The sequence below is a fragment of the Camelina sativa genome, chromosome 11 (assembly GCF_030686135.1).
Source record: "Camelina sativa cultivar CO46 ecotype springtype chromosome 11, ASM3068613v1".
NCBI classification, from domain to species: Eukaryota; Viridiplantae; Streptophyta; class Magnoliopsida; order Brassicales; family Brassicaceae; genus Camelina; species Camelina sativa.
The window spans coordinates 19,152,417-19,220,517 of NC_141890.1; the positions used below are offsets into that span (position 1 = coordinate 19,152,417).

The 68,101-nt window shown below is 36.7% G+C and overlaps 7 protein-coding genes, 4 long non-coding RNA genes and 2 pseudogenes across 27 annotated transcripts; 6 read left to right on the forward strand and 7 right to left on the reverse strand.

Moving 5' to 3' along the window:
* The first annotated feature begins 11,386 nt into the window (after window positions 1–11,386).
* LOC104723925 (uncharacterized) lies at window positions 11,387–13,878 on the forward strand. Of its 12 annotated transcripts, none has more exons than XM_087474220.1 (10): window positions 11,387–11,746; window positions 12,032–12,355; window positions 12,442–12,530; window positions 12,634–12,746; window positions 12,865–12,949; window positions 13,050–13,122; window positions 13,202–13,257; window positions 13,336–13,401; window positions 13,485–13,550; window positions 13,630–13,878. In XM_087474220.1, the coding sequence occupies exons 2-10, from the start codon at window positions 12,346–12,348 to the stop codon at window positions 13,714–13,716; spliced, it is 645 nt and encodes a 214-aa protein (XP_087330346.1). In that variant the 5' UTR covers window positions 11,387–11,746; window positions 12,032–12,345; the 3' UTR covers window positions 13,717–13,878. The 12 variants fall into 12 exon arrangements, 7 of the variants coding, with proteins under 7 accessions (XP_087330346.1, XP_087330344.1, XP_087330348.1 ...); XM_087474218.1 differs by having other exon boundaries at window positions 11,409–11,746; window positions 12,458–12,530; XR_015571913.1 differs by having other exon boundaries at window positions 11,442–11,746; window positions 12,458–12,530; window positions 13,060–13,122.
* Window positions 13,879–18,270: 4,392 nt separating this feature from the next.
* LOC104723923 (uncharacterized) lies at window positions 18,271–19,610 on the reverse strand (annotated as a pseudogene).
* A 3,340-nt stretch (window positions 19,611–22,950) lies between these two features.
* Window positions 22,951–25,633, reverse strand: LOC104723922 (uncharacterized). The gene is made up of 4 exons (XM_087472553.1): window positions 25,594–25,633; window positions 24,122–24,215; window positions 23,698–23,808; window positions 22,951–23,326 (listed from the first exon to the last, which is right to left on the reverse strand). The coding sequence occupies exons 1-4, from the start codon at window positions 25,631–25,633 to the stop codon at window positions 23,218–23,220; spliced, it is 354 nt and encodes a 117-aa protein (XP_087328679.1). The 3' UTR covers window positions 22,951–23,217.
* A 236-nt stretch (window positions 25,634–25,869) lies between these two features.
* On the forward strand, window positions 25,870–29,345 carry LOC104728163 (glycine--tRNA ligase, mitochondrial 1). Of its 3 annotated transcripts, none has more exons than XM_087471628.1 (9): window positions 25,870–26,125; window positions 26,592–26,804; window positions 26,890–27,275; window positions 27,359–27,671; window positions 27,760–27,984; window positions 28,114–28,173; window positions 28,249–28,329; window positions 28,430–28,835; window positions 28,921–29,345. In XM_087471628.1, the coding sequence occupies exons 2-9, from the start codon at window positions 26,598–26,600 to the stop codon at window positions 29,139–29,141; spliced, it is 1,899 nt and encodes a 632-aa protein (XP_087327754.1). In that variant the 5' UTR covers window positions 25,870–26,125; window positions 26,592–26,597; the 3' UTR covers window positions 29,142–29,345. The 3 variants fall into 3 exon arrangements, with proteins under 3 accessions (XP_087327754.1, XP_087327756.1, XP_087327755.1); XM_087471630.1 differs by having other exon boundaries at window positions 25,967–26,125; window positions 26,490–26,804; XM_087471629.1 differs by having other exon boundaries at window positions 25,979–26,125; window positions 26,508–26,804.
* On the reverse strand, window positions 27,706–30,478 carry LOC147934233 (uncharacterized). Its single transcript, XR_015570926.1, has 2 exons — window positions 29,885–30,478; window positions 27,706–29,732 (listed from the first exon to the last, which is right to left on the reverse strand). It is a non-coding gene; the product is annotated as an uncharacterized LOC147934233 (long non-coding RNA).
* A 661-nt stretch (window positions 30,479–31,139) lies between these two features.
* Window positions 31,140–33,095, forward strand: LOC147934234 (agamous-like MADS-box protein AGL49 pseudogene; annotated as a pseudogene). Its single transcript, XR_015570925.1, has one exon. The product of XR_015570925.1 is annotated as an agamous-like MADS-box protein AGL49 pseudogene (transcript).
* A 582-nt stretch (window positions 33,096–33,677) lies between these two features.
* LOC147934235 (uncharacterized) lies at window positions 33,678–37,008 on the forward strand. The gene is made up of 6 exons (XM_087471145.1): window positions 33,678–34,021; window positions 34,525–35,384; window positions 35,605–35,910; window positions 35,988–36,221; window positions 36,308–36,802; window positions 36,881–37,008. Exons 2-4 carry the CDS (start codon window positions 35,016–35,018, stop codon window positions 36,177–36,179), a joined length of 867 nt encoding a protein of 288 aa, XP_087327271.1. The 5' UTR covers window positions 33,678–34,021; window positions 34,525–35,015; the 3' UTR covers window positions 36,180–36,221; window positions 36,308–36,802; window positions 36,881–37,008.
* A 2,773-nt stretch (window positions 37,009–39,781) lies between these two features.
* On the reverse strand, window positions 39,782–41,563 carry LOC104728162 (uncharacterized). Its single transcript, XM_010447190.1, has 5 exons — window positions 41,393–41,563; window positions 40,962–41,251; window positions 40,382–40,877; window positions 39,872–40,246; window positions 39,782–39,790 (listed from the first exon to the last, which is right to left on the reverse strand). Exons 1-5 carry the CDS (start codon window positions 41,561–41,563, stop codon window positions 39,782–39,784), a joined length of 1,341 nt encoding a protein of 446 aa, XP_010445492.1.
* Window positions 41,564–42,120: 557 nt separating this feature from the next.
* LOC104723921 (uncharacterized) lies at window positions 42,121–43,173 on the forward strand. The gene is made up of 3 exons (XR_015570927.1): window positions 42,121–42,401; window positions 42,748–42,844; window positions 42,943–43,173. It is a non-coding gene; the product is annotated as an uncharacterized LOC104723921 (long non-coding RNA).
* A 423-nt stretch (window positions 43,174–43,596) lies between these two features.
* Window positions 43,597–44,089, reverse strand: LOC147934236 (uncharacterized). The gene is made up of 2 exons (XR_015570928.1): window positions 43,952–44,089; window positions 43,597–43,873 (listed from the first exon to the last, which is right to left on the reverse strand). It is a non-coding gene; the product is annotated as an uncharacterized LOC147934236 (long non-coding RNA).
* Window positions 44,090–44,263: 174 nt separating this feature from the next.
* LOC147934237 (uncharacterized) lies at window positions 44,264–44,935 on the reverse strand. Its single transcript, XR_015570929.1, has 2 exons — window positions 44,753–44,935; window positions 44,264–44,651 (listed from the first exon to the last, which is right to left on the reverse strand). It is a non-coding gene; the product is annotated as an uncharacterized LOC147934237 (long non-coding RNA).
* Window positions 44,936–47,745: 2,810 nt separating this feature from the next.
* Window positions 47,746–51,134, reverse strand: LOC104723920 (glycine--tRNA ligase, mitochondrial 1). Of its 3 annotated transcripts, none has more exons than XM_010442355.3 (9): window positions 50,912–51,134; window positions 50,233–50,445; window positions 49,762–50,147; window positions 49,366–49,678; window positions 49,053–49,277; window positions 48,864–48,923; window positions 48,708–48,788; window positions 48,202–48,607; window positions 47,746–48,116 (listed from the first exon to the last, which is right to left on the reverse strand). In XM_010442355.3, exons 2-9 carry the CDS (start codon window positions 50,437–50,439, stop codon window positions 47,896–47,898), a joined length of 1,899 nt encoding a protein of 632 aa, XP_010440657.1. In that variant the 5' UTR covers window positions 50,440–50,445; window positions 50,912–51,134; the 3' UTR covers window positions 47,746–47,895. The 3 variants fall into 3 exon arrangements, with proteins under 3 accessions (XP_010440657.1, XP_010440655.1, XP_087327757.1); XM_010442353.3 differs by having other exon boundaries at window positions 50,233–50,529; window positions 50,912–51,070; XM_087471631.1 differs by having other exon boundaries at window positions 50,233–50,547; window positions 50,912–51,070.
* Window positions 51,135–51,403: 269 nt separating this feature from the next.
* On the forward strand, window positions 51,404–54,096 carry LOC104723919 (uncharacterized). Its single transcript, XM_087472554.1, has 4 exons — window positions 51,404–51,443; window positions 52,832–52,925; window positions 53,239–53,349; window positions 53,721–54,096. The coding sequence occupies exons 1-4, from the start codon at window positions 51,404–51,406 to the stop codon at window positions 53,827–53,829; spliced, it is 354 nt and encodes a 117-aa protein (XP_087328680.1). The 3' UTR covers window positions 53,830–54,096.
* Window positions 54,097–68,101: the final 14,005 nt, after the last annotated feature.

Genomic DNA, 68,101 nt, shown 5'->3' on the forward strand with positions numbered 1-68,101 from the left:
TCTATTTTTGCATATTCACATTTATAAAAATAAAACAAAAAAAAAAAGAGGAAAAGGAAATTTTGGGGAACCCGAAGCTCTACCCAAATCCGTACTCGACGCGCCTGATCGTGTTCCTACTCGGGTGGCGAGTGGAGTCCGAATTACACAGTCCCAAGCCCACTCTCGGCGAAGCCCAAGTTGAAAACCCTAGCGGCAGCCATTTCTATTTAAAGAGGACTCTCTCTTCCCCAAGACAAAACCGATAAGTGCTAAAAACTTTTAAACTTCTTTCTTCTTACTTCTTCTCTCTCTCAAACTCGAGTGTTTTAAGATTTTCGAGAACTAACCCTATTGATCTCGAGTTTAGATTTTCTTTCTTTTTAAGGATTTTACCAATGGCACCAAAGATGAAGACCTACCAAAAGAAGGGGAGCAGATCAACCTCCGCCGCTGCTAGAACCGGAGGTGATGTCGTCGAACCTCGCGAATCCCAAGGAAGAGGAGACGTTCTGCATTCCCAACTGTTGGTTGGACGTTTCGCATCTCCAACCCGATGCTCAACCCAATCCGTCACCCGATCTGGTGCTCGAGCAACCGATCGTGCAGACCCCCGAGTGCGCTCACCAAGCCCGGTGGCGAGTGTTGTTCGCCGATCTCCTCGACGTAGGGACCTGTCTACGTCCGAGAGAACTGTTACTGATCCTAACGGAGGTCGATTCTGATGCCGATGGAGGAGAACCAGAGGAGATCCAAACCTCGCGGTTAAGAAGCAGAGCTGCGGTTGCAAGAGGGAAGAGACCAGCCTCATAAAGGGCTGAGAAGGTGGCCGGGAGAGCACCTGAGGAAGAGGATCGAGACACAGAGGAGGAAAGCCGCGACCGAGAGGAGGAGCAGAGAGAACGCACACGCCAGGCTTCACGGAGGCTGAAGCAGAAAGAGGTGGAGAGTCCGGCCAAGCTCTTCAAGGTCTTCTGCAAGATGAATTTTGTTGGTACCCGCTACCCTCACCGAGAAACAATGAAGCAGTTGGGCATCGCTAGAGACGTCGAGTTCCTGTTCGATATGTGCCACCTGGGCAAGATGATGCGAACTAACCTCGAGGCTTATGAGGAGGAGACGGTTCACTTCCTCTCCACGATGCGGTTACACTATTTCGAAGACCACCCGACCCTACTACCCGATGGGGGGATCAGGTTCATCACTTTCTCCGTACGCAACAAGGAGTACCGACTTACCTTCAAGGAGATGGAGAAGTTGTATGGTTTCAAGGCTGGGAGTGGAGAAAGCATGGAGGTGAGCAAGGAGGAGATGAAGTCCCTATGGCTGACAATAGACGACAAACTTCCTTACAAGTCTACGAGCTCCAAATCAGCTCAAATAAGGAGCCCTGTTTTGAGGTATTTTCACAAGTCCCTAGCTTGCACCTTGTTCGCTAGAAAGGAGACTGGGAATGTGAATGACCATGAGCTCCAGCTGCTAGTCATTGCCTTGTGTGGAGTGTTAGACAATGCTAGGGATGGTACACCGCTAGTTGGAGATGCTGCGGACACTAGTATGGTCTTTGTGTTGCTCGATCAGTTCCTTTACCTCAAGTCATAGGCAATGAAAACTAAGAGAAGAGAGGGAGCTGGAGAGATCTCCATAGGAGGACTGGTTACGCCGATTTTGGTGGCCTGCGATGTGCCTTTGAAGGGAGTGGTACATGACCCGAGATGGCTGGACATAGAGTACCTAAAAGTGGCGAGATTCTTGGCCTATGAGAGGCCAAACGACATGTTGCTCTTCAAGTTTGTCCATCTAGCTGCCGGAGCAACCCAAATGCTCCTACCCAACGTCGTGTGCACCAAAATCCGGCTAGGGGACAACATAGACTTCACACCACCTTTGGAGGAGCTATACAACCCGGAGGAGGAGTCCGAGGCAGAAGAGAGAGAGCCGACTGGGCAAGGATAGGGAGACAACTCGGATGATTACGATTTCGAGGAGTATGTTTGCTCTCAAAAGCAACCAGTTGGGGTGAAGGAAGCTCACAAGAGGATCGGATGGCTGAAGAGGATGAACAAGTTCCTCGCTAGGAAAGTGAAGGACCTTACGGGATCAGTGAAGGTAATGGGAGGTCAGATAAAGGAGCTGCAAGACAAGGCAAGCTGTGCCTCAGCTCCCACCTTGGCATATGCACCAACATGGATGGGGAGGAGCCTCTCAGGACATCCTCCTACGAGCCCCAAGCAGAGGAGGATGTCACCAGACCAGATAGATCGCGGAGAAGCCACTCGGATGCCTATCCGATGCCTAACCCGATGGGGTACACAATGCCCTACCCGATGCCAGCATCGAGCACACATCCGGGTGACCACTCAGGGTACTTTCCCTCCGCCTTACCCAATGCCATATGAGATGCCCTACTCGATGCACCCTGCAAGCGGCTATACTGGTGATCATTTCGGACCTCTTCCGCCGTACCCATCGTACTATCTGATGCCCTACCCGATGAGCTACGCGATGCCTTACACGATCAACCCCTCGGATGCTGGTCCGAGCAAGTCGTCTATGCACATAACCAAGCTTCCTGATTAGCGAACCCCGGCGCCTGCTGAAGCTGGTGGCGATCCAGGGTACACATTGGCGAGCATGGAGGCTGCTACAACCTCCTTCTTCACTAACCCATGAGGTACCACATTCATCCAACCTTTGTAAATAACATTGCATTTAGTTTTATTTCATTTTGTGTAATTCTTGGATTCTTTTTCAAACTTTTATTTACACAGAGTCTGTGTAATTTAAGTTTGGGGGAGGGTCTGAGAATGTATATAACATTGTGTTTTATTTTCTTAATTTTCTTATTTCAAATTTTTGCATAATAGTTTCATTCATTTGAGTCTGCATTTATGTGCATTGAAAAAAACCCAAAAAAATTTTGAAAAAAAAAAAAAAAAAAAAAAAAAAGAGTGTTCATGTAGTTGCATTTACATATTAGGATTGAATCTAGTTTGCTTCATATAGGATTGTTGCATATGCATCTTAGGGGACAATGATTAAAATTATCTTGTTTAAAGCCAAACCTTAGGATTGAAGCTATAACCCTTAATCACAGTTCATTGTTGCTAGATCAATCTTTTGAAAAAAAAAAAAAAAAATGAAAAATCTTTGTTTAAAACCTTGTGTCTTTTGAAAGCTTCCTCCACTTGTGTGAAACTTGCTTGAACATTGCATCATCTCTATATTATTGGACTTAAACTGAACTTAAATTGTCTTGCTTATAGAATTTGAATACTTGCTCATGGTAACTCTAAATTTGGGTTAGCACTCTATTTTTACCAATCTTTTCGTTTAACCCGATTTGTTTTTCCTACCCTTGAACTCAAACCTTTCTTTCAAATCCTGTTATGGATTGTTGAGTGAGGCCTTTTCATTGTGCTATAGGTTGTGAAACCTTGAGAGTATTGCGAACGACAAAGAACTGGCTCTTGATTTACATAAGTTAGAATCATTTGAACTAGCTATTAGGATCGGTTTTGAAAGATAGGTGGTTAGCATTATTATTTGGGGTTGGGTTGAGGAATAAAAAGAAGAAAGTCCCTAAGGTTCAATTCAATTAGCTCTAAGTCTCTAATTAAAAAATAAAAAAGAGAAAAAGATCTTGCTATAGTCTCTTAGAAAAGAAAAAGAAAAAAAAATATATATATAATATAGGAATATTATTAGGAGTTTAGCAAAGAAAGAAAAAGAAAAAAAGAGCTAGATGTTTAAAGTTTAGACCTTAGGGATTATAAAAAAAAAAGAGTTAAAATCAAGGGTGTGGATAGTTTTATTCTAGAGGGGTTGATAAAAAAAAAAGGGAGTGAATGAGAAAAGGGTAGATCATCAAGAGTTAAGCTTTGTATGCCCTAATTGTTCTCAATATTAGATAGTTTTCACAACTGTCTAGCATTCTTTCTTTTGAGAGGAAATCACCCAAAAATATTGTTTGAAACCACCCTACCAAAAGCCTTACCCTTGAAACCGATTGAGTCTGATTCACCTTCCATTTGCAAGAAGTCGCCAAACACTTTAATGAATGTGAAAGAGATGTTCTTTGGAATTGCAAGTCTTTACTAATAGTTGGAGGTTGAACTAGATCGATGCATGGTAATAAGCATAGAAAAATATTTGTAAGTATAATGATTGATTTTAGCACCGTTAAACTATCTTTAAGGACCATAGCTTGAATCCTTCGCTTAGCTCAAAAGGGTATGAGTCCCGTTTTAAAACCGCACCCTCCTACTTCCTTGCTAGAGGGCTAGCAAGATTTAAGTTTGGGGTCTGATAACTCTCTAATTTACATGTTTTAAACATCCTTTTTTGCCCATATTCTGCATTTTATTTACCCTAACCTTGACATTTTTAGGTCATTTACTGTAGGAATCCACATTTAGTCTATTTAGGGTGTTGCATTCTTGCATTTGCACTTTTTGGATGAAAACAGGTGCTTTAGAGCCTAAAATGGGAAGAAACAAGGTCAAATCCGAGCATGTACCCCAAGGAGCTATGGAGCAGGAAGAACAGTCCGAACCTTAACCCAATCGAAGAGGATCCAAGGGCAGGAAGAACAACCCGAGGACCTATCCGAGGAGTTACACGACCACATCCTCGAGCACCGCCTCGAGCAGACCCTCGGGCAGGACTGGGAAGCTAGGTCAAAGGAGTTTCCATATATAAACCCCCCTCTTCTTCCTCTCGCCCTAGCACGCCGCAGACACTTAAACCAGAGAGCGAGAGCTTCTGAGAGAGATCTAGAGTGACTCAAACACTTTTCTATCTTTGTTAGGATTTATTTTACATCTTTTTGCTATACTTTTAGATTTCTACCTTGTACTCTTTACTTCTACTTTATCTTGTAATACAATGCAATTTTCGTTTATCTATGCTTTTATGTTTTCTGCAATGAATTCCGAGTAGTGAAGTAAAGTTTCTAGGGATGGGATAGACGATTTTGTGTTCTTGATCGGTTAGGATGTTTTAACTTGATTATTTATGTTTTATAAATTCCTTTCTGCGTTGGTGTTCCTAATGCTATCAACAAACCGAGAGGGTGAGATTAGATCTAGGGTGTTTTACCATCCACCGCCTCTGCCTCAAATTCAGCTCGGACTAAGTGAATATATACTTCAGGCTCTTATGATCTGTGAACACTTGCACCTTTGCACCATAAAGATAAGATCTCCAAATCTTCAGGGTAAAAACTATAGCAGTCATCTCCAAATCATGAGTTGGATAGTTGTCCTCATGCTTCCGCAACTGCCGCGAAGCGTAGGCAATCACCTTCACATGCTGCATCAACACACACCCCAAACCAAACCTCGATGCATCAGTATAAACCACATAGGGTTCTCCCTGCTCTGGTAAAGCCAGTACTGGCGTAGTAGTCAGCATCTCCTTCAGGCTTGCGAAACCCTCCTTGCACTCCTGTGACCAAACAAAAGGAATATCCTTCCCTGTCAACTTAGTCATCGGACGTGCCTTGCTTGCAAAGTATTGCACAAACCTCCTGTAATAGCCTGCAAATCCAAGGAAACTCCTGATCTCTGTGGCATTCTGCAGTCTAGGCCAACCTCTGATAGCCTGAATCTTCTCTGGATATACAGAAACCCCCTCTACAGTAACAATATGACCCAGAAAACCCATCTCATGCTGCCAGAAACTACACTTACTCAACTTAGCAAACAACCTCTACTCCTGCAGCTTCTCCAGAACTTCCCTCAAATGCACTGCATGCTCCTCATGACTCTTGGAATAAATCAGGATGTCATCGATGAAAATGATGACAAACACGTCCAGAAACTCCTGAAACACCTTGTTCATCAATCTCATAAACGCTGTTGGTGCATTAGTCAATCCAAATGGCATCACCACAAACTCATAATGCCCATACCTCATTCTAAATGCAGTCTTTCTCACATTTGCCTCGTCTATCGGAATCTGATGACAACCCGACGCCATATCTACCTTGCAGAACCAAGTAGCGCATCACATCAATATAGTAACCAAATAACCCTCATGGCCCTTCTCGATCATCTTCCCAGCCTGCATGGCCGGGATCACGAGATTCCCCGAAATCGGTCTAACTCCCTCAAAAACCAACTTCCCTCCTGGACACTCAAACTGTACTCTACCCCGGTAACAATCAAGATAAACCTTATGACGATGCAACCAATCCATCCCCAAGATAACATCATACAGCTCCACTAGGCTGATAAGCAAATCCGTTGGCCACGAATCCCCTGCGATGTGAATATCAACACCCCTGCCCGACCAATAACTCTCAGAAACTTGTGTCCCGCAACTCTGACAACTCCCGCTCGCTCCCCGGGATCTCCTCTAATATCAGCACTCTTTGCACACTCCGGAGTAATGAAGTTATGAGTAGCTCCAAAATCAAACATAACATGGGACTTAAACCCACCCACCAACAAGGTCCCTACACAAACCTTATATGTTGAGAACCCAATACTTTATCATAGACAACATAAAATCTAAACCTACTGAAATTCACAAAGACAGGATACCAGAAATTGTACATGTGATCGCCCCGACACTAATTCCACCAGTCTCTACGGTCGTGTACACCCATGGCGCCTGCTCAATCTGTGCCACCTACTGCACTCACGGCTGCACTACATGTTGCACCGTTGCCACTGCCATCTGCTGCAACTTAGGACATTTAGTCTTAATGTGCCCAGGTTCCTTGCAATGACAGCATACACGAACCGCTGTCGTCGGAGCACTTCTCTGGGGACAGCTAGCAACCTTTTGATCCATGCTTCCACATTCGAAGCATCCTGCACCACTCGGCCTCTGTGTAGCCTCCCACTTTCTCTTGGTTCCCTACGCAGGTTTTCCGCCCTTGCCAGCAACAACACCACCTCTAATCATCTGCACTACCATGAATAGAAGGCTAAGCAAGCAATTTAACAGAACACAAAACAAAAACTCACCGTGGAATCACAGTGTAGGCTCGAAGAGGATGTTCTAGGAATTCATGCCACATAATTGACTAACTCACATAATCAATCAAATCATACAATCCCAACACATCTACAAGCACAAAGCCTAGTGAACCCAAACCTAGAACCTTAAGAGCTCTGATACCAAACTGAAACGACCCGACCCATTTTTTTTAATAAATCTACAATAATAATAGAATTCTTTTTGTGTTTCTCTCATTCTCATTAATCTATGGCCCCCTTGTGGAATTTCTAGCTAATTCTAATCACTTAATTAGGTGACGTGTTACCCTCAAATTTATACTAATTAGATTGTCATACTAATTTTAATCTTAAATACACATGCTATTAAACCAAATGGTATACTAATTTCAAAATCTTACTATTGCTCTATACCCTTTTTATATTTATTTTATCAGAAAAATAAAATAAAACCTATGTAAATCGGTCACTAGTAATAATAATAATAATAATAATAATAATAATAATAATAATAATAATAATAATAATAATAATAATAATAATAATAATAATAATAATAATAATAATAATAATAATAATAATAATAACAATAATAATCTGAGCTAGTGGTCTCATATCCACTAGCCACCTAACCACAATCAAACTAAACAGCGGAAATTATTCAATCAATATCAATATCCAATAATAAAATAACCAATATTAAATCCTAGCAATTATCCAATAACCAACAACATGAAACAAAGAACCAGCAACCTAGCAATATTCTATTGACCCAACTCTAGCAACCTAACAGAAGCCAGACAACAACCAATCGAGCCACTAGAACATCCTCCTCTTCATTACCTTGATTCCACGATCACACTTTGCCTTTACCTGCACCGCAACACATATGAGATGCGTGAGTATTTTATAAACACTCAGTGAGGCAATCCTCCCATCTATTGGGCTATACACACAAGCAATAGAGATATCTTTAACCATCAAACAACAATCAATAACCAAAAAACAAACCATACATCTGCATCAACCGACACCAACTGGGTACGTATCGACCGACACAAGCTTGCATCGACCGATGCAAGGTTCACTAGCATCGACCGACACTCACACTGCATCGACCGACGCAGGCTCGACATTGCACGAAATCCCTAGTTGCATCAACTGACGCCTCCACATGGCATCGACCGATGCTCCTACGTCAAACCGCATCGTCCTCGCATTGCATCGATCGACACACAAAGTGCATCGACCGATGCACATGCCGAGCATCATTTTCCCCCAAAACTTCTCGTTGGATCTCCGTCCCTAAACCACCAATAACACAAAACCAATGCCACAAAAAGCTTCCCAAAGTCTCTTGCGACTCAACAACGTTCTAAACAAGCCATATATCACATAAACAAGCAGATCAGAGAAAATCTCAAGCTTAGATAAGCCATGGTCATGCACTCACATTTGCCAAAGAAGATTCTGAACCACAAAAAATAAGATACACGCTCCTAGGAAGCTCCTACAATGATTCCAGCTACAGATCTCTACAGGAACAACCTCAAATCTCCAAAAACTCTCAAGAACACTCACAAAACTCTTTCTCTCTTTCTTTTTCTCCAGAAATGGCCAAACTCGGCCAAACCCTCGAGTTTCTGATTTTGTAAGCGAGCTGGTTTCCTAACCTCAAAACGCAATGTTTAACTTAAACTCGTCCGAGAGAACCAACCTTGCATCGACCGATGCATCCCATAAACCGGGATTTCAGTTCGCGGATGTTACAGACATAAACTCAAAAATCACCTTGTAGATAAGCCGCCTACTTTGCCAATTCAGATTGTGTTCTTGAATTGGTTTTCAAAGTCAAACTCTGAAAAAGATTAATACAAAACAGATTAAATTCTTTGTAATCAACAAATAATAAACTAAATCAAATGGATAAAAAGCTAATAAGACAGCAAGTGTACATTTTTCTCAAGCTCATCTTCAAACTCAACTTCTGCAAGTTAATGTGCATTTGTGAGCACCTTTGATACACATTTGATGTCTTGTTTCATCCATTGCTCTGTACACATCAAAACTTCAACATTATTTTATTACCTTCCCTATACAGATCCTCAAAACACATATTTGCAAACTGCATCTTTTTTCTCTGATCAAAAACACTAACAATTACCAACAACTTGTTAATGTTCTTCAAGCCATTCCAATACTTTTCAAATTTCATAAACATTTCCTCAGCTTTTTATCTTAACTATAACAGAACAACTGAAGCTTTCCTGCTATATTAACTATCTCACCATAACACGTGTGTGCATTCAGAGTAGTAGAAGCTGAAACTACCAATGTGGATTGATAGAGATGCTATCAAATGATCTCAACCTGACGCCAATGATCTAATGAAGGTGGTCCAATCCTTTTTTTACCATTCTTAACCTCTAAGAAATGGTCATTATACAGCTTGTCCTCAGACTCCATCCTATCAAATGCTCCCTTGAATTTAACTGCCCTTGTCAACATCAAAAAGGTTGAATTTTGTCTAGTTTTCACATCTATAGGCAAACTACCCCTTGTCATCCTACCAGTATAAACCCTAATTTCAAATGCCTTTTGTCTAGTAGTCCCTGACCTTACATACGAGAAGCTATTACGAATTGTAGTCACACTTTCGGCATAATCAGACGTTTCAATCCTTCACCATCAAATAATGATGTGACCAGTGCATCTAACATTCATAAAATCTCCATTCATGACCAAAGATTTATCTGATACCAAGGAGAAACTAGACTAAAAACTACCCAATGCATTACTATTAGCAGATGCATTATCCACAATAACACAAAATACTCTTTCTATTCCCCATTCAGCCAGGCATGCAAGAAGTGTGTTGGATATGGTTTTACCTTTGTGGTCAATTACATATTTGAAGCCAATAATTAGCTTCTTCAACCGCCAAAATTTATCAACGTAATGTGCTGTTATCACCATATAACTAGCACATGTCCATTTTAAATAAGGTAATGATTAGATTAAATAATGAGATAATAAGCTAATTATTAGATTAAAGTAAAGAACATCACCCGTAATTGGACAAACACAAATGTTAGTTGTGAGTGAAACTCTTTGCTTGCTATCAAAAACCATTGTCTAAAAGCAGCTTTCCTCTCACCATACATCTTCACAATGTCTCTTGATGATTTTCTTCTTGACTGAGGCTTGTACAAGTTTACCTTAAAAAACATGTATATTAGCAAATTTGTTGAATAAAAAACAAAACCAAAAAGATAATAAGAAGTTAGGAACTAACCTTGTTGCAAAAGTGTATAAATGCCATACTCTCTACAAACGCCAATGGTAATCCCTTATCACAAGCATTTCATTTACTACTTCTCTGAAAACATGCTCTTGCACTTTTACATTCTGAAGAGTTCTATCTTTACTAATCACTTTTTGATTCTGAGTTTGATCTTGACCCTCTTACCATGTCTTGTATTCTTTACATATCCTAAGATGATTCTTCAAAGTTGTAGTCCCTGACTTTGTTGGACATGCTCAGCCCTTCTTATAGTAGTTACACATTTGTTATTCGGCAGCCTTGTGAAATAAGCCCCCACACCAGACCTTGTGGGGAGTATCCTCTGGCTCTTAGCATTATTTTGCTGAGTATCAGCTTCATCAGCTATATCACCATCATCAGCTCCACTCACAATTTTTTGTTTTCATTTTGCCTCTGTGATTTGAATCCGATGTCAGAAATTCTTCTTCTTCTAAGTCATCATTCTCATGGATTGGAGATGATGAATCCATCTACAAATAATAAGACATCGGTTAAGTACTAATGCAAATCATGGGTCTCGATTAACTAATTAAGTACTAATGCAAACGATTACTGGATTCATCACTTAAACATGAGAATATCAACCCAACAATCATGATTCATCACCTAATCAAAAAATCATTTTCAGTTTCAGATGCAAACGAGTATGAATTTCAACCCAACAATCATGATTCATCACTTAAAAACGATTACTGGTTTGACAATTGAAAATACAATCGAAAATACAACAAGAAAAATAATCGAAAATACAATTATCAAATCACCTAATCAAGCATGTATTTTCAAATAATTGAAAATACACAAAAAAAAACAAAGAACAACATATATTTTCAAAAAAAAATAACGATTGAATAAGAAGAAGCATAGTACCTGAGAATTCTCAGATGGCGGAGGAGATGGATTTTGGAGATTTAGGGTTTTCAGTTTGAAGAAACGGATCTTATATCGACTTAATAGTTTTCGAATTTCACAAAAGGAACTTCGATTTCGGAAAAGGGAAATTGAATCGACTATGGCTATGGATAAATCGAATCGGCAAAAAAAAAAAAGATTGCTAATGTATATATATGTTCGGGTGCATTGGGTTTCATATCGGATATTACCCCTCGGTTACGGGTATCCGATTTAGTAGAAATAAATTTCCCAAAATTTTATGTCGAAAATAATATTTTTATTTTTTTTTTGGTTATTTTACGGGATATTCTGGTACAGAACGTTCCAATAAATCGATGGTCTTTGAATCACACAGAGAGAATAATGCGTATTACTCAGAAGAAAGAGTCAAAAACAAGCTCCCGTTGGAACCAAATCCCAAGAAATCCCAAGAAATGTTGTCTTCCATGGCAGTTCCTATGAATGGGTTTTTCCTAAGCTTCCCGAAACCTCAGAACTTTGTTGTCTTCAAGGGCTCCAGAGTATCTTTGTATGGATCCTTCTCGGTTTCTCACCTCTTCAAGCCTCCTCCTTCTTACAGGTTTTTTTTTATACTTCTTGATATATATAGAAAGGGGATTTCGAATTTTCCGATAGGTTTTATAATCAAATAGAAGCAAAAGATTAAGTTTTTAGTTTGCGGAATCTTCTTGGAACAGTCTGAAATGTTAAGAAAATGTTGTGTAGGTGTTAGATACTAATTTGACTGGAATTAGGAAAACAAAAAAAAAAATAACGTTTTTTTTTGGTTTTGAGGTATGGCTCGTGAACATATTCGCCTTGTCGGTTTTGTTTGCTTTAGCATTTGATGTTCTTACTGTGTCAGGGTCAGAGTAAGAAGCTTTCAGAAAGGAAGTAATGACTCAGCAAAGCCTCGAGATAGCGAAGATGAGAAATCGAATGTCAATGAGATGCTTAAAAACGAAAAAACCGCAGGAGTTTCTGTAAAGAGAGTCCCATTCATAGCAAAGTTAGGTATGGGGTTAGGATTGGCTCTGGTTGTTACAGTAATATGTCTAACCTTGAAGGGCTCTGGTGGTTCACCTTTTGAGGAGGTTAAGAGTCTTGCCAAAGCTTCATCATCATCTTCAGAAGGCTTTACGTTTAATGCCTTTGGGAACAGGTTCATGATTCCAGGAAATGCACCCGGGTTAGCCACTTATCTACCTCTAGAGTTACTTTTCTTATGAATCTGTTTGTGCGTTTATTAAAACAACCCTTTAGTTTCTCCTCCAGTGTCTTCTTTTTGCAGATGGGTTTACTTTTGGTTGCTAATGGCAGCCGGGTGCGGGCTTTTTATTAGCGAAGAGGCGCTAAATATATGGGTCTGTGCTTTATGCTGGTACTTTTGTTTCATCTTCCAATTGGTTAAAATGCTTCTAGTGAGCTTTCATTTTGATAAGAGTTTCCTCTAAATGTGTATGTCAGGTTGGAATCACGTTGGCACGGATGTTAACTCTGGATGGGACGTGGCAATCCTTTGTTGAGTCTTTCTCTCGGAATGCTCCTTATATACTGTCTACAGTTTCATGGGTTTACTGGTAAAAAAAAGCTATATATCTCTGGTTAAAAAACAACATAGGCCACATGACTCGTAACATCATCATCCAGCTTTATTCTTTGTTGTCTTTGCTGCCAACTTCAATATAATCGGTAAAGGGGGGTTTGTATAAGCGATATGATACCTTTTTACCTTGGGAAGCTCTTCAGACAAAGTGGAGCTTCAGATGATGTTTGTTCAAAGGTTAATCCATTCTTGTTAATTATTTCCCAATTAAAATATGTATCCAAAAGCTGATTGTCTGTCTCCATTTTTGCATTGGTACTGGTCTTTTTATATAAAGCTGGGAATAGGTAAAGAGAAAGCGATGAGCATTACTCAGGCTGTTCAAAAGTATGGCAACCTCTCAGGTTTTGGTAAGTAGGAAATTGCATGCAGTGTGGAAAAGATTTTTCTAGAATGTGTTGAATGACTTTTATATTGTGTTGAATGCAGTGGAAAGATTTTCTCTGGGAATGAGGAATCCTACAGCATTCTTTGCCGGGGCTCTTGTAAGTGTGTTGCGGAGTTGATGATTCAATATGTAGCATATGGTTAACCACACCTATCATATACATGAACCTTTACAGGGAATATCTCCAGAGTGTTTCTTTGCAGGAGTTTGTTGTGGCGGCTTGATTACTCTTCCACTTCAGGTTTACCTGCGTTTCTTTTATATATTCTATTTCGATTTTTTTTTTTGTAACAAATGGGATACTGATTCTAACAAATGTTTCAGCTGGTGTTTGGGTTTCTCCTTAGAGAACGCCCCATGTTTGCTCTTGCAACAGTAGCAACTGCAGTGGTGAGTAGAGTAAGAGAGAGAGAACTGATGTAAATTGCTTTTACACAAGTTTGAAGTTTTGGTTCCTATACTTGTGCAGGGAATATGGACGATCTTCCCCTATGTGGTGGCTGCATCCACGGCTTTGTTCCTCTACATTCGCAGTCGCTACTCCAGCAAAGATTAGCTCTTCTTGTTACTACTACTCAATATAGAAAGATGTAAGATCATATAAAAAGATCAGATATAGTACTCAGCCAATCAATACTAATGGCCTATATTGTTTTAGAGTATTATGTCCAAAGAATGAATATACACACTAACTTGCTCAATTGACTTTTCCTAGAAACACTGTTTTGTGTTTTGAATTGTGACATTTCTTCGATTTTATTCACCTGATTCTCAGAGTATTATACAAATCATTTTCGTTTAGTAAGAATTGAATTTGGGTTTTATGTACGTACCATTGTCAAAGACCATAATAGAGAAGGCATCTGTAGTTAGTTCACTGATCACTTAAAGATGCCTTTTCTATAACACAAGTAAGTCTGTTGATTGTTTAACAGAGTCATCTTCAAACTCCATTTTTGTTTTTTGTTCATTTTAACAGTTTCGTGGAAGCTGTTTCAAATTGTAAACGACTGACACGGCCTCAGTGACCATAGTAATCAAGATTCTACTATGATGAACAAAAGAATCAACATGTCATTCATTTTTGGTGTCGATGATTTTAAAGATTCTCTTTGATTACAATTGTTATGACAAGTGCTAGGACTTCTCTTCATACCGTTCGGCGGCGGAAATGGTGACGAGTGACGACGGCGGCGGCTCAAGACAGTTCGGTTCTCTTCTCTTCTCCTTCTTTAATCTTGATTGAAGAACCGAACCGAACCGAACCGAAATGTTTTTTAAGTTCGATTTGACTTCGGGTTATGGATGAGAACCGATCCGCAACTGTGAAGTTTTAGTTCAGTCTGGTTCGGTTCGGGTACCCGAACTAACCGAAAATGAAACAACTTAAATGTCTTAACCTAAGATTTTTTTGGTTCTCTTAAGTCGAAACTTGCGGCGGCGTCTCATTTCCATCAGAACTTGCAAGCTGCTTATCTCCGACGGTCCGAGCCTTAGTTTCTGACAGTTATTCTCACCTCCGTGGGTAAAGGTTTGTGTTTTCGTTGATGTTTGTTCGATTTCAATTGACCCTCATCTCCAAGACAGTTACTTAAAAAAAGTTTTATTCTTTCTCACTTGTAGAGTTCTGATGTGATGTTATAAGATAATGATTTGTGAATCTGCTTGCTGTTGTGATGAGTATGATTTGAGCATTTTGAAATTTTTTGTAGATAATGTCTTCGCCTTCTTGTCATGGCAACAACGATGACTTACTTGATGAAGAGGTTCAAGGAGAAGAAGAACAAGTTCAAGTTCAGACTAGTGTGGGAAAGAAAAGAACAGAAACTGAAAGATCAAGTTCTGAACTTCCACCAAAATCAAGGATGAAGATTGCTCAGATATCTGATATATGGCAACACTTTACTCCCGTTGAACTTGATAGAGAGAGCACTGGTCGTTGTTGTGGTAGTGATGATGATGGTAGCGGTAATCTTAAATATGATCCAGATCTTTTCAGGAGATCAGTCAATGAGATGATTGTTCTTGGCGGGCGCCATTTTCCTTTGCTGAATCCGAGGGATTTAAGAGATTCTGTCATAAGGCACTCCCTGTGTACGCGGACCATGTATCACAGCAGACAGTTGCTAGTGGTATTGCTGCAATGTTTTTGCAAGAGAAGGCTTCTTTGAAGAAGTTGTTTGCTGCTGACAAGAACAAGAGAGTCTCTCTCACGACCGATATATGGGAAGCTCCTACTACCTCATGTAGTTACTTGGCTATAACAGCTTACTGGATTGATGCAAACTGGGAATTGCAGAAGAGAATCATTAGCTTTAAGCCTGTTACAGATAAGAAAGGAGATACGATTGCAAGACACCTTATTGAATGTTTAGATGAGTGGGGGATTGAGAAAGTCTTCACAGTCACAGTTAATAATGCCGAGGGTAATGATGAGGCTCTGACCTTGTTCAAGGAGGCTATGCGGTTGAAAGGAGCTAATGCTTTAGTTAAAGATGGTGAGTTTCTGCATATGCGTTGTTGTGGGGAAATCGTGAATCTGACTGTAAAAGAGAGTCTGGATCATGTGAGTGACAGTATCGTTGCTGTTAGGAATGCGGTGAAGTATGTGCAGTCATCATTTACAAGATTAAAGTCATTCAAGATGCATGTAGAGACGGGGAAGGATTCTAAAGGTAGCTTGTCATTGGATTGCGTTACTGAGTGGAATTCCACGTATCTTATGTTGGTAGCTGCACTTCACTCAAGGGTAGCTTTTGAGAAGATGTTGGATGAGGACAAGCTTTATGGTGAATATTTTCTTGAAATAGAGGAGGAGACTGGAAAAAAACGGGTTGGACCGCCAGTTTCAGCTACTTGGGATGAAGTGAAAAGGTTGGTAGGGTTTCTCAGAATCTTTTTCAATTGTACACTGGGATTTTCAGAATCTAAATTAGCTGCTTCTTCGAAGGGTTACAATGAGATTGCCACTATTGATTGGAATCTAATCGAATTAAGTAAGGAAGATGATGAAGAATTACGGAAACAAGCAACAAGTATAAGGGACAAGTTTGAGAAGCACTGAGAATCCACTTGTGATTGTTGCTAGTGTGTTTGATCCAAGGAAGAAAATGAAGTTTGCTTCACTTTGCTTTGACATGCTCCATGGTAAAGATAGTTTGGAAGGTAATCATCTTACATCATCAGTTAAGAGTGCGATGCAAGATCTATATGAAGAATATATCATAATCCAGGATAACCAGTCTCAAGATGATGATGCTGCAACCCAAAGCGATCATGGCGATTCTGAGCAATCAAGTGTTGTTATGTCTGATTTACCAGATTGGTTTATAAGCAGTGAATCTTTGTACAACAAGATGCTTAAGAAAATGAGAGAAGAACGAGTAGGTAAGGAGCTAGATATTTACTTGACAGGAAGCATTGAGCCATGGGGTTCAAGATCAGATTACGATGTTTTGTCATGGTGGAAGCCCGAACTACCCGGTCTTGTCAGAATTGGCTAGAGATGTTCTTGCAATTCAAATGTCTTCTTTTGCTCCTGAGTCCGCTTTTTGTACTAGTGGTCGAATCTTGGACCCTTATAGAAGTTCGTTGACTCCTTACGTAACTGAAGCTTTGATATGTACACAACAATGGTTGCGGACTTCCTTACAGTCTGAACCACAACTTCCTAGCTTAGAGCAAATGTTGGAAGAGCTTGACTTTCAGGAGTCACTTGGTAATTTGCTTCTTTATTTTTCTAACTTTTTTCGATGTATGTTCAGTGATGGATATATCGTTTATCTAACTAACTTTATTTATTTTTGGTGCATCTAGATTCTCGGTATCAACCTGAATCTGGTCATTGAGTTGTAGCTGCAACTAGAGGTACAAATCTTGTTTGTATTGTGGTGTTTTTAAGTCTTCTCTCGCATTTTTTTTCACTTCTTCTTTTACAGTGTCTGCACTTATTTCACTATGCTCGTAGTCTTTGCTGTGTTTGCATAATTCTAGAAGACTTGTCGTTTCTGTCTTCAAATCTACGTTTGATAGTGTTAGTTTCTTCGATTCTGTTGACTAGTCCTCTGTTTTGTTGATCTGCATTTTCTTATGTACCCGATCAATCTACACTTTTTTTGGAACTTGTTTGTATGATCATCAGTTTGTGATAGTTTTGATCTGGATCACCCTTTGTTTTTCCTTTACGGATCAGATCAGTGTCTATTATTTGATTATTTTCTTAGTCTTTATTCCTGTAGTCATGCCATCTTAATGCATTGCTAGCTCTTTAGTCTCTCTTCATGTATTCATCTAATGTCAAAGAACATACTTGTAATATTAGAATCGATATTTAGGCAAAGAACATCACTAAGTTACTTCAGAAACACTATCTGGTGATGTTTTCCACAATGGTCACAAGATAGAGTTGCTAGACGTTGGTGATTTGATGTCTTTTGAGGACTGTTGTAAATCAAAGGAAGCTCAACCTGATAATGTTGGAAAATGTCTTTTTTTTTTTTTTTTTTTTCTTGCGTATGATTACAAGTATAGCTAATGCTGAACTTCCGTTGCCTTCTTAATCCATTCAAGAGAAGCAATCATTGTATGTGTTAAGATTGTTTTGGTGATTTTTCAGGAAACCACCGGTCTCAGCAATCTTCAGATGGAAAAGGGGAAGACTATGGAAGCTATAAGACTCTCTGGGCTTTATGTTTGTTTTTTTGGTTTTTAATTGAGTTTGGAACTTGATTATGAAGAAGACAGTACTCAACTACTTTTAAACTGGGCTTTATGTTCTCTATTAACATTGAATGTAGTGTAAAATATTTCTCTGGTTAACGAATCTTTACAGGGAAGTGATTTTTTGTTAGAATGTGAATCCGGCGACTAATTAGAGGATCCTGATTCTAACAAACATTTCAGCTTGTGATTGGGTTTCTCCTTGGAGAACTCCCCATGTTTGCTCTTAGCAAACTGCAGTGGTAAGAAGAGACAGCACGAGAGAGAAAACATATGTGAATATATCTTACACAAGTTTTAAGTTAGTATGTGTTAGCTTCCCCTACGTGGTGGTGGCTGCCACCTCAGCTTTGTTCCTCTATATTTGCAATTCGCATTCTCTTACAAACAATTTTTGTTTAGGAAGAATTGTATATGCATTTTATGTATTTATGTGCAAATTGTTCACGATAATAATAAACATGTATAAGAAGAAAGCTTTGCAATTCATGTTTTAGTAAACTAACCAACCATCTTCAGCATCGATCACACTAATCTTGCCAACACAAGTAAGCCTCTGTTTATTGTTTTAAAGAGTCATCATCTTCATCTTCAATATCCCAAGATAAATCCTCATCTTCATCTGTTGCTACACTGACCCGTCTTCGCCAACCAGACTTCACCTCAGACCCTTGACCAGCCTCCAAACTCCTACCCTCATTGCTCCTGATATCTTCTTCCATCTTATCCCACCCAAGATCTTCAACCTCAGGTAACGAAGGCTGCGTCGAAATCACCGAGATATCACTATCCTTAGACGAAACTGCTCTGCTCCCAACCTTGTCCTCCTCCAAAACCACAGTCTCTGAACCTGGATTCAACAAAGTCTCACCACTAGTTTCATCATCATCATCAAGATCCCAGCTCAAATCCTCCTCTTCTTCGCCAGAAATAGCTCTATTCACAAACTTAACCCTAGCTTCTTCAACAAGCTCAAGCTTATACACTCTATAAAAATACCTCCTCCAAAAAGTCTCAGCATTAACTTGAGCAGGAACAATCTCCTCATAGATCTCTTTAACACCTTTGTTCTCATTAAATAAACCAACAATCTCATTCCTTCTCTCCTCTAACTTAAACCGTAAACTCCAATTCTCAAAATCAACTAAATCATCAGGCTCTCTGACGAACGTGCCTTGATCAGATTGTATCGCAAGCAACATCATCTCGAAACGACTATAGGGTTTCACAGGTAAGCTAAGGTTACGATCGGAGCCTTGTGGTGGTTTTTCAGAGACTCCTTACCATGAGAGATGATCCTGGCCGTTGATTTCCACACGGAGGCGCCGATATCGTCGATGGCTTGACCAACGGATTCGAGCGACTCTGAAGCGACGGAGGCGCCGATCTCGAGGGAATCGGGTAATCTCGAAGCTACTTGTCGGATTATGGAGGTTTCTTTCTTCAACTCGGATCCGAATTCTTCGAAATCGCGGCGGTATGATCCGATTACAGATTCGGATTTTGTCGCTAGGGTTTTGATTAGATTGCCGAAGCTCCATGAAGAAGAAGAATAAGAAGAAGAAGACGAACCTGTGGGTTCATCTGGTTGTTGTTGTTGTTCATGATCGTACTCGGAGAGAACTGATTTGAAGAGATCCATGAATCCCCCTCGATTGAGAGAAGAAGGAAGCTTAGGGTTTTGAAAAGGTTTAATTTTGAAAATTTGTATGTAAAGTATGTCTATAAATAATGAAATCAATGTCGTTGTTACTGTTCTGATTAGAAGTCATAGAAACCGATGTCGGTGGCATGTGTTTTGTATGAAACAATATTTTTTTTTTTTTAACAATTAACTTTATTATTAGATTAATTAAAATAGAGTTACAATGACATTCACTGATTCATTTATTATTTGATCTAACATAATGCTGTACATACAGATTTCGAAAGTCGGACTTGAAGGATAATCTTTATAAAAAAAACAAATTACAATTGATAATACAAATTTCCAACTATCTAAAAAAGGAATTAAAATTACAAAATCTAATATATCAGTTATTTTTCGACCAAAATAACCAAAATAATTGTAAATTTATGAAAAAGTTTAGATATATTTAATACATTAGAAGAACAAAAAGAAAAGAAACAAAAAGAACAATCCGGAATGGAATAAACAGTTTTTGAATAATAAAAAGAAAATCTACCGAGAATGAACTAAATAGTAAATGGTAACTAAATAATAAAAATATCTTTTTAAATATATTAAATATTAAATAAATCAAATTCAATAATAATACTAATACTACTTCTAATGTATTTACAATGAATTTTACATTTGTTTTTAGAAAAAAATTGTAAATTAAATTTTAGATATGTCATATTAAATATTAATAATTATTAACCTACAATACAATTTTAAAGGTAATTTAAAATATTTTTATTTTTTATTTACGATATAAACATGAGTTCTCTTGAATTTATTTTACTATTCATATATAGTTTTCAAATAGCCTTAAAATTAGTTTAACATGAAATTCAAGTCAAAATTATTTTTTCTGTCTATACATAATGAAAATAAGAAAATTATTATATTAGATAATTGAATATTATTAACAAACTTATTTTAAATTTATTTTAAAATATAAAAACGAATTTTAATATTTGTTCTTTTTCTGTTCTATTTGTTACTCATCAATTTTGGGGATGAACATTTTTGTTCTATTGTTCCTTATTTTTTTTAGAAGGTAGAGGAATGCAAAGGAAAAATTATTACTATCAAATGGTAAAAAAATTGTGGAATAAAGAGGAATATCACATTCCTCCTCATTCTTTTCCTAAAATGTGGTTACCAATTGAAGCCTACATAATATTGTACAAGCAAATTTTGAAACTCGGACATGGAAAGATATATTTTTTTAAATAAATTACAATTGATAATACAACTTTAAAGTTCATATAATCCAAGTACCTAAAATTAAAAGGAATTAAAATGATAAAATCTGATACATCAGTTATTTTTTAACCAAACTAATTGTAAATTTATGAAAAAATTTAAATACATTTGTTAACATTTAACCATTTTAAAAATACTATATATATTTCAGAAACCAAAATATAAAATTTTAAATATTCTAATTATTCTCCTAGTCATTAGAGATAAGCCCAACAATATCCCAAAATTACAATTAGAAACTCGAATATATCTTTACTTTAGGACTAAAATAACCAAAATACTTAAGAAAAATACCCTAAAATAGCATTAAAACAAGTTTTATGGACAACTATAACACAGACAAACTTCCAAAAATAGCATTATTTAACACATTAAAATATTTAAAATTAATTTTTTAGGTTTGGGTTCTCAATTTCACATTTAAGGTATAGTTTTGAGGGGCATGGTTTAGTATTTTGAATTTAGGATTTAATTTTGAAAGATTAAGGGATTAATTTGTACTATTTTTGGAATTTTAGAGATGTTGTGCTAAGTTTGGAAAAAAAACTATTTTGATGCTATTTTTGATAATCTCCCAATACTTAAACTAAGTAAAATATATGGAAAACTTTAAATATATTTATTAATATAAGAGGTGCTTTGGTTTAATTTATTTCGCCCGATTTTGTCCTAAACGGTTAATACATAGTTGGAATTCTAATAATTTGGTGATGCTTGAGCTTATGTCTCCATCACTTTTGGAGAGTCATTGACGAGGAACTTGTATGAAACAAAAGTAACAAATTTCATAACCCATATATGGCAAAGAAACATAAGAAAACTCTATTCAATTATATCATACACCTTATTCTGGTTTTTTTTTGAGAAAATCTTAAAAATAGCATCAAAATAAGTTTTTTTTCCAAACTTAGCACAATATTTCTAAATTTCCAAAAATAACACTAATTAATCTTTCAAAATTAAATCCTAAATTCAAAATATTAAACTCTATCCGTTCACGAGGACATCATATATATTTTTAAAGAGAACTAATCCATTCCCAACTCAATAACATACCAGTAATGACCCAATAGATCAACACATTTTAAGCTTTACAGTTAAGTTTTATAGAGAAATTGGGCCCAACGGCTGAAACATAAAATAATATTAAAAAAAACAGAAATGTAAGTTATTGATTTTATTTACTTTTCTTAATAAAATCCACAACCTTTTTCACTCCAAACACTAAAACATTAACAAAAAACTACTCCCACAGTTTACTAAGTACATATGAAATAATTAAAACTCTAACCCACAATCACATATAAAAAAACCAAATAACAATCCAACCACAAAATGACAAATAATTAGAATTTAAGCACAACTAACAACTACAGCCAAACAACAACTTTTACTATACAATGTTAACTTCTGATTAAAAGTTTTAAAAACATTAAAAACACACATGATGATCCCTGTTTTTGAAAAATAAATAGCGGACTAAATTATACTTACTTCAAAACCTATTTAAAAAAAAATATACAACAAAACAACATAAGCAAACAAATGAACTACAAAAACAGACGCAAAGATTAATTTACATAACCAAAAGATAATATACACAAAAACCCTAAATATACCTTAATCTAACTCTTGTGCGTAAATGCTAGTGTATATATAAATATAAACAAAGGTACATTTATAGTAGAAGTGGTGGACAACTACTTTCTGTTATAAGATAGGACAGAAAATAAATTCTATACCATAAATTAAAAGTAACAAATATAAGAGGTAAATGTAGTTTTAGTACGTTTTCCTAAAGATATTCAGTTTTAAGTATGTTCACTATTTACAATATGATAATCAGACGTGGGACCAGTTGCGAGAGATAGAAAAATGAGTCATGGAGACCATCGTAGGTTTATAATAGTACTTCCGCTATAACTTTTTTTTTTGGTTATATATAAACTTTTTAAAAATATGGTCTATGTTTTCTGATATGGTATACGATCTATACCGTAAACCATAATACCATGGTCATTCTATTTTTTTGCATTTCCAAATAGCTTTGGCTCTATTGAAGAAGAAAAATACAAGAAAGTGGAACAAAAAAACACATCACTATACCAGGATATGCACAACTTGCACCATAGGAAGTAGAAACCAAGAATTGGGAACAACCCAAAGCATATTAATACCGGAAAATTCGAAAACAAAAGAACGATACATCAACACATACACATTCCATTGGAATAAGACGTGTAGCAAAAAGTTCATAAACCAAGACCAGAATCACACTTGAACACAACTCTTGAAAACCTCCCCCATCCGCGATATATAATTAATTCAGATGATCAACCAATAAATAACATACAATTACAAAATCGCATAAACCCCTACTACTACTACTGCATGGCCATCATCTTATTTCTTAATTTTACCACCAACGCGAAGGGCATGGTCATGGTTCCCTCCTCCCCCCATTGATTGTCCTGCCTTTGTAGCTGCCTTCTCTTGCAATGATCTTGCGTCTCTACACCACAAGAAAAAATAAAATAAAAAATAAATAACCAACAATTATCCAATCTATCTAACAACATTACCAACTTTACATCTCTAATCAACTGTACAAAACAAAGTCTAATTAGCTCATCTTAAATATTTAGGCATCAACAACTTCAAACAGCTCCCACATAAATTTATTATGTCACACAGCTTATGTTGTGGTTTATGCATTCAATTAACCAACACAAACATCAGAAATGAATCTAATCTAACATCAATCCCCACCTCACACTCACAAATATAATTGAATCTAAACATCAAGTTTTCAAATCAGAACCAGTTCCGGTTTAGCTCAAGATTCCACAACCTAATCAGTGTGTTCTCCTTCTTCTAAGTTACCTTTCACGACGTTGTTCAGGAGTTAATCCATCGTTCTTAGGTTGCTTAGGCTTATGATTACCTCTTGCTTGAGCTCTTTCACGATCACGTTCTCTTTGGTTTCCACGTTTGCTTCAATTAAAGCCAAACAAATAGTATATAATATCACAGAAAAATAAAATAAAGAAACCTAAACAATTAAAAAAAAAGGTAAAGCAAAGAAATCTTAATAAATGAAAGAGATCAAGAAAAAGGATATGTGCCATTGTCGATGAACAGACACAGAGGAAACAAAGATCCCTGGTAACATAATCCACCAAATTGAACATGCCAAGTTGTTTATGAATTATGATCTAATATAATATATAAGCAGCATTAAATAAATATAGCAATTCTCTAAAAATTGAAAACAAAAATCAGAGATTTAAAGAAGATTTTTTGTTACCTGTAGAGAAAAAGAGAGTATGATTTGGAATTGGCTAAATCCAAGTGTGAGGAGATGATGATGATGATACGAAGCAAAAAGGAAGTGGAATGAACTTTTTATAGATAAAGAGAGAGAGTGAGAGAGGAATGAATTTTGTTTTTCTTTCTCAATTTGTTTGTTTTTTGTTTTTTTTTTAAATTCTCTCATTCGGTCAACAGTTTTTGTTTTATTAATAATCGCTTGGAGGAAACTATTTTATTTACAATATATATATATATATATATATATATTTATATTTATATTTTGCGTTGTTGTTATATTTCGTCATATTCTGTGAGTAATGACAAAATTTTATATGATAAAATAAAATTTTTTCAAAGTCATGCTCTAGTGGCACTATATTCTTTTGACATATATTATTACAATCAAATTTAAATACACTATTTTTAATATTCACTAAATTTAAATATAGTTTTATACTAAAAACAAAATCTTATCATTTTTAATAACTTTGTAGTAGTTATATAATTACCATATAAATTAATTTCACAAGTTTTACATCAAAAAATCAATTCATTTATTATAAATAATTTAAAGATATAAAATATGAAATTTCTTAATTTTGGCATAAAAACAATTCTTCCAGTCTAAACTGAATTCAATATATAAAATAAATTAATTCCAAGATATTAAAATATGATATTTCATAATTTTTTTGAATTCAATATGAATTCAATATATAAAAATATAATTGTTCATAGTGCGCGGATACTCATCTAGTTTATAAAGAAATGTAAATATGCTTACAAATTTTCACAGTTAACAGATGGCTTACTGCGCGGGTCAGTATTCTAGACCTGATAAAAGAAATTAAATGGACGACGTAGTCCACCAAACTACTGGCTAGACGCTCTCGATCTGGTTCATATCTTATTAAAGTAATAAGTGGTGATAACTTTGCTTTGATTGAAGGAAACAAGCCGTTGGTAAAGTTACCAACCCGACCAAAAGAAAGAGAAGGAGTTTACATATATCATTTCATAATTGGATAAGAGAGAAGAAGCAAGACACCACACCTGCTATATATATACAAGCAAGAATTACAAAGAAACTACATATTCAGTCTTCAGTCTTCATACAGAAACAACAAAGTCTTCTTTTGGTCTTATTAAACCATCCATCAAGAAGTCCAATTTGAGTTATCTAATATGACAGAACAATATTCAACTCTTTAAATATGTAGCGTGATTTCTTTATCTTTTCCTAAGAATCTATCTAGTAAACCCAAAATTGTCAACCGAAATAATGTTTTCAAGTGCATTTTAGTAGTCGTTGGCTCAGCAGAAAGCTAAGCATTACAAACCTCAAGAAAGTTCGAAATGCCGAGTAGTGGTTTACAAATGAGAAAAACCAGCTGAAAACATGAGACATGATCGAACGAACCCACTCGACTCGACCTTCCCCGAAATCTCTTCACTATACTATTTCACCTTTCAAACGCAATCTCCGCACACCAAATAACCCTTCCATGATAATAGCTAAGATCGATCATGCTTGTGCCATAAAACTCTTACCATATTTCCACCATAATCCGTCAATTGAACATCACAAGACCATTCAAATTGTGTATTCTCTTACCTTAGTGTCAACTGTCAAACCATTCAAATTGTCCGTGTTTATACCACTAGTGCACGTTATCTATCACGCAACTACCACTAGTGCACGTTATCAGTCACAGTGACCAGCAGCGATCGAAATTTTAGATTGCTAGTTTTTTTAGCGATTAGATTTGAAAATGCGGTGTTTGGTTTCTTTTAAAAAGTTACACAATTACAAAAGTAGCCTTATTATTTTTGGAAAATCACAAACAAACCTACACAACCCTAAACCCCAAATTTCGATTCCTCTTATCTTTTTTACACGATTCTCTCTGGTTCATCAAAGCCGCCGTTGAAATCGTCTCGCTTGTTCCTGATTGATTGAGCCTGTTCATCGAGTGTCGAATCTTTTAGTTGCAACCAGGTTTGTGCCCGTCAAACTGTGAGATTGATTGATAACGAGAGTTGGGTTGTCTTTCTTTTCTTTTAATCTTTCGTTTCTGGTTTAGGGAACAATACAATCATCTATAGCTATAAATAATCATCTCTAGCTCATTTGGTGTTTGTTTGGAGTTGGAAAAAAATTATATATATTTTTGCATGTCTCGATTTGTGTTTGCTGATTTGGTTTGGTCTCGAATTATTGATTGGGTAGTGTGTTGATTCCAATATGGGACTAGAGAATCAAGTTTGAGCAGTTATTTATTGTGTCATCATAACTGTGTGTAGTATTGTGTCACCACCAAGTTAATCTGGATTGCGTTTTGTTACTTGGATCATTTACTTAGCAAGCAGCTTTCTTTCAGTCATTGATGAAAGTCTCTTTCAAAATGTTTAATGGTCGATTCCAAACCCGCTCGGTTGTTCACATACCCTTGGCTCCGATCCAGATTCCAATGGACGCTCCTACCGAACAACAACAACCGGCTCAGCTCAGCTCCGGAAACGACCGTGAAGCTTTCCGACAAACCTTGTGGAACACTCTCCTGCGGCGTTCTTTCTACCTCCCTTCTTTCAAGATTTACGGTGGTGTCTCTGGTTTTTACGATTATGGTCCTCCTGGCTTCGCTCTTAAGAATAATATCCTCAAATTTTGGCGTGAAGTAAGTAAGCATCATTCATTCATTTATTCACTTACTTATATTTTTACTTTGATTTTGGTTTTTCTTATGTTTGTTTCTTTTACAGCACTTCGTTTATGAGGAGCATATGCTCGAAATTGAATGCCCCAGTGTCACACCTGAGGCTGTTCTCAAGGCTTCAGGGCATGTTGACAAGTTTACTGATCTTATGGTTAAGGATGACAAAACTGGAACCTGTTTCCGCGCTGACCACTTGCTCAGGGATTATTGCAACGACAAGCTCGAGAAAGATCATCTTACCATCTCTGCTGAGCAAGCTTCTGAACTGAAGAATGTTCTTGCTCTCTTGGAAGATCTTTCATGTCAAGAGCTTGGTTTGAAGATTAAAGAGTATGGGATCACTGCTCCCCACACTAAGAATCCTCTTTCTGATCCTTACCCATTCAACCTGATGTTTCAAACATCCATTGGCCCATCTGGTCAGAGTCCTGGGTGAGTATTTTGTCTTGTCCTGAGCTTAGTTTCGTTCCTCAGATTTTATTCCTCATCAAGTTTGTTTTTCTTATGTGTTTCAGTTACATGCGTCCTGAAACGGCACAAGGCATTTTTGTCAACTTCAGAGACTTGTATTACTACAATGGAAAGAAACTTCCCTTTGCCGCGGCTCAAGTCGGTCAAGCCTTCAGGAACGAGATATCTCCACGTCAAGGGCCTCTTAGAGTTCGTGAATTCACTCTGGCAGAAATTGAGCACTTTGTCGACCCTGAGAATAAGTCACATCCTAAATTCTCTAATGTAGCAGAATTGGAATTCCTTATGTTTCCAAGAGAGGCCCAACTCTCTGGCCAATCTGCTAAAAAGATCTGCCTTGGGGAAGCTGTTGCCAAGGTCAGTACTCATTTCACTCGCACAGATAGACCTCTTTTTCTTTTTTTAACAAATTTTTTTTTCTAACTGTAATATGTATTACGAACAGGGAACTATTAACAACGAAACTCTAGGATACTTCATTGGGAGAGTTTATCTTTTCCTTACCAAGATTGGCATAGACAAGAACCGGCTGCGTTTCCGCCAGCATCTAGCAAATGAAATGGCCCACTATGCAGCAGATTGCTGGGATGCTGAAATTGAGGCTTCATATGGGTGGATTGAATGTGTTGGGATTGCAGATAGGTCTGCATACGACTTACAGGCTCACTCTGTAAGAAACTTAACTTTCTTTTTATCTCTGCTTCTCATCATTTCGTTTGACAGCTACATAATTCAAATCCCATATTGCATTCCTATTTTAAGTTTACTAAAGTAGATCCTTCTGTTGTAAATATGGCAGGAAAAAAGTGGCGTTGCTCTTGTGGCTGAAGAGAAATTTGCAGAACCTAAAGAAGTAGAGGTATTCTAGTCTACATTTTCATCATCTCTGTCTTTACAACTTGTCCTTAATATGGTTCTCCTCCTTTTGTTTCAGCAACTTGTGATTACTCCTGTGAAGAAAGATTTGGGTATTGCATTCAAGGGAGATCATAAGAAAGTGGTTGAATCTTTGGAGGTAGACTGACACTGAAGTGTATTGTTTTACTGAATAGGTTTCTTTGTCCCATGGTGATGGTTTATAATAAAGAACATGCTTGGCGTATTGTTTTGTTTAGGCGATGAAGGAACAAGAAGCTATGGCGATGAAGGCAACCCTGGAATCCAAAGGGGAAGTGGAGTTTTACGTGTGTACCCTCGGGAAAAACGTGACCATCAAAAAGAACATGGTGTCAATCTCAAAGGAGAGGACGAAAGTGCACCAGAGGGTTTTCACACCGTCAGTGATTGAACCATCGTTTGGGATTGGTCGGATTATGTATTGTCTTAGCGAGCACTCTTTCAGCACAAGGCCAGGCAAAGCAGGGGATGAGCAGTTGGGCTTGTTGAGCTTTTCTCCTCTTGTTGCTCCCATGAAGTGCATGGTTTTCCCGCTTGTACAGAACCAACAATTCGAGGAAGGAGCCAAAGTCATTTCCGAGAGCCTTACTTCTATTCGCATCAGTCACAAGATTGACATGACTGGTACGTAACAAATTGAAAGTTGGAAGTTGTTAGCATTTTGAAACGGAGCAAAACGAGTGAAATTTTTTTTTGTGTATGTGAACAGGTACATCGATAGGGAAGAGATATGCGAGAAGCGATGAGCTTGGAGTGCCATTTGCAATTACTGTGGACTCGGATACATCGGTGACAATCAGAGAAAGAGACAGCAAAGATCAAGTCCGAGTCAGCTTGAAGGAGGCAGCTTCCGTCTTGAGCTCAGTCGCAGAGGGGAAGATGACGTGGCAAGACGTCTGGGCAAGCTTCCCGCACCACTCTTCTGAATGATTTTGGTCAATGTAATGCATATCACATTTGTGGTTTCTACACGTCACTTTCGTAACGCACCATTGGGCGTTCTACTAAGAAGATACAGATCTTCTTTTCATTTTTTTTTCTTTTTCTTTTTTTTGGTACATTGAAATATATTTGGGATTGTTGACTACAGCTTTTCGAGAATCCTAACAGTTAAGTGAACCGTTTTCGGAGCCACTGATTGATTAAGTGTCAACAAACACCGGTGCTTTGCAATCCATATATATTTTCCCATTAATGTCTTGGGCCTCTTTAGCTAGCAGTGAGTCTAGCCGATTTAAGAGTCTCTAACCGATTTTTGGCTAGGAAGGCATCATTGAATGCTTCCATGTCTTTAAAATCTGAGACTCCTAGCAAACTTAACTTGGGGAAAGTGATTTTATCCCATGCTACCCCAGCTCATCCCAACAAAAGCCTGTGGGAGCGATTTGAATTTGCTTGTAAAGGGGGCTTAAAACAAGACATAGCATAAGATGGCATCGGGGTAAGTATGGACTTTTGTTTTCCGGCGTCGTATAGAAACTGTGATGACCAACTGTGAGCTCTTTGATCGGATCTTGTCCACTATGCGAGAGTAAAGAGAAGCATGAGTATAAATAAATAAAGATAGGGAGGAAACATAGAGAGTATCTTGCGTGATCATTTAGGTGTAAAAAGGATTTAGAGCTTATGTGCTCTGTTCTTGGGTGTTAAGGGAGGAGAACTGTAACTCCTACCTTATCAATTCAGGGTTTGATTCATTGTAATGAGGGTTTACGGATAAGAATTCATTTACGTTATAATCAATTTCTCTTCCTCAGTTTCACCGCAGGACTTCAACGGGAACAACAGTATGTAACAACAGCCCCCAAAATTTAAGAGTTTCCTATGGAAAGCTTCTTGTGGAGCCCTGTCTTCGCGAAACAACCTGGCAAAAAGAGGTTTCTAGGTTAGCTGCAAGAGATGTGGTGAACGAGAGGATGAACTCCACATCTTTCTTTCGTGCCCTTTTTTTAACTCAAAATAATTTGGGGTTTTACAGAAAACTCTTTCCTCTGATATTGTTACATTACTTCCACTTTCTCTCTCCCTCTCTCTTAACTAAGGGCCTTCGTGCAAATGTTCTGCCTCCCACAGGGCTCACCGTGATGCCAATTTTGCCTTGGATCAGCGGGGAGTCTTTGGAAGGCCAGGTTTTTTCGGAACAGGTGATGATGTGCCTAAGTCTAAGCCTTGATTGGAAGAGCATATGAAGAAGCTTTTTTTTATTTTATCATCCAATCAACATTTATTAGGAGAGCATTTAGAAGCTACAGATGCTCTCATATGCTCTCTTCCTATATGCTCTCATTTGAAGCATTTCCCAAACATTTAACTCTAAAATATAAATATATTTTAATTAATTTTAAATAATTAATTTATTTTATAAAAATAGAAAATTATAATTTTATAAAAGATAAATTTATTTGTTATAAGATAATATATATGAGAAACTACTTAATGTTATTATTAAAATTAATATAATAATTTATTTAATACATTAAAATATTAATGTGGATATAACGTTTATAATATATATAGATTTGTTTTATTTTAGTTTAATGTGTTATATTATATATATTTTAAAAAGTTATTGAAATTAAAAATGTAAATATAGATATAAACTTTTATTAAAAATTATAATATATATTAATTATTTATAATTAATGTGTAACATTATAAATATATATAATTAAAAATTATTAAATTACACATTTATATATATATATATAACAATTTATAAAATTGATTAAATCTAAAATATATTTTTTAAAAATCATATAGCAATGAGTGATAATTAATTTTTTTTTAATGAAACACATTTAAATTATATATTTTTAATTAATATCATATATTTAATATAAATATAATATTTAATACTCTACTGCTATACCAATCAACTAAATATGTTATATTAATCAGAACATACAAATAATGCAGCTTAATGCTTATGCTGCATAATGCTAATGCTATAGTATATGTGGTTCCAATGAAGCCGTAATAGTACGCGAGAGAATGGCAAGTGGCTCCACTGGTTTTGCCAAACTAACTACACCAAAACCGTATATTCGTATGGAAAATTAGGAAATCTTATATTCTTAACCAATGAAAAAAGGCAACATAGTAACACCTTCCTTATTCTTATGTAAAATTAGGAAATCTTATATTCTTAGCTAATGAAAAAAGGCAACATGGTAACACCTTCCTTATTTTTATGTAAAATTAGGAAATCTTATATTCTTAGTCTTAGCTAATGAAAAAAGGCAACATAGTAACACCTTCCTTTTTTTTTTTTTTTTTTTTTTGTCAAGGAGTAACACCTTCCTTATTCTTATGTAAAATTAGGAAATCTTACCAATGTAAATAAGGAGAATCTGATTAATTAAGAAGAGAATTATGGCCGTCGTGGATTGATCTTGCAAGCAGAGTCTCTCTATATTACTAGCCTTCTCAAGCAGAGTCTCTCTATTACATTATTCTCCCTCTCTCTCTCTAGTCTGATTGAATCTCTTACTATTTATTTATTTGATCAGAGTCTTCTCTGTCTTAAATCTTTCAAAGATGGCTCCTCGGCTAAACAAGGTTGGTGGTGATAAAAACTATTTCAAACAGATATTTCCTACTTTTAAGAAGAAAGCTACAGAGCTCTCTGTTCTTTGCGGCAACTCTGTTGGCTTCATCTGTTATGGTCCCGACAACGATCTCCATGTTTGGCCTGAGCCTCAAGATAACCCACAAGCCTTACCGGAGATCGTTGGGAAGTTCAATGCGTTGAGCGATCACATGAGGATGAGTCACGCCTCCGATCTATTCGACTTGCCGTATCTCAAGGGTTTGTCGATTGAAGAATTGCTTAGACATCTCGCTAAGCTTAACTCCCACTTAGTTGGGATCAAGCAGAAAAAGATGACTCTATTGAAAAGAAGAGGAAACTCGAAGAAGCCCAATGATCATCTTAGGGTTTCAGACAACGCCGCCACCATCATCTCAAACCGCAAGGTGGCGGCTTCTTCGGATGATCGATTAGGGTTTGGAGAGTCGGGTTACGTTCTCCGTGGCTCTCACGAAACTGTTTCGGATGATCTAGTGTTTTTAGTGTTTCGGATTCTTCTCCGGCCACTGATAACTCTCGTGTAATACCTTCCGACCTGCAAAATCAATCAGAGTTACGTTCGTCTTCTCTATCTTTCAACATCGCTCCTCGTGATAAGTCCTCCGGTGGTGATGATGATGATTTGAAAAGGGTGAAGAAGAACTTTTTCAAACACATATTTCCTACTTTTAAAAAGAAAGCAACAGAGCTCTCTGTTCTTTGCGGCAACTCTGTCGGTTTCATCTGTTACGGCCCTGACAACGATCTCCATGTCTGGCCTGAGCCTCAAGATAACCCACGAGCCATACCAGAGATCATTGAAAAGTTCAATGGGTTAAGTGATCACAAGAGGAAGAATCACGCCTCCGATCTCTACAACTTCCCAAATCTCAAGGGTTTGTCGGGTGACGAGTTGAGGAACCATCTCATCAACCTTGAATCACACTTACTTGGGATCAAGCAAAAAAAGTTATGTTTATCAACAAGAGAAAACTCCAAGCCGAGGGATATTCGTGTTTCGGATTCTTCTGTGCTCCATCCGTCTTCCGGGGACTATCTTCCGGTGGATCCAATGGAAGTTTGTACCAACAACGAAGGTGCTTGGGATCTTTGTCGGATAGAATTGGGGTTTGCTTCATCACTGTTACCTAGCTAGGAGCCACTGATTCTTTTGGAGCTGTGTGCGTCAAATCCATGTTTGTAAAGTTGGTAGTCACTTCTCTTCTTGTCAAGAAAGGAACAACATTCACATTTCTCTATATTCAAGCTACGACAAGGTTTATATTCTTGAATAAATCGAGTTAGGTTTGTTACTACTAAACGTGATTCATGATTTGAGTTAAAATTGAGTCAAATTTGACATGATTCGTAGAGTAGAAGTTGAGTTAGGTTTGGAATTATACGGACTTATTTGAGTCAAATTTGACATGATTTATAGAGTAGATATTGTGTTTAACTTCTTATACGGGAGTGATTTTGCTTCTGTTTGCAGCATTTCATTCTTGAGGAGAACATGCTACAAGTTAATTGTCCATGTGTGACACTGACACCAGAGGTTGTTATCAAGGCATCTGGACATGTTGACTATGGTGACATTGACATTGTTCTATCAATGTTCTTAAAGCAGCACAAGTCTTGAGAGAGGGCACGTATATGTAGTAGATTCGTACAAGTTCGTGTACATAGGTTTTGCCTTTACTTAATGTAAAAATTACCTAGAATGACTCATATTTTTGTGAAAATAACTAGAATGACTTCATTATGGAAGACATAACTAGAATGACTCAAATTTTTTGGTAAAAGACCTTATAGTTCTGTTTCTCATTTTTATTAACCAAATTGCCATTGTAAATAATAATTACATTTTAAAATAAAATCTTTGTTTTTTGTTTTTTTTTGACAACTAAAATTAAAAATCAGAAAACACAAAAAAACATAAAAATCCCAAATCCAAAATTAGAAAAACCTAATCTCTCTCGGCGACCTTCATTTCTCTCCGTCGGCGGCGATTCTCCTCTCAACTCCACGGCTCTCGGTGACTCTTGTTTCTTTCCATCGTCGATTCTTCCATTCGTCTCTCTAGTCGACGGTCCTCCTCTTCGTCGTTGGTTCTGTTGTTTCTCCTCTCCGTCGTCGTCTCTCTCTCGATTCTCCTATCAAGTGTCGGCGAGGAAGTGTTCTTCTCAGGCGACGACGAATTGGTCATAGGCGAGGGCGAGGAAGGGTTCTTCTCAGACGAAAGGTTTGTCTCCCTCTGAACCACCTTCTCAGAATTGCAGTTACGGTTGCTTTTGGGTCGTCGTTTACATATGTTGTCGTCGTTTACATATTTTGGTTGTTGATTTTCATCACAGATTTGTTTGATTACAGAGTTTGATTTTATTTGTCCCTTGTCATAGATTTGATTAAAGATTTGATTGCAGTTTTATTTGTCCCTTGTCACAGATTTCATTACCGATTTCATTTCAGTTTTATTTCTCTTTGTCGCAGATTTGTTTGCACTTTTTCTTTTGTGGTCACAGATTTGTTTGTACTTGTTTTCATTTTTTTTGTCTTTTGTCACAAATTTGTTACTTTGTTTAATTACAGTTTTGTTGATCTCTTGTCACATATTTATTTAACTTGTCATAGATTTTTTAAACTTGTCACAAATTTTTTTGTCCCTTGTCACAGATTTTTTTTGTCCATTGTCACAGATTTTTTTGTTATTACGAATGACTAATAACATTTTCGTTTTGCGATTAGGAATGTCACTTTACCCTCTTCGGCAATAAGAAGAAGTGAAATCTCCTATTCAAATAGGGAGCATGAACCATAGCTGTTTTTTGAGTAAGTTTGGGATTATGAAAAGTAAAATAGGAGGAGATGTGTGGAATGCATTGAAGGAATCATCCCTTGGGGTTTTTCTGAAGTTGTATGAAGATACGTATGTATGGTCAGCCCATACGATACATTACTTCCTCACTAATCAGTTGGCAGCCGATGCTAGGCATGATTTCTGGTCTGTTATTGATGGTCAACCACTCAGATTTTCGTTGCATGAATTTGAGGAAACTACAGGTCTAAATTGTGATCCATTTGATCTGTTGGACAATTTTGATGCTAACCATAAGGAGTTTTGGAAGGAAATGCAAGTATCGACAGTGGATGGACCATCTTTGGATGAGTTGAAATCGGCTTTAGACCTTTGCCAAAAGAGTGAGAAGAGTGATGGTTAGGGTGTTGATAAGAGAAAGATGTTAGGAAGGTTAATAATCCTACATGTCGAAATATTTGGGATTAATCATGGATCGAGGATACCATTGAAATTTGCGAAAAGAGTGTTTGATGAAGAGGCTTTTGAGAAATATCAGTGGGGGAGAGTGGGTTTTTCTAGTTTAGTTGACTCGATCAAGTTGGTTACCTACAATGGGCAAAATTACACATTGCATGGATGTGTTCATGTTTTGTTCATATGGATGTTTGAATCTGTTCCGGGTTTAGGAGAACTGTATGGCCATAGAAGGGCAATCACTTTGGGTACACCACTACTGAATTGGGAAGGATCTCGTACGCGATTCAGATTTGAAGACTTCATAGCAGAGGAGAAGGCTGCAAATCAAGAGGTATGAAATAACCACAAACTTTTTTACATTGAAAACAGACTTATTTTAAATAGCCACAGATTTGTTTTCAGTTTTCCACATATTTGTTTTTACTACGCCACAGATTTATTAATATTGACCACAGATTTATTTTACAATGACCACAGACTTATTTTAAATAGCTACAGATTTGTTTTCATTACGTTATAGATTTATTAATTGATGTCTTACAAAAATTCAGGTACGTGTGAGGCATATGGTTCCAGTTTCATTAGAAAATATGTACCTTAAATGGAGTGATGATGATGAGATACGAGATCCAAGACTACACAAGATGATTGAAGATATCATTGAAGATTTGGATCCAAATGGTTGGCATGTTGTAGTTCAAGTAAAGAAGCACAAATGTCAAATGCATGCGAATATCAGAGAAGAAAAAGAGTTTGATGGAGATGTAACTTCCAAAAAGAAGAGAAGCAACAAACGTCAAATGCATGATGGTGGTCTGACTTCCAAAAAGAAGAGGACTGATGAACAACATTCAGAGGTTAGTGGCTGTTTCATCTCTGATTTAAAATGTGTTGTTGAAGTTATATTCTCACACTTGTTGAAAAATGTGTCCAGGAATCTGGAGAAACCAAGAAAGCCTTGGTTGGAATTTTTAACATGATGAAACAAATGAAGAATACCATGGTTACAATGGAAAAGAAACTTGATAAGCTTGATGCAAAAATTGATTCAGTAGATGGGGCTCTTAGAACCCAAATAAGTACAGTGGTGGGAGATATCAAACAACTACAAGAGCCAATAGTGTAGAATGAAGCAGAGAAATCTAATGAAGCGAATAGTAAAACACCGGTTAGTTATTACATATTTATATTGTCAGCTTCACAGTTATATTTTCTTCACTGCAGATTTAAGGTGTCCCTTTTACAAACTTGCAGTCGTGGATGATAGTGGAGAAGAAGGGGGCATCACAAGATGAGTTTCCTGTTAAACAAGCTGTTAAGAATATTGCTGCGAGTAAGAAAGACACAAAAACAAAGGTTTTTGTGAAGAAAGAAAAGCAGAATGAGAGAAAGTATCAGAAGACTAAAACACCATGCAGTGGATTTGGAAGTGATCTTGAAGATATAACTGACAAATGTTATAGACGCCAATACAATGGCATCCAGTTCTGAAGAAGATCCGAATGACATTGCTAGTAGAGCTGTTGGAAATGCATTGAGTATCTTGCAGCAGAAACTCAAGGATAACATCACACTAGTGCCGAAACAAATTCCACAGTTAGCTTATTCTTAGAAGTTACCATACATTGGAAACTCAACTGTCAAATGCATCATCCCAGGTGTTGTTACTTCAACACACGACTACGATCCTATGTAGCCTGTTGAAGAAAGCAAGTTGCGGAGACTCTTGGACTTCATCGAAGATGATGAGTATGTTTTCCATTTTTTTTTTTGATAATCAACATGGATTTTAATTTTATTTTTGATCATGTACTTTTTTTTCCATAGGTCACTGATAGACAGGTTTTCACCCAGGGTATCAATCCCCTATGCAGTTGTAGTACAAAGGGTTATCAATCCAAATGGTTGTGTATTGCTAGCAGGAAGGATATGATCAGAACAATGCAAGTCAAGCCAAGCAATTAGGGTTTTGGTTCTAACGACTCCTAAAATGAACAAAGTAAAAGAATATAAACAAGTAAACCACACGACCTAAGCACTCAATGCAAGCAATCGAGTACAGGATCGAGTGGGGTGATCGAGTATGCAAGTGAGATATGAACAGCTCGAGGTATTACTCGATACAGGTTATCGTGTACCTGATCGGGTAAGTAGTCGAGTAAGTGAAAGAAATGCAAATAAATAAAATACGAAAGTTCCTAAGGATGGGGGTAATCGAATCTTAAGTGTTCTAGACCAGTACGGATGCCTTACATGCCTCAAGCAATTATTTCCTAGACAATGAACCTCTAAGACCTTGTCACCACACTTTCGCACTAGCAACAATCAACCTTGAACACATTACCACACTATCGCACTAGCAATATGAACAAGCAGGCATTAAGAACGATTCATTATTGTCAGTAGACTTAAACTCATCTAATTTTGTTACTCAGAGTTAAGTAAACCTCTAGCATTGGCTAAATCAAGCATTTTATCTACTCCTTTCGGCCTGTAGCATTTATAAACGCCCTAGATCTAATATCAACCTTTCGGTCTGTTGACAGCATTAAGAGCACCAATCTAGAAGGAAATCTATCAATCATTTACAATCAACTAAAGCATCCTAACCGATCAAGAACACAAAATCATCTATCCCATCCCTAGAAACTTTACTACACTACTCGGACATAGAAACGAATAACAAAGCAATCAAAATGAATGAAAATGACATTGTATTAAAAGATAGAGTAGAGTAGAGAAAGTAAAGGAGAGAAATCTAAGAAAACTACAAAATAAAAATGCAAAACAAGAAGAAAAATGTTGAGTCGCTCAGTTCTCCCACAGAAGCTCTCGCTCTCTGGTTTGAGAGTCTGCGGCGTGCTCCTTTGCAAGCTAGGGGAAGAGGGGGTTTATATATGGAAACCCATTTGACCTAGCTTCCCAGACCTGCCCGATGATCTACTCGATGGGGTACACGAAGGTGAATTTGGGTTACTCCTCGGGTGGATCTTCGGGTTGCTCTTCATGCTCTTGGATCCTCCTCGATCGTGTTGGGGTTCGGACTTGTTCTTGCAGCTTGATGGCTCCTTCGGGTACATGCTCGAGTTGTCCTTGTTTTTCCCCATTTTTGGCTCTTTAGCACATGTTTTCATCCAAAATATGCATAAATGCAACACCCTAAATGCTCTAAAAGTGAATTCCTACAGTAAATGACCTAAAAATGCTTAGTTAGAGGTATGAACAATGCAAAATATGGACAAAAAAAGGATGCTAAAAACATGTAAATTAGAGAGTTATCAGTCACAACCTCTAGGAAGTGTCAATTTGAATGTTCAGTTCTACAAGATGATTATTACTCCTAGAGATTAGTGGACTCATGATCATTTTGGATGGTTGTCTGATTCGGTAAGTTGTCACTTCGTTGGTTTGACTACAAACTTGTTTTGGTTTGACTGCAGACTTGTTTACAATTATTTTACTTTGACCACAGACTTGTTTAGGTTCGACGGCAGACTTGTTTAGGTTTGCTTGCAGATTTGTTTTGTGTTACCAACTTGTTTACGTCTTACCACAGACTTGTTTAGATTTATTTTGCTTTGACTACAAATTTGTTTTGGTTACCAACTTGTTTACGTTTGATTACAGATTTTTTTTGGTGTTAAGACTTGTTTAGGTAGATTTATTTTGTTGTTACCACAGACTTGTTTAGGTATTACCACATATTTGTTTTATATTTTTTGGAGTTCTCACAGATTAATGTTTTCATTGTTTTTCCAGCATATGGATGCTGCAATGACCATGTTTCGGATCAGGTCTATGCGTAATCCATCACATTTCCTACCTAGGGTAGGCTTCATGGATCAATGGTTTCTCAGCACGATGCTTACGAATTACGCATATTACAAGCCAAAGACGTTCTTGTTTAATGAATCGTATATGAAGCATTATAATGGGGAGGATCCTACTGGCTCGACAACAAAGAAGAGATGGGGTGTAGATATAGATAGCATGTACGCTTGTCTCATTGTTAACGACAACCATTGGGTTGCTATAGACATTAACTTCCCGAAGCGGAAGATCTACGTATATGACAGCATCCCTTCCAGTGTCGAAGACAAGGTTATCATTAAGGCTTGTGAACCTTTGCGGAAAATGTTGTCTGCGTTGTTGAATGTCATGTTACCTCATACTCCAGGTCTCAAGAAGAGCAATGCTCAATTCAAAATTTACAGATTCAAGAACAATGTTCCTATAAATGAGAATCCATGAGATTGCGCTGTATACACTATAAAGTACATTGAGTGTCTTGCCTTAGGTTGGAAATTTGATGGCCTTAATGATGGAAACATCCAGGTCTTGCGGGAAAGGCTAGCAACTGAGCTTTTTGATGAAGTTCCAGAATCAAGACCATCGATGTCTAACCCATTCCCTCATCGTGCAGAGATAGAGGTCCCATACCTCAAAGATCAATCCCTTTGATGCATATTTATTTTTCTCGGATTTGTTTGGACTGCAGACTTATTTGTTTAGATGCAGACTTATTTTTTCGGATTTGTTTAGACTGCAGACTTATTTGAGTACAACCATACAAAATACAACATAAGGTCACAAATACAACATAAGTTTAGTAGAACCATAAAAAATACAACATAAGGTCACAAATACAACATAAGTTTAGTACAACCATACAAAATACAACATATGGATATGGAAAGTACAACAATACCCAATACAACATAAGTTTCTTTATGCCATCTTGCATGTTTTACGATTATGTCCAATTTCATTACAATTGGTACATGTGTGTGGTTACCTAGGCCTTTTTTTCTCACTTACCTTTTCAAGTACTGATTTAAATCTTGACTTCTTAGGCCTACATGGTTGTTGCTTCGGAATAGGTAGCGCACATACTTCTGTTGCAACACTTTCTGGTATTGGTAATGCAAAATCCCTTGGCATTATGGCGGTTGAATAGGAATTGAACAAGTATAGCTTGTGAAAATAGGCATGAGAAATTGAAATACGGGAGATGTTCCTACTTTCAGCCACTGCTATTGCGTGTGCACAAGGCAGCTTCTCCAAGTCAAACCGACGACATGAACACTTGAGGTGTCTCAAGTTTACAACATGTACTGATGATCCCTTTGTCACTTGCACTTGATCAGCTTCAATATCTTGAACAGTTAGCATCCTCGCATATTCTACACGACTCTATAAAAAAAGAAAACATCCAATAAAAATCTGTTGCAAGTCCAATAAAAATCTGCAGCAAATCCAATAAAAATCTGCAAGTCCAATAAAAATCTGCAACAAGTCTAATAAAAATCTGCAACAATGGAAGTTTACCTCAAGCAATTTTTCTACTCCACGGGTAAGCGAAGTTGGCAACTTCATGGCATCAGTCCTTCGTTCTGAAAACCATCTTGTCATCATGGCTCTCACAACTTCCAACAGTTGTACGATAGGCAAACTCCTAGCTTTAGATAGAACATTATTCATCGACTCAGCAATATTGCTTGTAAGAAGATTATATCTATCTCCAGGAAAATGCACATGTGTCCACAAGCGTACATCAGCTCTTTGGAGATAACTATGAAGTTTAGGATGTAACTGTTGGATCTGATCGAATGTGGCTTGAAAATCAACAAGTCTATAAGCATTGGATGCCTTCCTCACTAGAGCAAACGCCTCTCGGCCTCTAAAACGGACCAATATATTCATATACAAATGATATGTGCATATCCCACGACTAGCCTTCGGATATACCGTCGAAATAGCTTTTACGATTGATTGGTGTCTATCAGAAATAATTACAAGGCTTTCGTCATCAGGAATCACACAACTGAGTTGCTTGAAAACCATTCCCATGATTCATCATTTTTAGTATCAACCACTGCAAAAGCAATAGGAAAGATCTGAAAATTACCATCTTGAGTTGTGGCAGTAAGAAGTGTCTCTTTGTATTTCCCTTGCAAAAATGCCATCAACAACCATGACTTTCCGCATGTACAGAAATCCGTTGATGCTTGCACTAAATGCTATAAACAAATACTTGAATCTTTGAGCGTCATCAACTTCAAGTCGTGTATATGTTCCAAGATTTGCTCTCTTAATCATGTATAAGTATGCAGGAAGTAGTTCATATCCACTTTCAGGAGTGCCTCTGACCAGAATTCTAGCATGTCTTAATGTCCTATAGGCCTTCCAATATTCAATCTACAACACAACAACATAAACAAATTTGCGATGACTACTCATACATAACCAAAATATTGGCGACTAATACTCAGATGTAGCAAACAAATCTACGATGACTACTCATACATAATAAATAAAATATGTGGTTACAGACATCACCTTAATTTGAAATTGTTTCCTCAAAGCCTCAGCAACATGCATTGGTAATACGGTTGGTCCAACTCCTCCAACAAAATCCTTGTATAACACACCAAGTATCTCATGAGTTGCTTGTCGGGATCTCGTAGAATGATCTGTAACCGAACATGTACTAGATTCGGACCGGCACATACGTGCGGGGTAATATTTAAATTACAAAATTAAAATAATTTATGTTAAAATGTCAAATGATGTTTTGTGTATTTTATAAACTAATCCAAATATTTTTAACAATTTGATTAAAGTGTTAGATTGGATTTGGATTCAGATTTAGTTTGAGTTATTTTACGTATATAATCAAGACATATTTATTTTGGAACGGAAACCCGTCCCGTCCTGGGAAATCTGTCCGGTCCTGTCTCGTCCCGTAACTATAGAAATATATAAACTTAGTAAAATTAATTATTTCAAAAACAAACCAGGTGAAATTTAGAAACTTCAAATATATTTAAAATCGTTTCTAAAACAATTATAACGCCATGAACCTTATGACCTATTGCTTTATTGATTAAACGAATACCAACTTTCATAGTGTTGGACTTGTAGGTTTCTGTTTTCAACAATTTGTATTTAACTCAATTACTGACGGGTTTGAACAAATAACGGATTTGTAAAAACACTTACTACTTTTAGACATTGACTTTGTTTTTGCCTTAACTAACGAAACCCAATCTTAATTGGGCCTTGACTTGCTTCTGGCCCATCTAACCTCTTCCTTTCTTCGTTGACACTTTGTTCTTCTCTTCGTCTTCCTCTTCTTCGCTGATTCTTCTTCTTTCAATGATTTCTTCTGCAATTATTCTTACTAACTCTCTTCTTCCCATGCTTGATTCTCTTGCACATGATTGATCAAAGATGAGATTTCAACAGTTTCTACTCCGAGCAACCCCTTTTCCGGCACCTCTTATGCGGCCTGGATCTGGTGCTTCTCAATATAAGTCTCAGGCTAGCACTATTGTACGTGCTCAAGGTACTGCTTGAAATCCTAGCATACACAACCCTTGTTCGATTTTTATTTGTTATTGATCCTTCAATTTCATCTCTATTTCCCATTACTTTCTCCAATTCAAAGATTCAATTTTTAGCCTTTTTGTTTTCTACAGATTTGGAATATTTCTATATATATTTTTTTTTTAATTCATGGGTTTATTGTAGTTTTGCTGAATTAGATTTGTGGGTTTTGTTGTCTCACTGGAATTGTATGCGAGTATCTTCGTATTTGAAGAATTTTTGGCAACAAAGAACAAAAGTTTTTAAAACTTCGATATCCCTTTACAATCTGTTACTGAATCCGTAAATGTATTGTTAAATTATAGATATGAATGAGCAATTGAGGAAGAGAGGTTGTAATTTGCATAATATTTGAAGAGACCGTCATATTCCTTGGCCATAAAGAGATAGTCGAGTACGAAGGTTTGTTTACATATATATGTATGTAATCTAATCACTCGTATTGTTGTTTGGAGATATTCCATATATATAATTCTAATTTCACTTTTGGTGAGTTTCAGCGACCTTAGCAATTGAAAAAGAAACACAGACGAAGCTATTTTGTAGCTGAAACTCAGTATATGAATTCACATAAGTAAAAGAATTTCATAGTTAATAAGTTTGTAAATAGATTTATATGTTGCTATTGGCCCGTAAAATTACTTTTTTTTTTTTCACTGTGACGTCCTTGATTGATATTGAATAAAATTTGTATGCTCTTTAATGTAATGGCTACATGATGGTTGTTCCTATTTTCCACGCCATTTTTTCACCTTGTGCATTCAAAACCTCATAGGAAAGAATTTTGAGTTTTTTGCGTTCAGTTCAGCTATATTTTAATCTAGTAAATGCATTTGAAACATGAAAGTATACTATAGGATATGGTAAAACCAATGAACTCAGAAACTTGAGTTTTCAAACAATTTTCCTTGTTCACTGTAATTATACATATAATAATAATACTTTTAAGGTTTGATTCGTTTTACAGCCGGTCTGTTATACTGAAGTAAAAGATGGAAAAATCCGAAACAGGAGAGGAACCATCATCTCAACAGGTTAGTTCCTATTACTGTAATCGAATATTATTAGACTCATGTGGTTCATATTAGCTATATAGGCATAAGTAAGATGAAAAAACTGATGGTGAAACAATATTGAAAAACAAAGAAAAAGAGTGGGCAAATTATTCATCTGTTTATTTATGACATTGCATTACAAAATAAAACTCAACAAAGAAACCAAAGAATAGTCTTAGAAATGAAATTTAACGCAAGAAATCAAATAAAATAACCAAACTTCACCATCAAGACCTAAATCCAGATCACTCCTTCTCAACCTAACTCCCATCAGCGTTTTTGATTCACCCTTGTTTTTTGTCATCATCACATCATCTTTAGATGTGGAAGTACTTGACACATTAGTCTCTTGTAAATAAGTCAAGGCGAGTGAAACCTGATATTAGGCAAAATTCAATTGTTTAGCTTATAGACAATGACCAGATCACCAGAGAATATAAGATAGTATTAGAACCTGATCACCAGAGAAAATGGTAGTTGGTTTCACCATTTCAGCTGAATCATTAATGACTTCTTCTGCTAGAAGGCCATCCTTTAAAAGTACATTGGAAACCATGTAGGAGTCCTTACTCGAGAAATAGGTGAACATTTCTCAGAAAATAATAAAATTTTTTTTTATTATATATATTCATTATTTATTTATTTTTTATTATATATACCAATGAGGAAATGACACCTTTCTGTTTAGTAGAGAGAACCGTTTCTTCCAGTCCTCCAGCAAGTAACGATTTCTTCTGATTTCTTCTGATTTCTCTTCTCTCTCTTCTTTTTATTATTTTTTTAATAAAAGCAATCATGTGAGTAACCACCGATGTGGATGCCCTTACCATCCCACAAATTTTCTTTTTCAACACACACCAAGAAAAGATAGGTCTTTGCAATCAAATTATTGTAAATTTTTGATTAGGAACTTATTAAGAATATAAGATGTGATTAGGAACTTATTTCGATTATTTAAAAAGATAAAGCTTTAAATATAATAGTACCTCATCAAGTGATTCGGCCTTGGTCTTTGTGATCATCACATCATCTTTCTCATCACTCTCATCCTGATTGATTTTATCATTATGTTGCTTATTCTCCACTGTCCACGAACAATAACTCTCTGAAACTTGCTGAGTTGTTGTTTTAACAGTGGCATGAATCAGGGTTCCCTGGAAAGTACATATAAACAAACATATAAACTAATAACTAATGAAAAACGAATATGATAAATAAAACAAACTACTAATATAAGCTTACTGAAACATCTCACCAAATGATTTCTATGGTTTATTTGGAGTAAGTGGTGTACTGCTTCCAAGTATGAATGATTTTAACTTGAATTCTCCAGTTACTTTTGAATGGTTTGATGGACTTAAAATCTGTTATTGCAGGAAGCTCAGCCATTTTCGATTTCAGCCGTAAACAAAGGGAAGAAAGTACAAAGGTATTATATAATCCAGCCTTCATGAATAGCATGTATTTATAGCATTTCATGATTAAGTAGGTAATTAAATTTTTACTATATATATATTTTTTGATTTGAATCAGTTAAGGATAATATTTTCTTAGATTTCCTAATCGTTCGCAATGAATTGAGGAACAATACGTTTTGGTATGATATTAAAAATATTTTCAAATGATTGATATCTTTTTTATTTGCGAAATCAATTATTGATCGGTTTATTTTCTATTGTTAAGATTTTAATTAGCAGAAATTTAAAACGATAAAATTGTTAACTTTATTAGTTTCCTTTATTAGTTTCCTAAGTTACATGATCGATCAATATTTTTGTAATTAATTATGGGAGATGATTGAGTCCGATTAAATATTCAAGATTTTAACTGAATGATTTATTTTGAATTCGAATTTAAATATGGATAGTTTTTATATTGACTCTTATGTTAGGTAGGATTTCTGAGTAATGCTCCGTAATAATAGCTACGGTAGTGATTACTGGTAATGATCTTTGTATTTATTTCCTTAAAATGTTGATATTTATATTATTATAATTATTATTTTTGCTTACAGGTTTCTAAGAAGTCATTTCTAAGAAGTCATTGTTTGGAAACTCTTTTAATCCATCCACGATCCGAATAAGTTTAGCCCGGGTCATTAGGATTACCAGTTTGCCCTCAATTTAGTTTTTTCTTTGTTTTTCCTTTTTTTCAACGTGGGGGCATTGTATGGCATACTTGTTTTATTGCTTTTTTATTGTTTTTTATGGCATACTTGTTTTATTGTTTTTTTATCCCTAAGTGTGCTTCCCAATTAATAGTATAGATGTTCACTTACATACTTTCAGACATGAAATTTTGGATAATCTCCAATTGGTGTAGCTCGTACTTTCCAAGTACATCCTCGCACCCAACACTTTACAACTAATAGGTTTGGAGTTGACTTGAATTTATTGTAATCAAATTTCTGTACCACAGAAAGGATCTGCAATCTTGTCTCAAGATGCTCTTTCGTATCATAATATTGACCCACCGCTATATCCACAGAAGCTATTTCTAATTTCGCATATTCATCGATTTGAGTTCCTTCACTTACAAATGTTGATGAACCTCTCATTACAGGGGTTTTTTCTTCCTCTGCCTCTTCTTCATGCACCATACCATATGTTGCAAAATTTTCATCACCAGAATCTGTTCCATCAGAATCATCACAATAATCAAATCTGGATCCATCGTCATCTTCATCTGACTTCTTCAAATCTTCTTCATCCCTCTCAGCATTTCTACTACAATCAACAAAATCACCCTCAAATTCCTGTTTGGAATGAGTTGAAGCTTTGTCTTTCACTTCCACACATAGTCTAACCAAATCTGCTTTGGATTGCTCCAAAAAACTTTGAAATTGTCTACAATTCGCAACATACACTGGAGCTGTATCTTGAGGTAATTTCTGCATAATCTTTTTAGGAAACATGTAGCTCAATTCAACATTAGAACATCTCCTATCCAAAGCATAATCTTCATAGACCATTCCAATGAAATCCTCATAAAGCGTGTTACCATCAGCTGCTAACATTCGAGATCCTCTCTTGCTATCAACAGCAAACAACCATCTTCCTTTTCCAAACATCCATTTTCCACATACAAGAATAATCTTCTCCATCTTTAAAGAGTAGATGATTAACAAGATGCATTTGAAGAGGGGTTTGAAGAGTTGAACATTAGAATGATTAGAAGATGAATTCAAATAGAAATCAGGAGTTGAGACTATTGGAAGAAGATAGAGAAGGAACGAGATCGAGTGGAGGTAGATATCGACTAATTTTGATGAAAACGAGGAAAGGGGCAAAACCTGAATTGTACGGCTCAGATTCGTTAATCTAGATATTGGGCAACAAATCTGCGACATAACCATCAATAAATCTGTATGTATAAACAAATCTGCCACCACTATTTTCTGAATATAAGTCTACGATACCTACAAATAAGTCTGTAACAAAAAAATCTGCAGCTAAAAGGTTTGAACAAGTTTGTAGGATTAAGTCTGCCACCACTAAAAAGTTAGTTTTGTCAAGAATAAGTCGGTGATCAATTATATCAAACAAATCAGCGATCAGTAAAAGTAAGTCTGTGACAAAAATAAGTCTGGTGTAACATTGAATAAAACTGTGATCATTACGAGTCAATCTAGCAATTATCTTTCCTCGATACAACTCTGTAACTACTTGCAGACTTATAATAAGTCTGTAGTTAATGTAAATATATCTCTAGGTATATTACATAAAAAGTATGTACATTAAGTCTGTGGTTAGAACATAAATCTGTAAAACTGAACAATTCTGCAAAAACAAATCTGCCAGCCAAAGAAAATTTGTGGTATTGTCATAAGAGTTTGTAAGATATGTTTGTGGTAGACAAAAAATCTACGAAAACCTACAAATCTGCGACAACCTAATAAAAACTTTGTACATCAAATCTGTGGCAAAAACAAATCTGTCACAGAATTGTTGAAAAATCTGTGGAATAAATAAATATGTATAACAAATCTGCAAAAAACTATATCTTCGATAACTATGCAATAAAATCTGTGACAGATTTTACTTACAGAATTATTTGAAATTCAGGTTTTTCCGTAAATAACAGAAACTTATGCCACTGTCATCAAAATTTTAATGGCATTTCCGTAATAATTTTTTTACAACAAAACGTATACAGGATATGGGTCATTCTAATTATTTTCCCTTACTTAATAGTCTTTACTTTTTCTTTTTGTTTTTTGGAAATGCAAAAATTGTTGGCTCGTGGTTATTTTAACGAAAATGATTTCATCCAAAATATTTTTCAATGTACCAAAACAAAGAAAAGAAGATCTGTATCTTCTTAGTAGAACGCCCAATGGTGCGTTACGAAAGTGACGTGTAGAAACCACAAATGTGATATGCATTACATTGACCAAAATCATTCAGAAGAGTGGTGCGGGAAGCTTGCCCAGACGTCTTGCCACGTCATCTTCCCCTCTGCGACTGAGCTCAAGACGGAAGCTGCCTCCTTCAAGCTGACTCGGACTTGATCTTTGCTGTCTCTTTCTCTGATTGTCACCGATGTATCCGAGTCCACAGTAATTGCAAATGGCACTCCAAGCTCATCGCTTCTCGCATATCTCTTCCCTATCGATGTACCTGTTCACATACACAAAAAAAAATTTCACTCGTTTTGCTCCGTTTCAAAATGCTAACAACTTCCAACTTTCAATTTGTTACGTACCAGTCATGTCAATCTTGTGACTGATGCGAATAGAAGTAAGGCTCTCGGAAATGACTTTGGCTCCTTCCTCGAATTGTTGGTTCTGTACAAGCGGGAAAACCATGCACTTCATGGGAGCAACAAGAGGAGAAAAGCTCAACAAGCCCAACTGCTCATCCCCTGCTTTGCCTGGCCTTGTGCTGAAAGAGTGCTCGCTAAGACAATACATAATCCGACCAATCCCAAACGATGGTTCAATCACTGACGGTGTGAAAACCCTCTGGTGCACTTTCGTCCTCTCCTTTGAGATTGACACCATGTTCTTTTTGATGGTCACGTTTTTCCCGAGGGTACACACGTAAAACTCCACTTCCCCTTTGGATTCCAGGGTTGCCTTCATCGCCATAGCTTCTTGTTCCTTCATCGCCTAAACAAAACAATACGCCAAGCATGTTCTTTATTATAAACCATCACCATGGGACAAAGAAACCTATTCAGTAAAACAATACACTTCAGTGTCAGTCTACCTCCAAAGATTCAACCACTTTCTTATGATCTCCCTTGAATGCAATACCCAAATCTTTCTTCACAGGAGTAATCACAAGTTGCTGAAACAAAAGGAGGAGAACCATATTAAGGACAAGTTGTAAAGACAGAGATGATGAAAATGTAGACTAGAATACCTCTACTTCTTTAGGTTCTGCAAATTTCTCTTCAGCCACAAGAGCAACGCCACTTTTTTCCTGCCATATTTACAACAGAAGGATCTACTTTAGTAAACTTAAAATAGGAATGCAATATGGGATTTGAATTATGTAGCTGTCAAACGAAATGATGAGAAGCAGAGATAAAAAGAAAGTTAAGTTTCTTACAGAGTGAGCCTGTAAGTCGTATGCAGACCTATCTGCAATCCCAACACATTCAATCCACCCATATGAAGCCTCAATTTCAGCATCCCAGCAATCTGCTGCATAGTGGGCCATTTCATTTGCTAGATGCTGGCGGAAACGCAGCCGGTTCTTGTCTATGCCAATCTTGGTAAGGAAAAGATAAACTCTCCCAATGAAGTATCCTAGAGTTTCGTTGTTAATAGTTCCCTGTTCGTAATACATATTACAGTTAGAAAAAAAAATTTGTTAAAAAAAGAAAAAGAGGTCTATCTGTGCGAGTGAAATGAGTACTGACCTTGGCAACAGCTTCCCCAAGGCAGATCTTTTTAGCAGATTGGCCAGAGAGTTGGGCCTCTCTTGGAAACATAAGGAATTCCAATTCTGCTACATTAGAGAATTTAGGATGTGACTTATTCTCAGGGTCGACAAAGTGCTCAATTTCTGCCAGAGTGAATTCACGAACTCTAAGAGGCCCTTGACGTGGAGATATCTCGTTCCTGAAGGCTTGACCGACTTGAGCCGCGGCAAAGGGAAGTTTCTTTCCATTGTAGTAATACAAGTCTCTGAAGTTGACAAAAATGCCTTGTGCCGTTTCAGGACGCATGTAACTGAAACACATAAGAAAAACAAACTTGATGAGGAATAAAATCTGAGGAACGAAACTAAGCTCAGGACAAGACAAAATACTCACCCAGGACTCTGACCAGATGGGCCAATGGATGTTTGAAACATCAGGTTGAATGGGTAAGGATCAGAAAGAGGATTCTTAGTGTGGGGAGCAGTGATCCCATACTCTTTAATCTTCAAACCAAGCTCTTGACATGAAAGATCTTCCAAGAGAGCAAGAACATTCTTCAGTTCAGAAGCTTGCTCAGCAGAGATGGTAAGATGATCTTTCTCGAGCTTGTCGTTGCAATAATCCCTGAGCAAGTGGTCAGCGCGGAAACAGGTTCCAGTTTTGTCATCCTTAACCATAAGATCAGTAAACTTGTCAACATGCCCTGAAGCCTTGAGAACAGCCTCAGGTGTGACACTGGGGCATTCAATTTCGAGCATATGCTCCTCATAAACGAAGTGCTGTAAAAGAAACAAACATAAGAAAAACCAAAATCAAAGTAAAAATATAAGTAAGTGAATAAATGAATGAATGATGCTTACTTACTTCACGCCAAAATTTGAGGATATTATTCTTAAGAGCGAAGCCAGGAGGACCATAATCGTAAAAACCAGAGACACCACCGTAAATCTTGAAAGAAGGGAGGTAGAAAGAACGCCGCAGGAGAGTGTTCCACAAGGTTTGTCGGAAAGCTTCACGGTCGTTTCCGGAGCTGAGCTGAGCCGGTTGTTGTTGTTCGGTAGGAGCGTCCATTGGAATCTGGATCGGAGCCAAGGGTATGTGAACAACCGAGCGGGTTTGGAATCGACCATTAAACATTTTGAAAGAGACTTTCATCAATGACTGAAAGAAAGCTGCTTGCTAAGTAAATGATCCAAGTAACAAAACGCAATCCAGATTAACTTGGTGGTGACACAATACTACACACAGTTATGATGACACAATAAATAACTGCTCAAACTTGATTCTCTAGTCCCATATTGGAATCAACACACTACCCAATCAATAATTCGAGACCAAACCAAATCAGCAAACACAAATCGAGACATGCAAAAATATATATAATTTTTTTCCAACTCCAAACAAACACCAAATGAGCTAGAGATGATTATTTATAGCTATAGATGATTGTATTGTTCCCTAAACCAGAAACGAAAGATTAAAAGAAAAGAAAGACAACCCAACTCTCGTTATCAATCAATCTCACAGTTTGACGGGCACAAACCTGGTTGCAACTAAAAGATTCGACACTCGATGAACAGGCTCAATCAATCAGGAACAAGCGAGACGATTTCAACGGCGGCTTTGATGAACCAGAGAGAATCGTGTAAAAAAGATAAGAGGAATCGAAATTTGGGGTTTAGGGTTGTGTAGGTTTGTTTGTGATTTTCCAAAAATAATAAGGCTACTTTTGTAATTGTGTAACTTTTTAAAAGAAACCAAACACCGCATTTTCAAATCTAATCGCTAAAAAAACTAGCAATCTAAAATTTCGATCGCTGCTGGTCACTGTGACTGATAACGTGCACTAGTGGTAGTTGCGTGATAGATAACGTGCACTAGTGGTATAAACACGGACAATTTGAATGGTTTGACAGTTGACACTAAGGTAAGAGAATACACAATTTGAATGGTCTTGTGATGTTCAATTGACGGATTATGGTGGAAATATGGTAAGAGTTTTATGGCACAAGCATGATCGATCTTAGCTATTATCATGGAAGGGTTATTTGGTGTGCGGAGATTGCGTTTGAAAGGTGAAATAGTATAGTGAAGAGATTTCGGGGAAGGTCGAGTCGAGTGGGTTCGTTCGATCATGTCTCATGTTTTCAGCTGGTTTTTCTCATTTGTAAACCACTACTCGGCATTTCGAACTTTCTTGAGGTTTGTAATGCTTAGCTTTCTGCTGAGCCAACGACTACTAAAATGCACTTGAAAACATTATTTCGGTTGACAATTTTGGGTTTACTAGATAGATTCTTAGGAAAAGATAAAGAAATCACGCTACATATTTAAAGAGTTGAATATTGTTCTGTCATATTAGATAACTCAAATTGGACTTCTTGATGGATGGTTTAATAAGACCAAAAGAAGACTTTGTTGTTTCTGTATGAAGACTGAAGACTGAATATGTAGTTTCTTTGTAATTCTTGCTTGTATATATATAGCAGGTGTGGTGTCTTGCTTCTTCTCTCTTATCCAATTATGAAATGATATATGTAAACTCCTTCTCTTTCTTTTGGTCGGGTTGGTAACTTTACCAACGGCTTGTTTCCTTCAATCAAAGCAAAGTTATCACCACTTATTACTTTAATAAGATATGAACCAGATCGAGAGCGTCTAGCCAGTAGTTTGGTGGACTACGTCGTCCATTTAATTTCTTTTATCAGGTCTAGAATACTGACCCGCGCAGTAAGCCATCTGTTAACTGTGAAAATTTGTAAGCATATTTACATTTCTTTATAAACTAGATGAGTATCCGCGCACTATGAACAATTATATTTTTATATATTGAATTCATATTGAATTCAAAAAAATTATGAAATATCATATTTTAATATCTTGGAATTAATTTATTTTATATATTGAATTCAGTTTAGACTGGAAGAATTGTTTTTATGCCAAAATTAAGAAATTTCATATTTTATATCTTTAAATTATTTATAATAAATGAATTGATTTTTTGATGTAAAACTTGTGAAATTAATTTATATGGTAATTATATAACTACTACAAAGTTATTAAAAATGATAAGATTTTGTTTTTAGTATAAAACTATATTTAAATTTAGTGAATATTAAAAATAGTGTATTTAAATTTGATTGTAATAATATATGTCAAAAGAATATAGTGCCACTAGAGCATGACTTTGAAAAAATTTTATTTTATCATATAAAATTTTGTCATTACTCACAGAATATGACGAAATATAACAACAACGCAAAATATAAATATAAATATATATATATATATATATATATATATATATATATTGTAAATAAAATAGTTTCCTCCAAGCGATTATTAATAAAACAAAAACTGTTGACCGAATGAGAGAATTTAAAAAAAAAACAAAAAACAAACAAATTGAGAAAGAAAAACAAAATTCATTCCTCTCTCACTCTCTCTCTTTATCTATAAAAAGTTCATTCCACTTCCTTTTTGCTTCGTATCATCATCATCATCTCCTCACACTTGGATTTAGCCAATTCCAAATCATACTCTCTTTTTCTCTACAGGTAACAAAAAATCTTCTTTAAATCTCTGATTTTTGTTTTCAATTTTTAGAGAATTGCTATATTTATTTAATGCTGCTTATATATTATATTAGATCATAATTCATAAACAACTTGGCATGTTCAATTTGGTGGATTATGTTACCAGGGATCTTTGTTTCCTCTGTGTCTGTTCATCGACAATGGCACATATCCTTTTTCTTGATCTCTTTCATTTATTAAGATTTCTTTGCTTTACCTTTTTTTTTAATTGTTTAGGTTTCTTTATTTTATTTTTCTGTGATATTATATACTATTTGTTTGGCTTTAATTGAAGCAAACGTGGAAACCAAAGAGAACGTGATCGTGAAAGAGCTCAAGCAAGAGGTAATCATAAGCCTAAGCAACCTAAGAACGATGGATTAACTCCTGAACAACGTCGTGAAAGGTAACTTAGAAGAAGGAGAACACACTGATTAGGTTGTGGAATCTTGAGCTAAACCGGAACTGGTTCTGATTTGAAAACTTGATGTTTAGATTCAATTATATTTGTGAGTGTGAGGTGGGGATTGATGTTAGATTAGATTCATTTCTGATGTTTGTGTTGGTTAATTGAATGCATAAACCACAACATAAGCTGTGTGACATAATAAATTTATGTGGGAGCTGTTTGAAGTTGTTGATGCCTAAATATTTAAGATGAGCTAATTAGACTTTGTTTTGTACAGTTGATTAGAGATGTAAAGTTGGTAATGTTGTTAGATAGATTGGATAATTGTTGGTTATTTATTTTTTATTTTATTTTTTCTTGTGGTGTAGAGACGCAAGATCATTGCAAGAGAAGGCAGCTACAAAGGCAGGACAATCAATGGGGGGAGGAGGGAACCATGACCATGCCCTTCGCGTTGGTGGTAAAATTAAGAAATAAGATGATGGCCATGCAGTAGTAGTAGTAGGGGTTTATGCGATTTTGTAATTGTATGTTATTTATTGGTTGATCATCTGAATTAATTATATATCGCGGATGGGGGAGGTTTTCAAGAGTTGTGTTCAAGTGTGATTCTGGTCTTGGTTTATGAACTTTTTGCTACACGTCTTATTCCAATGGAATGTGTATGTGTTGATGTATCGTTCTTTTGTTTTCGAATTTTCCGGTATTAATATGCTTTGGGTTGTTCCCAATTCTTGGTTTCTACTTCCTATGGTGCAAGTTGTGCATATCCTGGTATAGTGATGTGTTTTTTTGTTCCACTTTCTTGTATTTTTCTTCTTCAATAGAGCCAAAGCTATTTGGAAATGCAAAAAAATAGAATGACCATGGTATTATGGTTTACGGTATAGATCGTATACCATATCAGAAAACATAGACCATATTTTTAAAAAGTTTATATATAACCAAAAAAAAAAGTTATAGCGGAAGTACTATTATAAACCTACGATGGTCTCCATGACTCATTTTTCTATCTCTCGCAACTGGTCCCACGTCTAATTATCATATTGTAAATAGTGAACATACTTAAAACTGAATATCTTTAAGAAAACGTACTAAAACTACATTTACCTCTTATATTTGTTACTTTTAATTTATGGTATAGAATTTATTTTCTGTCCTATCTTTTAACAGAAAGTAGTTGCCCACCACTTCTACTATAAATGTACCTTTGTTTATATTTATATATACACTAGCATTTACGCACAAGAGTTAGATTAAGGTATATTTAGGGTTTTTGTGTATATTATCTTTTGGTTATGTAAATTAATCTTTGCGTCTGTTTTTGTAGTTCATTTATTTGCTTATATTGTTTTGTTGTATATTTTTTTAGGTTTTGAAGTAAGTATAATTTAGTGCGCTATTTATTTTTCAAAAACAGGGATCATCATGTGTGTTTTTAATGTTTTTTAAAACTTTTAATCAGAAGTTAACATTGTGTAGTAAAAGTTGTTGTTTAGCTGTAGTTGTTAGTTGTGCTTAAATTCTAATTATTTGTCATTTTGTGGTTGGATTGTTATTTGGTTTTTTATATGTGATTGTGGATTAGAGTTTTAATTATTTCATATGTACTTAGTAAACTGTGGGAGTAGTTTTTTGTTAATGTTTTAGTGTTTGGAGTGAAAAAGGTTGTGGATTTTATTAAGAAAAGTAAATAAAATCAATAACTTACATTTCTGTTTTCTTTAATATTATTTTATGTTTCAGCCGTTGGGCCCAATTTCTCTATAAGGCTTAAAATGTGTAGGTCTATTGGGTCATTACTGGTATGTTATTGAGTTGGGAATGGATTAGTTTTCTTTGAAAATATATATGATGTCCTCGTGAACGGATAGAAGAGGAGTAATGTTTGCGATCTAGAGGATAGTATGAGTATTGAATCTATTACTTTGATGCTCATAATCCTTTTTTCAGTCATCCCTTTCATCGATCCATAATTTTTATTTTATTTTGTTTGCGTATTTGGATGATTTCCTGCTCGCTTCACATCTGTAGGGGATATATGGTTATCCCCTGTTGATTTCGTAAACGTAAGTGTTAATTGGTGTGCAAATTTGTTTATATGAAAATGTGTTGTCTTCCTTTGATTTCCTAATTAAGTTGTGAGTTGTTTATGTGTTCTTAGTTGTAATTTTTTTTCGTTTGTCACCTGAGTGAGTGTTTGGATTCTATGTGAGTTGTGTTTTGGGAAAAAATAATTTTCGTGTTTATGTTGCTGTTATTTTATACAGTCCGGGTTATTTTTTTTTGGCTGAGTTTTCATTTTCATAAAATTTATTGCGACGTTATCTAATTGTGGCACTAGTATTTCTGAATCTCTTTCCAGCATTGATCACCCTTCGCTTTGTTTTGTTTTCAGCCTAGCTTCTCGAGCCAAATTTTTTCCTTCCGCTGCGTCACCCCTGCACAACTTCACAATTCCGTAAAGGTAAATACCGTTGTCGTAACTACCTTATGATGCTTTCTTCAAGTGTTCCAAACCTGTCGCTGTGTTGTTGTTTAAAATATTCTTGGAACCCTTTGATGTAGTGGGCCTGGATATTTCCACTTGCAATGCACTTTTCCATGAGGTCTTGGTATTTCGTTAGTGCTTCTAGTGGATTCATGGCTAGGGACCTTAAGTTGATATTCTTGTAAACTCGGTAATCTTGGGCTGCCTTGGCTAGATGTGGTGATGCTTGCATAACATGTCTCACAGTTGTGGTGAAAGCAGAGCAACTCGAGAGATTATGTCGCACAGAACGTTGTTTGGTAGTTCTTCCAGAGAGTAGGGTGTGTTTCGTAGCATTTTTTGTAAGTTGTGTGTGATTTTTATGTTCAGACTTTTTCCTAGTATTATTTATAGGCTGGACGTATGTTGCAGTTACGTTTGTGTGTGTTGTAATATTTACATTTAGCCTCCCATTTCTTTCTTTTCATTGTCCCTTTCTTATTGATGTCGTAATAAGTTTTGTTGTTTCCTTTTTAATCATTAATTTAGGTCATAATTGTGTGTGTAATTTGACTGAGTGGGGTTTGGTATTAAATTTGTAGTCCTTTAATTTTCTCACCGTTTTAAAATTGTGAACAATTAGAAGTTTGTTTTTCAAAGTATAATTGTAACACATGTGGCCTACAGGTGAAATCCACTTTGTCTGGATATTATGCTTTCTAGAATACTATTTGTTATGTATATCTATGATAATATAGGTGGGGCTGACGGTCTATTTTCCCACGAGAACTATCATATCGAGCTAGATAGAGCCCAATCTTTAACCGCGATCTATATATCTCTCAAAAAAAATTTGAAACCTATTTACCCATGAATCAAAAGTTCAAAACCTTAATCTCCCTAAAATAATAGTTTTCATCTAATTACCCGTAAACATTGGTTTTGTTTGGTTTATTATTTGCATAACCAATTTACAAAGTCACAAAACCGGATTTAACATAATCTAAACCAATCAAACGAATTTGAACCGGATCAAGTTTTTTTTTTAACTATAAAGTATAAACGATCAAAAAAAATTTAATAATATTTGAAAAAAAAAAGAATTCTTCTTCGTTGTCTTCACCAATCACCACCATGAAAGCTTTAGAGATTTTATGTCCTTTAGCTCAAATAAAATCAATTTCCCAGAGAATTTGAAGAATTTAGATCTATAAAACATGTCTCTTCCATTCCATTGTGTGTTTTATTCTTCGATAATCGGCTTGAACCGGAATCTAGATTTAGGGTTTGTTCCTAAATTACAGACAAACTTGCAGAACCATTGTTAATTCGTGAAGCAAGCTAACACCATTCTCCAGAAACGTCTGAGCTCTGCCAACACTTGAAGGGAATATTTAGATTTCAGTTTTGGTTCCCGATGCTCGGTTTGAACTTTGAAATCTTCTGGCCGTGTTTGAGATGTTCACAACTCTGTGTATTCGATTCACAATCATATTTTTTTCCAAATTCAGGAATTCTCACAAGGTTACAAGCCAATGGTAACGTGAGTTCGTGCTTAATTAGTCAATTCACTTGTGTTCGTGCTTAATACATATTCTAAATTGAGAAAACAAAATCCCAAGAAATAAAAAAAGATTGATTTTGGTTTATTGATGTTTATTTTTGGAGATAGATGGTTTAGTTTCTGGTTTAGAGCTTAAACCAATATAACCCAGATATATGGAGATTAAGGTTTTGAACTTTTGATTCATGTGTAAATAGGTTTCAAATTTTTTTTTGAGAGATATATAGATCGCGGTTAAAGATAGGGCTCTATCTAGCTCGATATTACTTATTAACTTTTCGAATTGTTATTAACATTATTAGACATCATTTTAAGTATTAGTCTGTTTGTTGTCCGTTTATTATCCATTTTTTTCTTTGGAAGTCTGTCCTCTCTGTATTTTAAAATTTTTTATTTTTCAACTCTGTCCCCTCTTATTCATCCCGTTAGTTTATGTGTGTTTGGAGTCTTATTTTTCGTGGTTTTATAATTAAAGTTATGAGTTTCTTATTTGTAGGAGCTATGAGTTTTACAATTCCAACTTGAACTTGGAGTTTTGAACCTTTTTAGAACTTGAGAGCCATTTTGAACTTGAGAAGGACTTAAATATTGTAATTATCACAAAAAGTTGACAAAAATGGCTGACAAAAAGAAAAGACGATATAGCGAACAATGTGTCTTAGACAAATGACAAAAATTGAAATGGAGGACAGTTTGATTGATTCTAGAGACTCACTCATTGCACCAATAAGATTAATGAAATACAATAAGCGTTTGTCAACTGTGCAAAAGAGAAATATCAAAAAACTTAACTAAATCTTTCAACGCCTTTTCCTCTTCTTCTGCTTTTGATGCATGTTCTCGTTCATCTAAATTACTCTCCATTTGCTGATTTTCGTTCTCATCTAAAATGTTCTCCATTTCCAGATTCTTCTTCTCATCTTGCCGCCTCCTCTTTCTTGAAAGCAGATTCTTCTTCTTTTCTAAACTATTCGGCATTTGCATATTCCCTTTCTCATTTGAGCTATTCTGTATCTGCTGATTCTTGTTCTCATCTAAACTGTTCTGCAGTTGTGGATTCTTCTTCTCATCTAAACTGTTCTCCATTTCCAGATTCTTCTTCTCATCTACACTGTTCTGCGTTTGTGGATTCTTGCTCTCATCTAAACTTTGCCGCTTCCTCTTTTCTGAATTCTTCTTCTTTTCTAAAGTTCTCTGATCTTCCGATTCACATCTATATAATTAGCTCCAGCTATAGAATCTACAAGGTCAGTGATTAATTTTAGGGATTTCACAAATCTGTATGGATCTGGATCATCTTCTTTGCCTAACAACTCTATTAACTTTATAACCTAAGAGATGACACCAAAAGTAGTGATATATACTCATAAGAAGATATGTTCTCGATCAAAGCGAACATTCACAAGAGATAAAAATGATTTACCTCTCTTTCTAAATCGGGAACACTGTATATAAGGAATTTGTAGATGCCATGTTTGACGATGACACTAGAGAACCTATTGTTACGTGTATTTCAATTCGCAACAACTCCAATTCGTTAGGTTCGAGCTTAGGGTGAGCGAGGTATATATGATTCATGAGGGCGAGAGAAAGAGCAGGCTTGCCAGCAAAGTTAAGCCGCTGAAGTAAAAGTGAATGAGAAATGTTGTACGTCAGCGCTTCTCTCAGAAGATTTTTGTTCTTGAAACTGTAGTTTAAGATCTTCTCCACAGCTCCCACTGAATCTAAACTTTCATGCATTTGCAGATTACTTATGACAAGACTCATTAGAAATAAGTCAAAGTTACGTAGAAGCATATGGGTGACATTGATCGACCCTTGCATGACACAACTCTAGAGAAGATCTTGAAATTAGATACAGTTGAAAACATCGAATAATTGAAAAGTCTATCGAGATGGATACAACCTTCTCATCAATGAGTAGGAAGTCAACGCCCATGAGTTGACCTCCTTTTTTGACGTTGTGGGCAGGGCAGTGAGGAAGCATTCTTCCGACGATCTGTTGGTGAAGACGACCAGATTTGAGATTTTCGAATGAAACGACAGTGAAAGCCATGTTAGTTAGGAGAAATTTCAGAGACAAAGCAAATTATAAAAAGCAGAAAATTGGAGGAGATGACATTATATAGGACTTAAACTAACGCCAATTTAAGAAATAGTTGTGGGTTTTGAATTCAAAGAGAGAGCATTGAACGGCTTCAATTACCGTTATAGAGGAAGACGTTACACTGGAGATGGAAGACAGGGAAGACAGTGAAAAGGTGTGGAGGGACGCTTCAGTTCGCCTAACGGGGGCGGCAGAGTTGAGTTATGTGGAGAGGGTTTTAATTTCGCTGGCAAACAAAAAAGGTCTAGATTGGACTTTTAAAGAGATATGGGCCAAACAAATAGGAAGTGCTTAGTGGGTAATGTCCAAAATTAAGAAACAAATAGGAACTGGTTAGTGGGCAATGTCAAAAATTTGGCCTCATTAGCCACAAGGAATGGCTGACGTGGCAGCACCAGGATTGAGTAAAGATAACTTTATATATATAGATTTTCGGAGACATTTATAAAATAAATCCTCAAGTTGGCACTTACTTACAGCCGCATACTATTGACATTAAATAATTAATTTAATAAACAAATTAACTCTACTTATATTTGATTTTTTTATAGAAACTAATTGTTTTAAAAGGTAACAAACATAATTGTAAATGTATACAAATTTTATTTCTTTATTTTATAAGGAGGTGAGAAAAGAGGTATTTTTCTTTAAGAATTTGAAAAACTGATTTGATAAAATTTGACTTTTAGCCTCACATACTATATTTTCTTTCACGGTTTTCGTATGATGAATTTTTGCGGATTAAAAACCTTTGAACATGTTGCGTGATCCGCCTAGCATGGCGGGTTTGGACTATAGAACCAACACTAAAACTATTAGCTTATTTCATATATTATAGATTTGTAGTCATAGTTTGGAAAATTAACTTACAAATTATTTATTATATGAACTACAAAATATTACACATATTACAACATATTCTCAATATTCCAAAAAAAAACAAAAATTGTATACACATAAAAATATACACTAACATATCATATAGGCATATACCTCTGTTTAATTATAGAAAACAAAACTAAGTGTTTTCAAATTTTATATTCTATCTAATAACAAATTTAATGTGATTAGGTTATAAACTTTATAAAATGTAAGAAGAAGAAAAAACATTCTAAACAAAATTAAAAATTAATTAGATAAAATTTAATTAATTGGGAATTTAAAAATTAAATAAATTAAAAATATTATTTAAAATACATTAATTTATAATTTAATTAATTGGGAATCTAGTGATCACATTTACAGTTAGAAGTAGGCCATGATTGAAAACCTAATTTGAGAAACAATTTTCAATTGGTTTATTTAGTTTAATAGTATTCAAGTTATGGATTCATTCATATATTTTAGTATGCTTTAATTTGTTTTAAAGTCATATCTTATCCTCCATACGCATAATCTTAGACACTGATGGGCCCTTAATTGGGTATAATTTAGGATTTAAAAAATATATATTCCTAGGAGAGAGCTTACCATTCTTAACTATATAAAAACCATGAAACAAAACTCAAGATGGTGTCATCGAAAGAAAAAAAAATGATCAGAGGAAGATTGGACAACTAATTAGAATGTTTACTACACAATTTTTTTTCTTATCAACCAAACATTAATTAGAAAAGAACTCCAAGGTTGGTAGTCCAAACCGGAGGATAAAAGTTTACATAGGAAATTGCTGAAATTAAAGATCTAGAGAAGCGAGCTAGACAATCTGCCTTCAAATTCATCGAGCGAGGAATCTTGGACAATGAGAAGTGAGGGAAGGCGGTTTGAAGGAGGTGGAAATGGTCCACAATAGTAGAAAAGGCAGGCTAATCCTCAAGAGAGTGAATCATCGCTACTAGTTCTGCACAATCCGTCTCGAAGCGCTGACAAACAACTCTGTCTGCAATGAGACACTCCATGGCCCAGTTGGAGCGGAGAAGGGCTTCGCCGAAGACATCTTGCAACCAACAATAAAGTCTGAGCATCACTATTACTACACCACCAACCTAAACATGAATTGGGATCACATGATTTCCATGAGCCATCAATTGGACAACATGGACCCTGGACCGGGTTCACCGAGAGAACCAAAGAATCCGAAGGGACAGAGCTTCCTGAAGAAACCACTGCCTAAGACTGCGCATCCTCCCATGCTAGTTTTTAACTTACTGCCTGATTAATCACCTCATCTGGTGGGAGCTGGGAACCTTGGAAAACTTTTTATATATATCCTTCCAAATCAACCATAATATCCAAGGTAACTGATGAAGAGAATCTTGATCACCTAAAAGAGAGGAATCTCTCTGATAGATAAAATCGAGATTCGAAGATACTTAATCATAAGGAAACCCTCATGAAAAAGCTTGAATCGGAGAAAAACCCCAAATTTGACATGAGCAAGGATACTCAAAAAGATCATGATTAATTGTCTCACATGCTAAATCACATCTTTTACACTTGGTATCACACTGGAAACCTCGGTGAGCTAAGCGATCTGTCACTGGGAGAGTACCATATGCAATTTGCTAAAAGAAATGCTTAATCATTGGCGGGACCTGTAGTTTCCATGCTTGAGCTCTTAAAGCCGTACATGTTGGGCCATAATGTACCTCTTCCACCATCTCCCTAACAAAGCCATAACCCGATCTGACCGAATATTTTACAGACTTTGAATAATGCCATATCATTCGATCTGGCTTAAAAGACTTGCTTATAGACAAACTCCGAATAATCTGAATATCTTCTGGATCCATAAAGTCCTCAGGAATAAGTAAATGACACTCCCTAGTGACCGGATTAATTAAATGATTAACCATTAAATTTGGGTGCAAAAATTTACCGGTACCATTAGCGGGTCGAGGATGGTGATTAGGAATCCACGGATTGCGCCATACAGAAATATTTGAACCAGTTCCCACTAGCCACCTTGCACCGGGCATTACTAAATTTTTTGTCGAAAAAATGCTCCTCCAACCATACGATGGGGAATGAGGGTTTTTAGCCAATAAAGGATGTTTGTTCCTAAAATACCAACCCTGCAAAACCCGCGCAAACAAGGAAGTTGGGGATTAAATCAATCGTCAATACTGCTTAGCAAGCATCACATCATTAAATTTATCTAGAGCTCTAAATCCCAACCGCCATATCCTTGATTCCACGATCACACTTTGCCTTTACCTACGCCACAACACAAAAGAGAGACATAAGTATTACCAGAAATACTTAGTGAGGCAATCCTTTCATCTACTGAGCTATACACACAAGCAATAAGATCTCTCATGCCACAATCAACAAACAATAAAACAAACCAGGCAATACAAAAAGCAAACCCGTCATCAGCTGCTGCAGAAGGTTGGTGTCGATCGACACTGACACCTACGAAGGGTGTGTTGACCGACACACAATATGTGTCAATTGATACCATGTTGCGTCGACCGACACACTCCTTGTGTCGGTCGACGCATGTTCGACATTTCACATAATCCCTAATTGCATCGACCAACACCTCATGGCATTGATCGATGCTTGTTGGTCAAATGCGCCGTCCTCGCATCAGTGTCAACCGACACAAGACTTGTGTCGATCAACACTCCTGTCGAGCATCGCCTCTTCATGATTTGAAACTCCTAATCTTGCCTCCAAACTTTTCCTCGCCTTCAAGCTGGAAAATCTCGACGTCATGGAAAATCAGATGGGAAAACTGGACGTATTAGAACTCATACAGAAGCGTTTGATGGGGGAAGAACATCATTTGTGGGTTACATATAATGGGCAAGAGGAAGTAACACAAGCCTTTGGAGTGGAGGTTAATTTAGACACCGGCTCAGAGTGTTGGAGCTAGCCTCTAATGCACTGGAGGTCTCAGAAAGAGTGTTGGAGCTAGCCTTCATGATCGGTCTAAAACTCAAGATTCGAGCAGGGGTTAAGATGAATGAGCCCCAAAACCTGAAGCAGATAATGAATATGGCTAAAAGGTAGAGGAATGGTCTGGCGAGTCGTCGACGAAGGGATCGTCTAACTCTGCTAACAAGACAACGATGCGTACGACGACCGACAGATACGCACCACGTGAAAGTCAATATTCAGCCGGAGGGGAAAATATGTTAAATGTCAAAGGAGTTAATTTCAAGAGAAAATGACGACGTATCTCACTAATGGGGATAAGTCGGGGAATCCTCTGTCTAAACCTAATGAAGCTCGCCGACTGTTGTATCGAAGATTAACAGATGCAGAAGCTAACAATCGCCGAACGAAGGGGTTATGCTACCGTTGCGATGAAAGGTTCCATGTGGGGAATAAATGTCGCCTGAAAGAACTCCAGGTGATGGTGGTAAGCGAAGAATTTCGAGAAGAAGAAGAAACATTTTATGTCGAGGAGGAAAGGAGTGACATCGCAGCTAACGTAGCAGAGTGCGCGGTTCTCTCTCTTAACCATGCTGCTGGAATTTCATCTCCCTGAACCATGAATCTGTCGGGGGGGGGGGGGGGGGGGGCTCGGAGAGAAGCGGTGAAGATCTTGATTGACAGTGGGGCTTCTCATAACTTCACTCCAAGTGATATGGTCTGACAGTTGGGAATCCCAACTCGGGGTACTCAGGAGTATGGAGTCCGGATGGTAACCAAAATAACCTTGAATGGAACGGGTGTATGTCAAGCAGTAATATTGGAGCTTCCTAACTACATCATGGTTTCAAGCTTTCTACCCTTGGGATTTGGCGGAGTGGTTGTCATCTTGGGAATGCAGTGGCTGGAAGCGATAGGAGAAATGATGGTGAACTGAAAAGAGCAAATCATACGGTTCACTGTTGATGGAGTGGCTGTCACAGTACAGGGAGATCAGAGCCTGGCCAACACAACGGTGTCCTTGAAGACGTTGTGGAGAACACTCAGACATGAAGGCGAAGGGATTATGGTGGAGTTTATTGGCTTGCAGGGAACAGTCAGTGAAGCACTACCAATACTTCCCGACGAACTTAGGCAGCTGCTGAAGAAGTTTGAGAGCGTGTTCGAGGAACCACAAGGACTGCCTCCATCCAGAGGGAAAGAACACGCAATACCTTGAAGGAAGACGCAAGATAAATAAGTGTCAGACCTTTTTGATATCCCCATGCTTGGAAAGAAGAGATTGAACGACAAATTGCAATCATGTTAGCCGCGGGAATTATTAGAGAAAGTGGTAGCCCATTTTTCAAGTTTGGTTTTGCTAGTCAAAAAGAAAGATGAGAGTTGGAGGTTTTGTGTCGACTATCAGGCATTAAACAAAGCCACAGTGCTGGATAGTTATCCCATTCTGATGAAAGATCAGCTGCTGGATGAGCTGCAAGGGGCACAAGTATTCTCCAACTTAGACTTGAGGTGAGGCTATCACTAAATCTTGGTGAAGTCAGAGGATGTGCAGAAGACGGGGTTTCGATCTCATGATGGCCATTATGAATTCCTTATCATACCTTTCGGCTTGACAAACACCCCAGCTACCTTCCAGTCCATGATGAATGATGTGTTTCGGTCCTTCTGTTGAAATTTGTGTTAGTCTTCTTTGATGACATCTTGGTCTACAGCAAATCGGTTCAGGAGCATCAACAACACCTGAAAGCAGTATTACAAATTCTGAAGGACCAAAAGCTGTTTGCCAACCACAAGAAGTGTCAGTTTGGGAGCTGTCAAATCGGATATCTAGGACATGTGAGCTCTGTAGAGGGAGTAGCAACAGATCAGAGTAAAATTTGTGCTATGACAAATTGGGAGGCGCCAACAAACATCAAAGCTCTTAGAGGGTTCTTAGGCTTAACCGACTACTACCAAAAATTTGTGAAAGGCTATGGGGAAATTGCTACACCATTGGCGGAGATGGTAAGGAAAGATCAATTCTCATGGTTAGAGAAGGCAAGGGAAGCATTCATCCGGTTAAAAGAAGCTATGGTCACAGTTCCTATTCTCACTCTGCAACTTCAAGGGGATGTTTGCAGTGGAATCAGATGCTTCAGGAAGCGGGTTGGGAGCTGTGCTCATGCAGAAGGAGTGTCTCCTTTTCTATTGTAGTCACTCATTAACAGATAGGCAATACCTGAAATTGGTCTACGAGAGAGAACTCATGGCTATCGTCTTCGCCATTCAGAAATGGAGGCATTATCTGTTAGGCAGACGCTTCTTGGTCAGGACTGATCAGAAGAGTCTAAAATTTCTATTCGAGCAACGAGAGATTAATATGGAATATCAAAGATGGATGACCAAGTTGTTGGGTTTTGACTTCGACATACATAACAAACCCGAGCTAGAGAACAAGGCAGTTGATGCTCTGTCTCGTAAGGAAGTGATGCCTATCATGTTTGCATTGGCAGTTCCTACAGCAGTACAATTGGAAAAAATCTGTTCTGAAGTTGACAAGGATCCGAAGTTACAGTTGATTGTGAAGGATCTAGCAAGGGATGCTATTTCTCACCTGGACTATACATTTGTGCAAAGGAGGTTATTAAGGCAGGAGAGGCTGGTCATTCCAAAGGGTTCTTCAATTACGAGGTTGACCATGAGAGAGTTCCATGATGGGAAAATAGGTTGCCATGGAGATGTTCTGAAAACGCAAAAATGGATTGGAGATCTCTTCTTTTGGGAAGGAATGTTGCAGGACATCACGAGATATGTTGCTGGATGTCAAGTATGCCAACACTACAAGTACTCTACATTGGCTCCTAGTGGCTTACTCCAGCCTTTGCTAATACCCGACAAGGTGTGGGAGGATATATCCATGGATTTTGTAGAAGGCTTGCCAAAATCTGCTGGTTACAATGCAATCTTGGTGGTGGTAGACAGGTTGACCAAATATGCTCACTTCCTGAAGCTGAAGCACCCCTTTACTGCTACCGACGTGGCCAATCTCTTCGTTCAGGAAATCGTCAAGTTGCACGGCTTTCCACGGACTATCATTTCAGACAGAGACACTATCTTCACCAACCACTTTTGGAAAGAACTATTCAAATTGGCGGGGACAAGCCTCTACTTCATTACGGCCTATCACCCCCAAACTGATGGGCAGACTGAAGTCACCAACCGGAGTTTGGAGACTTACCTGCGTTGCTTGGCTGGCGATCAACCGCGAACATGGGCCCTATACTTGGCGATCAAAACTGTGCTACAACTACTCCTATCACTTCTCTATCCGCATGTCACCATTCGAAGTAGTCTATGGCAGGGAGCCACCAACCGTGGAGAAATATGAAAATAGTTCCTCCGCGAATGCTGACTTGGAGAAGCAAATGCATGAAAGAGATTCAACGATGGCATTGATCAAAGGGTACCTCTACAAGGCTCAACAAAGAATGAAGCAAAGGGCTGATGATCATTGCAGAGAGGTTGTGTTTAAAGTAGGAAATCAATTAACTTGAAAATAAGGCCCTATAGGCGAAGGTCCTTGGCAAGGAGAGTAAATGAAAAGCTGTCAGCTCGTTTTTATGGACCTTACAAGGTGAAAGCAAGAGTTGGAAAGGTTGCTTATCGCTTATAATTTCCTTCAAAGACCAAGATTCACCCGACTTTTCATGTATCCCAACTGAAGAAAGCAATAGGCGATCAACCTCTGATTCCGTAAATACCAGCTCAACTCACATAAGAATGATTCCTACACGCTGAACCAGAAGTAGTCTTAGGATGTTGTAGACATCCAGTTACTGGATAATTAGAGGTGTTAATCAAGTGGAAAGGCCAGCCAGATTATGAAAGCTCGTGGGAATGGAAGACCATCATCAAAGGTCAGTTTCCTCTCTTCAACCTTGAGGACAAGGTTGTACTCAAAGAAGGATACTGATACATATGACTCTCACCACCCTCCTATCATCTATCAGCATAAAAGGAAGAACAAGATCCAATAAACAATCTATTAAGAGGAACTGTTCTAGAAGTTTCAGGAAGCATCAGGTTTGTGCTGGAGCGTGAGTCATCTTGGTCTTGCTGGATGATATGATTCTCCCAAGGATTCGGCACCTTCGAGTTCTTAGATAGAGACATCTTGATTCTAAAGACAATGAAACCTCAAAAATAAGGATGGTGGAACGAATGGTCGCACAAGAGTTGCAGAAAGACTCTTGATATACAGGTTTGATCTTTCAGCTTCGCACCAAAAAGATCGGATCTCTCAGCATCGCACCAAAGAGATAAGTTTTTAACTGTTTGAATCACACCAAGTAATCAGTTTTGATTGTTGGAATCACACCAAGCAATCGGTTTTGTTCACAAAAAACAGAAGAGAATCACTCTCAAAAGAAAAGGTTTTATAAAAAAAGTTGGTTGATTATTTCATTGCTCTTACATGAACTTATATAGGAAAAAAAACTTGGTAACAAAGCCAAGTATTAACTATTCTTGAAACTAAAAACAATAAAGATAGATATTTGAATGAAGATTCAACTCTTGGTGCATGTATCCCTTCCTCCAAAGTGACTCTTGGTGCATGTATCTCTATTTTCGTCACTCCTCTTTGACCACAAATATAGTGATTATTTTGGGCTTTCTTGGACTTGAATTAGGCTCAAAGTGGGCTAGACTTGATAGACATCATCCCCAATATAATTTCTCATGCTCTCTTTGGTAATAAGCTATTGAATAAGCCCATTAAGTGCATTCCTTAGCTTCTTAGCTT

What these genes read in the sequence shown, in the direction of transcription:
- LOC104728163 (XM_087471630.1), top strand. Translation starts at nt 26,514, where the DNA reads ATGAAAGTCTCTTTCAAAATGTTTAATGGTCGATTCCAAACCCGCTCG. An exon ending in CCATCTGGTCAGAGTCCTGG is followed by an intron (nt 27,276 to 27,358) that starts GTGAGTATTTTG and finishes TATGTGTTTCAG; the next exon opens with TTACATGCGTCCTGAAACGG. An exon ending in ACGACTTACAGGCTCACTCT is followed by an intron (nt 27,985 to 28,113) that starts GTAAGAAACTTA and finishes TAAATATGGCAG; the next exon opens with GAAAAAAGTGGCGTTGCTCT.
- LOC104728162 (XM_010447190.1), bottom strand. Translation starts at nt 41,563, where the DNA reads ATGTGCCGGTCCGAATCTAGTACATGTTCGGTTACAGATCATTCTACG. An exon ending in TACTGCCACAACTCAAGATG is followed by an intron (nt 40,878 to 40,961) that starts GTAATTTTCAGA and finishes CAAGCAACTCAG; the next exon opens with TTGTGTGATTCCTGATGACG. An exon ending in GAGTAGAAAAATTGCTTGAG is followed by an intron (nt 40,247 to 40,381) that starts GTAAACTTCCAT and finishes CTTTTTTTATAG; the next exon opens with AGTCGTGTAGAATATGCGAG.
- LOC104723919 (XM_087472554.1), top strand. Translation starts at nt 51,404, where the DNA reads ATGGAAGGGTTATTTGGTGTGCGGAGATTGCGTTTGAAAG. An exon ending in GCGGAGATTGCGTTTGAAAG is followed by an intron (nt 51,444 to 52,831) that starts GTGAAATAGTAT and finishes ATCTATAAAAAG; the next exon opens with TTCATTCCACTTCCTTTTTG. An exon ending in TACTCTCTTTTTCTCTACAG is followed by an intron (nt 52,926 to 53,238) that starts GTAACAAAAAAT and finishes CTTTAATTGAAG; the next exon opens with CAAACGTGGAAACCAAAGAG.
- LOC147934235 (XM_087471145.1), top strand. Translation starts at nt 35,016, where the DNA reads ATGTTAGGAAGGTTAATAATCCTACATGTCGAAATATTTGGGATTAAT. An exon ending in AGAAGGCTGCAAATCAAGAG is followed by an intron (nt 35,385 to 35,604) that starts GTATGAAATAAC and finishes ACAAAAATTCAG; the next exon opens with GTACGTGTGAGGCATATGGT. An exon ending in CTGATGAACAACATTCAGAG is followed by an intron (nt 35,911 to 35,987) that starts GTTAGTGGCTGT and finishes AAATGTGTCCAG; the next exon opens with GAATCTGGAGAAACCAAGAA.
- LOC104723920 (XM_010442353.3), bottom strand. Translation starts at nt 50,523, where the DNA reads ATGAAAGTCTCTTTCAAAATGTTTAATGGTCGATTCCAAACCCGCTCG. An exon ending in TTGGGGAAGCTGTTGCCAAG is followed by an intron (nt 49,278 to 49,365) that starts GTCAGTACTCAT and finishes TATTACGAACAG; the next exon opens with GGAACTATTAACAACGAAAC. An exon ending in TCACAAGATTGACATGACTG is followed by an intron (nt 48,117 to 48,201) that starts GTACGTAACAAA and finishes GTATGTGAACAG; the next exon opens with GTACATCGATAGGGAAGAGA.
- LOC104723925 (XM_087474218.1), top strand. Translation starts at nt 11,502, where the DNA reads ATGGTCTTTGAATCACACAGAGAGAATAATGCGTATTACTCAGAAGAA. An exon ending in TGGCAACCTCTCAGGTTTTG is followed by an intron (nt 13,123 to 13,201) that starts GTAAGTAGGAAA and finishes TGTTGAATGCAG; the next exon opens with TGGAAAGATTTTCTCTGGGA. An exon ending in TGATTACTCTTCCACTTCAG is followed by an intron (nt 13,402 to 13,484) that starts GTTTACCTGCGT and finishes CAAATGTTTCAG; the next exon opens with CTGGTGTTTGGGTTTCTCCT.
- LOC104723922 (XM_087472553.1), bottom strand. Translation starts at nt 25,633, where the DNA reads ATGGAAGGGTTATTTGGTGTGCGGAGATTGCGTTTGAAAG. An exon ending in GCGGAGATTGCGTTTGAAAG is followed by an intron (nt 24,216 to 25,593) that starts GTGAAATAGTAT and finishes ATCTATAAAAAG; the next exon opens with TTCATTCCACTTCCTTTTTG. An exon ending in TACTCTCTTTTTCTCTACAG is followed by an intron (nt 23,809 to 24,121) that starts GTAACAAAAAAT and finishes CTTTAATTGAAG; the next exon opens with CAAACGTGGAAACCAAAGAG.